At 38.8% G+C, this 60,948-nt stretch overlaps 1 protein-coding gene across 2 annotated transcripts; it reads left to right on the top strand.

Moving 5' to 3' along the window:
- Positions 1-458: 458 nt before the first annotated feature.
- SHQ1 (SHQ1, H/ACA ribonucleoprotein assembly factor) lies at positions 459-54,760 on the top strand. 2 transcript variants are annotated; one of them, XM_074602793.1, is made up of 12 exons: positions 459-796; positions 2,125-2,307; positions 3,194-3,258; positions 4,142-4,264; positions 5,044-5,201; positions 6,817-6,929; positions 8,920-9,047; positions 19,383-19,537; positions 21,356-21,409; positions 24,014-24,137; positions 31,145-31,265; positions 52,924-54,760. In XM_074602793.1, exons 2-12 carry the CDS (start codon positions 2,165-2,167, stop codon positions 53,570-53,572), a joined length of 1,833 nt encoding a protein of 610 aa, XP_074458894.1. In that variant the 5' UTR covers positions 459-796; positions 2,125-2,164; the 3' UTR covers positions 53,573-54,760. The 2 variants fall into 2 exon arrangements, with proteins under 2 accessions (XP_074458894.1, XP_074458895.1); XM_074602794.1 differs by lacking the exon at positions 2,125-2,307 and having other exon boundaries at positions 511-796; positions 52,924-54,754.
- Positions 54,761-60,948: the final 6,188 nt, after the last annotated feature.

The raw sequence follows: 60,948 nt of genomic DNA, 5'->3' as shown, positions 1-60,948 counted from the left end.
GGAAGGGGCTCTAAGGTCTCTCTGGAGCCCTCCCTTCTCCAGACTGAACACTCCCAACTCTCTTAGCCTGACAGTTGTTAGGGGTTGGGATCTTATCAAATGCTACTTTCACCTCTTGAAATAGTTAGACCTCCCTTGAACCAGGACGACTAGCCCACCACAACATCACTTTTGTTAAAAAACAAGGCCCGTGGGGGGCACCTGAGAGAAGGACCCCCTGGCCGGCGAGGCCCATGAGGTACCGTAAGGGAAGGCCGGGCCCGAGGGGCGGTGGAGGCTCCCTCAGCCTCCCCCCAGGGCCAGAGGCCGCTCACTCGTCAGTACCACGCTCTCTTCTGGTTTTGTTCTCTCCGGCGTTGTTCCCTCCCGAAGGCGGGCAGCGGGGCGGTACATCAGGGAGGTGGCCAGGCTGGGCCGCCGCTGGTTCCCGCCCCGCCGGCGCTGCCCGCGCATGCGCATCCTCCGCATCCTCCACTTGAGCGCCCGGCGCGCGCTGTGGGTGGTGGCGGGGTTAGGCCTAAGGCGGGCGGCCTCAGCGGAGCGGTCTGGAGTGGGGCTCTCCTCGCCGGCAGCCGCCTCCTCGGGGAGCCAGCTCCCTTCAGAGGCTTCGGGGGGCTGTGGAGGTTGCTGTTCGCGGCCCTTGGCCATTGGTGCGGGTCTGCCCGCGGGAGCCCGGCTCGTCCCTTCCCTCAGCGCGTCGGCGCGGTCTTGGCGGCTTGTCCCGGGGGCGTCGGGGTCACGGCTGGCGGGCTTCCCTCTCCCGTGCCCTGCGGCGCGGCTCCGGAGTTAGCCTGTGGTAAAGTTATCGCGTATTGACCCGGTTTAATGAGCAGCGGAGGGAATTATGTCTTACTGTAGTACTTTTGAGGGAAAGCAGAGCAAAGCTTTTGTCCCTTTTCTTGCCAGCCCCTTGCTGCAACAGAAGCATTTTAATTCTGTTTGCTTTTTTTTCCCTCTAGTATGTAGTAGTCTTTTTACAGAAAAGGCTGGGAAGCTTAATTATTTTGGGATGCCTTATTTTAGAATGGAAAAAGCGCTGCTGGGTATGGAATATCGCGTTGTTGTGGGATGGATGTCAGCGGTTCCTGGGCTGTGAAACACCCGGGGCTTGTGTGGGAACCTCCAGATTTAATGACCTGGGGTCATTAATTTGTGCCAGGGATGCCCAAAGTGCAGCAGCTCAGAGCAGGAACTGCTGGGCCTGGCTTTGGGGCTGCTGTTAAATGTTATGAACCTCTGGTTCCGTGTCCTGGCTTGAGGTAAAACAGAAAATAAAAATGCAGGCAGGCTGGCGTATCATCCTTGAAGGGTCTGAGCAAGCTAGCGGATTTTTATTACCTCTTGTCCCGTGTTTTTAGGCAGCATGCAGTGTTTAAATAGATAAGAAGAAAGTCCACAGAAATGTACATCAGTTTGCAGGTGTTCTTCAGTCCAGGTATTTCCTATCTAGTTACAAGTCGATAAGCACAATGCAGCTTCTCAGCCTGGAAAGGGTGGAAATGTTGCCCTGGAATCAAGTGATACAGTGAAATGGAGAGTTTCGTTTTTGTTATACCTGTTAAATGAAGTCGATTACCCATAAGAAAAATAAGGGTAATCCATTAATTTAGCCCCGTTAATGATTAATGCTCAATATTTGCTCATGAAATTGTCAGAATGGTTAATAAAGAGAACTGTGAAAGTCAGATTTGTATGGATTATAAAATACAGTTCTAATTTTTTGAAAGTATTACTGTTTTTCAGTATTTTCTAGTAGTGGTTTGTGATCAGTTCACTAATGAACTGTACAGATTTAACATCTGCTATGTGTGAAATTATAAGCAAGTTACAAAAAGCTGCCAAGTTCAAGAACTGAACTTAGTGTGCTTTTTATGCTTGATATGGTGGTGCTTTCCTGTGCTCCAGATGGTTGCATTCATTTATGTTCAATTGTTTCATTAGGGTTCAGAGAGATGATGCCTTCACATTCTTGATAACGTGCTGCTTCTGTTGTTGTCATGAGTATGTTGAAGATAATTCTGTGTGAACCTGAAATGGTCATCTTGTAGAATTTTTGAAGAGTCGCTAGTTGCTCTCATAAGTTGGAGATTACAATAATTTTTTCCTGTTTTCCTGTTTTGATAGGGCCGCAAAGCCAGTGGTTGCTTTTCGTGCAGGATTCGTCATGATCACTCCAGCTTTTGAGCTGACCCAGGATCCGGATTTTCTTACAATAGTAATCAAAGTACCTTATGCCAGAGCTTCAGAGTTCGATGTGTATTTTGAAGGGGAAGATTTTAAATTTTATGCTAAGCCATACTTTCTCAGGCAAGTAATGGCAGGATTTAAAAAAATTGGATTTAGTAAAAGAAATAAAAGTCAGCAGAGAATGAACTTCAGTTTGGTCCCTTCAGAACGTTCCTCATCTGCAGGTTTTACACTGTAGACTGCAGACAGCCCATTTTGTGCAAAGAATTGTTTTTATGGATCTGACCTCTGTTTCTAGACATTAAATCACGTTAAAAGGAGTTTAAAGAAATACTTTTCTAAATTTACTTTACGATAGAATTTTAATTGTAAAATGGCAAGGCAATTCTTTGGATGTATGTAAGTTGTGTAGAATATGTGTCTTCTCCCAGAGCCAGATACAGTATATTTGCTGAAGAATGGGTTTTGATGCACTTCTAGTAACATATGGTGAGAAAAGTCATGTGAGTGGAGGCAGTAGGAAGTGAGGTTCCAGGCTGTGTCTTTTCTCTAGATAGCAAGTTCCCCACTACACTATAGGAAAGGAACAAGAGGCAATCTCAGTATCAAAGTTATTCTGAGTAAGCAGTACAAGAACTCTGGATGAGTTCTCATATCCTGTTGCTGGGGGTTAGCTTAGAGTTTTTAAATTGCAGAATCTTCCCAGTGTTGTACATTGTGCCAAGGGCGTCATCTCTGTGGTGGCTGTGGCCTCATCCAAGCTGGGAAACCAGGAGTTACAAATTTTCTCTATCTTGGATGCCGGTCTCTTGTACCAATATCTAGGGAAAAAGATTTTGAGGTGCATGGGGATTTAACTCAATGACTTCCATTAGTGTCAACAGGAGTCATGTAGTTAAGTCCTTTGTACTGCTTTTGGAATGTGACTTACATTTTTATAGGCTGAAACACTTAAGTTGTGGAATTAGTCAAGCATTCAATGAGGCATCTCATTTTTTGCCTGCAGACTAACACTTCCTGGAAGAATTGTAGAAGATGGCAGAGAAAAAGCATCTTATAATACGGACAAAGGTATTAGTTAGTTTTCTTAGTATGTGTGTCATTAAAAATGCTGCTAACTCTGCAATAATTTGTACTTTGCTGCACTGGAATTGCATAGAACTTTATTGAAGTGTACGATACTGTAAATAAATGTAAAGTTTCTCATATGTAGTATTAAAAAAAAAAATCTTGCTTGGGGTTTATTGTACTTACTTAGGCCATCCTTAAGCACAAAGGATGTGTTCAGAACTGTCCTAGTAATGAAAAAATTATGTACAAGTCCTTCTGAAGCCCTGTGGGGGCATGGGGACATGTCATTGTACCAAGATCATTAGTCTAGTAAATCTGCGAAGAAGTCAGGTAGTGCTGAGCAGAAATGAGATAATCCTGAGGTACTCTCTTGAATATGTCTTAAGAGAGAAGACGTTATCTTTTCTCCACACCTAAGGTGGAAGGTATTTCTGGAGTAAAATATGTACCTTCTGGAATTAATGTATTCACTAAAAAAACCCCACAACTAAATAAAACCTATAATTTGCTGCTTGCAAAGCCTTTATTATGTCCTTGACTTAAGACAATAATCAGATTGCTGAATGTAGTTTCCTATGGTCTGTTGAATGCTTGATTGGTGGAAGGATTCAAGATAAAATAAAGCTTGTATTCTGTTGGTTTGTTTTTATACAATGTGAGCCGAGAGACCAACACTTGTTAAATATTCTCTTCCACGCTTTATCATTAAAGTCTTTTATTTTTGTGAAGTAAGGTTAAAAACATGCACAGGGATTGATGCATAATAAAATGCTACCTGCATGTGTCCCAGTTTCTGTGAGCCTTTTTCATTAGAGGAAAAATGCACATTTTTGTTTGTCTTGGATATTTTAATGCAATAACTGTATTCTGACTTCCCTTTAAGGAACTTTTACAATTCGGTTACCTAAGGAGATTCCTGGCCAATATTTTGAGGGACTGGACATGCTGACATCTCTTTTAGCACCAAAGAAATCAAGATCAGGAAAACCTTTAGTAGAAGAGATAGGTATGACCAAAAAAAAATCCTGTTTATACTAGTGATACTCATACATAATGAAATAGTTAATAGTTATAGATCTACATAGTGATATATGTAGAAAAATAGAATATTTCTATTATTGCCTAGTCCAAGATATGAGAAGAGTGTGAATGAATCTGAAAGTTCATCTAAGTATAAAAGTACATGTCTTCTTTATAGGTTTAGTTATGTTTACATTTTTCCAAAATGTGCTTAACATATGCTAATCCTCTGTAGATCTTTGTACCCCTCTAGTGGCTGTATAATACACACACATTTGAGTCTTCTGCTTTCTACAAGCTAGCACAACTGGACCTGTAGTTCAAATGGCATAAGCTAATTAAAACCACAGCTTCTAGTGGATGACTTGGCTGAAATCAGTATTTAACAGACAGGAAGGTTTGACTAGCTGTGTTTAATTTTTTAATATTTATCTGAAATTATTGATAACATTACTTTGATCCTGTCAGGGTTCTTTTAGCATCAAATTCTGATCTTGTTGAAATCAGTGGAACAATTACTTCAGTCTTTGAGTGAGTATACTTAAAAACTTCAGTGTTCCCAGTCTTCATTTTTGAAAGTTTGAGAATTTGGAGCAGGACCTATGGTTTCCTGATGTAAGCGTCTGCCTTTATGACTCAGTGTCATATAAGATTTCTTAAAAGACGTAGTAAAATGAGAAAGGCTTATTGTGTTATGTGTTTGCCTTTCTATTAAATAATATGTATTTTCTATGTAATAATTTTCTTTCTCTGACCATGCAATAGATACAGCTGCTTCTGCTGAGTTGTCTGAGGAGGAAGAAGAAGAATTTGACTGGGAAATAGAGCAGACCCCTTATGAAGAAAGTGCAGAAAGCATGCTACCACTACAGTACTGTTACGGCTTTGGGAATTTGCGGTCAGGAGTGTTCCAGCGGCTGCAGGTAGGTGCATTTTTGTCCTTTTGTATTGTAAAAGTTCAGGGTAACTTTCTTGTTGGAAAGGCTTCCTGGCTTATTCCAGAGTCAGGAGGGGATCATTAGATAATTGTTCTTCTCCATTACCCCATTCTGTGACTCAGAATATTCTGCTTTTGCACGTAGTAATACAGAGAAGTCCTTGTTGCTGCAGAACTTAGGGGATGGTAGAGACTGAGTTAATTGTGTAGCAGAGTCAACAGGCCAGTCTGTTTCTGCAGTAGTTTCAGTGTTGGAGGAAAGGGCTGGATGGGGTCCTTGGTAAAAATGGCCTCTGGAGGTGGGCTGCTGTCACCAGCATGGTTCAGCTCGCCTGTGAAGGCACGGAGAAAAAGGCCTGTATGAAGCAGGCCATGTGCCAGGGGAATAGTTCTGGCAAGCTGCAAACTGTCTCCCTGCTGTTAACAGTCCGCTGTTAACACTTGTGCTTTGTATTTGGTATTGTCTTCTGTTCTGAGTTCAAACATATTTAACATCAACGTACAGTATATTTCAGATGCCATGAATTTTAATTTATTTTTAAATTAAAAAGAAATTACTCAAAAAATAACGCTAGTGTATAAGTCCTGTTGTGGTTGTTGCATTAATTTTTTTTTTATTGTGAAATTCATGGTAATTTTCTCTTCGTACTTTTTGTTGTAGACTTGATGTTCTCACAAGACAAAAACTTTTGAAGTGTGAACTCTTCAAGGTGTCTGCCCACCTGCTATCTGTGGGATTTACTAGGGTTATGCTGATGCACTGAAGTTTGCTTTTGTGGGTTAATTGGTAGGACAGGAGCTTTAAAATGCAGTTACTTTGCTCTTGTGCGTTCAGCAGTTTTTTTAATTCATTAATAGATTGAAGCTAATCTACAGCCTGTAGCATGCCAGATAGTATAATAATATTTGTAGTATATAGAGCTCTTATTAAAATAGTAAATTATAACAATTTTTTGTAGTGTTCTTACTCTAAGCAATTTAAGTTGTAGCTGTTTAAAGCAACTTAATTATGTAACTCTGTAACTCGTTATTGCATAATTGTAGTATTTTCAGGGTTTGGAGCAGAAGGATTGCTGTTTATGGAGAAAGTATTTACATTCTGTTTGGATATATACATTGGTTCATTACCATGAAATTTGAAGTACGTTTCCCATCAGCATTAATGTACCACTACTTAATGATGCTTAAAAGGGCACTGCAATTGCCCATTAATTAATGTATGGCCACCTCAGAGTGTGACAGTAATCCCAAAAGTCACAAGAACGGTATCTATGGTTTTTATCTTGTCTTTGTTGTGGGCTTTTGTTAAACATTGCAAATCTTATCATAATGCGAAATAACCTGTCTGCCTTAAGATAAAATGGCCCGAGTAGACTTCATAGTATCATGAATTCTAAGGAACTTCAAATAATTGAATTTCCTTGGAATTTTGATGTTTTGTCTGCACAATGGAGCCTGAATTTGCAAGATTTGCAAGGGAGGTTAAAAAGCGACCAGGGATTTCAGTGTAATGCTGATAAGCATCCTTCCTAAACTCTTACTAAATAAATCTTGCATATCATACTTGTGGCTTGATCGTATAATTTTTGTTCCATTTGCAGGATGAACTCAGTGATGTTATTGACATTAAGGCTCCAGACCAGACTCCTGTAGATGAACGTAGGAGGAAACGCCTGGCAGCTGAGGCTGCCAAGTTTGACCCTGATCATTACCTGTGAGCATTGATTTACTTCACCTGGTCAAGTAAAAGTACCTCAGTTGAAATATATTCTCTTTTTCTTTTCATAAATTATTGGTTTTGAGATCACTTTTGGAAATAATAGCTTTATTTTTTTTATTGTCTGTTTCTTTGTCTCTTCACAGTAGGCCTTAGAGGGTATTCTTAAGTGTGACACTGACACAAGACCTTGCTTATCAGTTTTGGGGTTACTCTGCTGTTTAGTTACTGCTTAAATCTGCATTCGAGCAGGGGCTGCTGTGAACTGTTGCAGAACATTGTTTCATAGTTCGCCTCTTCAGCAGCTGAGTAGCCAATCCCTGCCAGCATTTCAGGTTGTAGATGTCAGAACTTTGTCTTCCCCTTGTGAAACAAGGATTACTGAAACATCCTGGTCTATGAGAAAGTAAATTTGAGCTTTGAAGTGGTGAAGATTTTGTCTGGGCCACTTTTGCCTTCATCAGATGAAGCCTTTTTTACAGCAGAATGAGGAAAAGTGCCAAACCAAGACTCTGTGTTTCTTTGTGCTTCGTCCCATGTAATGAAGGTGGAAATGATTCTTCTTGCCTTTTAAGTTGGAGTATTTTGGGTTGAATTAGGTTCAGAAACTTCCAAATAAGTAAACTAAATTGAAGCCATGAGATCTATTAATACAGTGATTCTTGCAAGATTGATTTGGTGGGAGAAGAGTGTAGTCCCTAGTAGGGAGAATTAGTACTTCTGGTGTGTTTTGTTGGGGAGAGGCAGGCTCAACCCATTTTGAGTTGTTTCAGGAGGTATCTTTGCAAACTTGGAATTTTTCCCCAGTCAGGTGTTTCAGAGGCAGCTGTGTGTCTTTCTCCAGCACATCAAAATTAGAAAAGCTTTCTTGAAATGTCACTTCGAAGTACATTTCACTAGAACTGAAGTAGTTCCTAACCTATAATGGGATGCAAATTACAGTAATTGTAAGTTTCCATCTTAGACCCTGTGTTCTAGCCTGGTAGGTGAGCTACAACCATTTAGTTTAATAGCTGTCTTTTGGATGCTTCAGAACAGATGATACCAACCTTTCTTCAACAAAAATTGTTTTCCTGTGTACCCTGATGAGAAGGACGTCTCTGGGAGAAATGGTGGCAAACAGAAGTGTTCTGTTGCCTTTGAGGAAGATGTACACTGACTGATATCTTTAGGTTATGTTGTAAAGACACTGAAGGAAAGCAACAAAAAAATCTGTCAGTGTAAGAGTGAAGCAAATTACATTCTGTACTCAGCGGACTGGGTAGAATTTGTATGATGATTAAGAAGGTATTAAGAAACTTCCTGCATTATTTTTTTTAGTTCTCAGTATTTATAGTATTGTTTGGCTTGAAGAAAAAGCTAAAAATGATATGAGGAAGCCTAGAACTTGAATCCTTTAGTATAAATCCTCTCAGAACTACTATATTGAGATTTTTACCACAGTGGATTAGTGCTGAGATGAAGATAATCTCTCTTCCAGAATTTATGTACAACTCTTTTTTTGTTTTTTTTTTTTCACCTTGCTACATTATGCCCTTGTTTACCTAAAAGTCTGTCCCCATCCCTACTTTATCTTTGCCGTTCAGCTGCATACTCTTCCTCCACAAAGTATAGGCAGTTTTAAAGTGGGAGAGCTTCCCAGTAAAATCAGGTTTGCTGCCAGTAATATTGTCTGAGAAGTCTCCTCTTTGGAATGCTTTCCTTTGGATACATCCAGAACAAATCAAGTTTGTTCACCTTCATGTGATGCTGCAAACTCATCAATTTCTTAGGCTTCTGTCTGGGTGGCTCAGGAAAGATGGAGGAAGTAAGGAAGGGGTACTGTAAGATAAGAGAATATTGTTTATGCTTTTAATAATCATCATTTTCTCATTTCAAGTCCGACATATTTCTAATGTAGGAAAATAACCTATTCTGAGTATGTATTAAAATATACACACATACACTATAAACTGAAATAAATAGCATATGACTTTTTTTTTCCTAGAGCTGATTTTTTTGAAGATGAAGCTATTCAGCATGTCTTAATGTACAAACCATGGTGGGTTGATGTTCATAAAAAAATGACAGCCTTTAAGGGAGAAAGTCATCAGGAACACGACAATCATACATTTGGTGAGAACATACATGTACACACACCCCTGTTGCTTGAATGATAATTCCTGTGATGCCATGTTATGTTCTAGTTAGTTGTTCTTAAAGGAAAAAGTATGGGTTTATCCTACAATTTTCAGTCTTAATCATTCTTAGAGGAGTATTCTGTTAATTTTCCTGTCCTCAGAGGAAAAAAAAATTTCTATGAGGGACAGTTACATACCGAAATCTTTGAGACAGTTGTGTGTGGAGCAGTTGACAGTACATTATAAATTGGTCACTTCATAACAGATAAATGCTTAAGATGTAGCGTAGCACGTGATCTCTTTTTCGTCTGCATAACAAATTTTGGAGTTAACTGTTTATAAAGGCCATTCTAGAATTTCAGGTATCGATGAAGAAAAAGTTCCCTTTTAAAGGTATACTGTAATTTTTAAGATTTCAAAGGAGCTGCTAGTGTCAGTAAGTCATAGCATCTGAAATCAAATTAGTCCTATCTTTGTTTAGTGATTGTCATAGCTAGAAAATGGGTCCTTTGTTTCTGGTGCTTATCTCTTCTTTTTTTTCAGATTTTTCGAGTAACCGTTCTCCCTTTCCTAGTTATATTTTCAGTGGAAAAAATAGTCAAAACTGGTTTTTGTGCCTACTTCCAAATATGGTGCAGACACTTCACAGCACGTTTTCCAAGCATTAGCTGTGGAAGATTGTACTAATATCAGCCCTTATCTCTGTTTGATAAGCGTGCCTTTGGTAGAATGTTTTATTTTATTTACGCAGTACCACAGAAAGTCGTGGCATTTATTATGCTACTGTTATTTTTATGGGTCTTGGAGACTTTTTTCAAAACAAAATCTTTGTGTCCTTTTAGAAACTAAAAGGGGTGGTTTCAGGTTTAGTAGATGACCTTGTAACAGTGCTGTTAACTGATAACTGAGATTACCTTTCCATACACAGTGATTGCAGAGAGCGTTACAAATTACTATTATGCATATTCTTTTATTGTCCTTTGTTCATTTCCTATGTAGTATGAAAATCCGATATAACTAAAGTAGATGATGATGATCCCTTCACCAGAGGTTCTTAACAAATATTAGTGCATTAATAATACCTGCACTTTCACATTTTCTACAGGAGAACAACAATGGAATTTGGGTAAATGTTGTGTATTTTGCTGTGAATGTAATCTGATCTTCATTGCTGGTCTCTTTTCAGCCTCTGAAGCCAGAAATTGTTAATTATATCCATCATAAGCATTTGATTTAAAAAGCATTTGACAAAGGTACAAGAAGCTTGAAAATAGAATATGAGGGGTTCTTTTGTTTGTTTTCACCCATTCACTCCTTAGTAAATGAAACACTGCTAATGTTTGCCTGTGTTAAGGAACATAATGAAAATGAAGAGCTGCTGGATGATTTTGTTGATAAAGAATATTTTTACTCCAAATTGAGATTCCGAAGAAAACCACATACGTGTGTTGCGGGACTTAGGGGCAACAACAACAACAGACAAACTGCTCGAAAGCCTGGCAAGCCTGCTAATGAAAGTTACTCAGAAAATGGGGTTATATAAAGGATCATCTTTTCTCTAAACCATTTGTTATAACAGATATATATTTAATAAGGATGATAAAAAACATTTAGTCTGATCTTTGTGTGGCTGAGTGAAGAAGCGTATGTAGTTTTGTGGATCTTTAGGAAATATAGGTAACATAAGAGGCCATCTGGTGTTTGGGTTACGTTAATGACAACAGCCCACCCTTTCCCTTAGAAAGGCCTCAGTTTTCATAATGTTGTTACTGCTTTTGAATGGCAAGAGCAGCTGGGGATGGCAAGCAGCTGAATGAGGATCTGAAACCATTGGAGGTTCCTAAACTGGAGTGAGTTGTGGTGAAATAAATCACCATGAGAGGGAGTACAGGTTCCACTTGAAGGTCCCTTATGAATGGGAATACAAAAGGGCAGGAGGTGGGTCTAGGCTGTTGGACCTGAAATCTGATCATCAATAGGATGAGTTCCCTGTGGTTTTATGTTGCTTTTTCACTTTATCCAATCAAAGGGGTGGTCTGCCTAATCGGAGTTACAGATTCAGGAATTCTGACAAGCTGAGTGCAATTTGACTGCATATCTGCATTAATATGTATTCCAGTATGCATGCTTAGGAAGTGGAAATGACATAGAAAAGGCACATAAAAGAAACAAGGACTGTGCTAGGTGAGGGACCTTCTTTACTACTTGAGAAATTTTATGTTATTTCCACTAGAACTGGGGAGAAGTCTGACTGCATTAAGGCAAAGTGTGCTATGCAGCTAGAAGGATAAGGAGGCAATCGTTGGCACTACAGTGTGGTTGTAGTCAGAAGCGTTTGAACGGTAGTGCTTAGCTATAAAAAGCAAAAGGGTACTCGAGCACAGAAGCTCTAGGGACACAAACGTTACGCGTATTGCAGTACATTTCAAGGTGTTCTGTGACGCAATGTGTGGTAATTCTCTGGCCCTGTGTATGCATGTATTCCCCTGTAGGTAGGTGTGAGGTCAAACCTTTTGTATTATAGAAATGTCCCCTGTTTACTTTTGAACCTCTTTAAGGGCATAAAGTAGGAGGGATTGAAACCTTCGTGCAGTTTCTTTTTATTGCTTATGGAAAAGAGACATAAAATTAAGAGTACCCGTATTTCTTACTCTTCCTGAGTTCCAAATTCATATCTTGTGTTAGGGAAAGCATCTAAAATAATTTCCATCATCTTTCACGATGGGGACTTCCAAGCATAGAGCTTGTAAAGAGACTTCAAATATTGGCGTATTTAAAATGTCTACAACTCATGGTAGTTGTATTGCCATCAACAGCTTGTAGAAACATTTGTCTGTCCTGTGTAAAGGACGGTTATGTTCTTGATTAAACATGTGCTGTCCCAAGCCATTACCCAAGAACACGGAAACTGAGAGATATGATGGAAATCACATGCTGTCAGATATGATCTCATCTCATACTGGAGAAGTCCACTACCCTCAAACATGAGATGGTGTATCTTTTTAGAGGGTTGTTCATTGAAGGTAAATGACTGGTAAGATAAGAAGGTAGGCATGCTAATGTTACAACTGTTGGTAGATTATAGTACAGGCTACCACAATATTGAGGTATTGACACTAGAATTTGATACCTGGTACCTGTAGTTCCCACCTACACAGTGTCTGTGGAACCAAAATGTCACTGGGAACTGACTTCTCAAGTTACTACACGGAAGAGTGAGTTTAGTGTGGGAAAGTGACATAAAAATTGGCAGGTTCTTTAAAAGTATATTTTTCTTATTCAGAAATGCTGAACCAAGATGGGGTTTTGTTGTTTGTTTCTTCCTTTTGCTGATTTATATTGATGTCCTTTTGTTTTATATCTTCATTGGTTTCTTGGAAGCAAAAACTCATTTACTTTTGTCTTTATAATGTTTTTGGATACAAGGAGTAATTAGAAATACAGATCGCTGTTTGTTTTGTTTTGTTTTGTTTTTTTTTGCATGGCATTACAATTAACTGAAGATTTTATTTGGTTGATTACTGTTCTTATTTTCATCCCTGGCTATTCTCTCTTCTGTTTTTACATCAGGTTTTTTTAATGTCTCATTACCAGATTTTTTTTTTCTTTTTGGATCAGCTTTTCTCATTAGCATTTAAAGTTTTCAGCTCTCTTCTGTCTTTACCTTGAATCTATTTTTATTTAACCTTTTCACTTTTTCTCCAGCCTGTGTGTATGGTGTGTATTTTGTCTTTTTTAAATTTCTTCTTTCATTGTCCTAAATGTCTTTTCTTTCTTTCATCCTTTTTTACATTTTACTGTGTATTGCAACGATTCTTTTCTTGCCCTTTGTGGGTTTTTATTTGTTTGTTTTCCCCATAGGCTTGTTAGCCTCCAGGCAGCTGAATTCATTGCCTTTGCAGTATGGCTGAGGAACCAGAAGTAGAGAGCAGGTTTCACCATAATGTTTGTAGCAAAATATCATTTTTTGGAGTGGACATTTTCTGAAGCTGAAAGGCACAGATTTTGTTTACGTTTACAATGTCTAATGCAAGTCAAGTAATACTCCATAAAGCCTAACTAATTACACAGCCTTTCCCATGAGGGAATAAAACTTCTGGAAAGCTTGCTTTCTGCTGCTACTGAAGCTTACGTTAGAGTCTTCCTTCTACAGATTCCAGATGAAAGATGTTCTGTTTTGTAACAATCCCATTCAACTTAGTTAAAAGATCACTTTTATTCTACTTCAACTTGCACAACTGTAAAAACTCCTTTTTAGGCAACACAATAATCTTCAAAGGCTCAGGCTGATGTATGTATTTAATATAATATTCGTATGCTCCAGGGATAATGTATTTTGTTTACAGTAACCTATTATGCTTACCAGTGACCATTCTTTCCTTCTGGTGTCCTCATAGAATAAGAGGTAATTTCTTTTTAAAGATCCATCTTTCAGTAGGGCTCTGCTCAAATATATACCATTACTGGTAAATTCATAAGTTTAAGATGAATCACGTACTTTTCTTCTTTTTTTTAGCACGTTTCTTCAATTGTTCTGCTTACCTGTTTTACTCAGTCTTCCAGGTGTTTGCAGCATGTGTACCTTCCTGGCACTGTTCTGCTGCAGAGCAAGTGTTTTTCATGTGAGGAAAGAAATCTGTTTATTCATGCATAATTCTTGGCATATAAACGATAGGTCTCTATTATAAAGTATCTCGGATTTTAAAAGGCAAGAATAGTAAGACATGGAAGAAAGAATGATGTATGATTTTGATATAGTTTATAGGAACTCCACATTTGTTAAATAATAAAGACAAAAATTAGTATAAAGGAAATTACAAGATCCAAGAAATTTTTTGGAGACTTTGGAAAGTTTATGGAGAATGCCTGAAAGAAGGTCAGAAGTGATATGGAGGAAATGGGCTCTAAATTTCAATTTGAGAATTAGAGAAGGGTGAAAGCTTGACATGGAAGAAAAGCTATTTGTGAAGGAGCTAAACTTTTGAATGGAAGAATTGTAAAGAAAAGGGAGGGGTGAACAAACCAGATTTGACTGGTAGTAGTTTAGAGTGAATTAATATAGGTATGCAGAGGAAGACAGCTTTGTGGTTTTAAGACTTTTAGTTCACTTCCTGAAGAACTGAGGCTCGTCTGATCGCAGTCTCCTCGACAGAGCTTATGGGGATCTCAAAGATGGGCTCTTCCTACAAGTTCTGCAAAAATGGCTCTGAATCTTCAGTGCTATCTTTTTAGATGTAGAGTCCATGCAGGAAAGGGATGTTGTCGGCATGTCAGCACTGCGGAAAGTTTCAGTAACCTTTCATATATTACCAGATAGCAACAAATTCAAGCACAAAAGACAAATCAATAGAAAATCAGCTTCATTAGTTCAGTTACTTGTTTAAGTTTACAGTATTATTATCAAGTATTTTTAAGGCATTATCCAGCACCAGGGGAAATGCTGATCCTTAGCACGGCCTTTGGGCATCTTTCTAGTCATAGCAGTGCTGCCTTTGCTTTTTTCATGTTTTAGGAAGAGGTTGAAAAGAAGAGAGTCTTGTTTGCAACTGATTAAAATCAATAGCTAACTTTCTTCCTGACAAATTTGCTCTTTGCTGACTAATCTCCTCCTTTATCTGGTGTTGCTGATTCTTTTACTTACAGGGATAGAAGTACACATTTAAGAAGCTTAATATTATAGCATAATATTTTAATTAACATTAAAAAAAAAAAGCGGGCGGGAGGGAATCAGTTCTGTTCAGTTATTTTCCTTCAAGATAGCTGTGGAATTCAAGACTTGGCTTGACAGGACCATAAGCCAAGGCTCTGCTTTCACCAGAAGATTAGACCAGCTGATTATCAGAGGTCCTTCCTGGCCTATACTTCTCTGTGATTCTCTCAGTCTGACCACGAGTTGGCTATCTGTCGAGATAGCACATTTTATCTAAGTACCCCTAACACATTTAGAATAATAAGTATCACACTGGTTCTGAGCTACAGATCTTACACTGGCTTGATCTAAGTGATGTGATATCAGTGTGAAATATGAGTAAGACCGTAACAAAACACCATCTAGCTGTCAGACCTCATCCTCCCCTTTAGACATTAAGCTGTACTTTACTGACAGTTGGGTACTGAAGAGCAATTTGAAATATGTTTATTTTAACATGAGGAATGGCTGATTTAAAATAAGTAAAGGAGATGATTAAAAAGTAAGGCAGTCTCTGTAGTACTGTCCAACAGTAACTTCGTATGGGAGATTAATTTTTCTGATTCCTTTAGACATGCCTATATTAATACAGAGTTATACTGTGGCTATAAGAAGCATGGGTTTGGCACTGACAAATGTACAAAACATTTTAAAATCAAACTTAAGGAAAACTTGCAAATTTAGTACTTGGTAAGTAGCAGCAGATGCATTAGATATTAATTATTGTACAGGTATTGTTATATAAACATTGGTGACATAAGTGTACAAAGTACAGGCTTAATAAATAAAATGTAATTACAATTTTACTTGTTCTGTTAATCTTATACTATGAACTTGTATTTTTGAATTAGGAGAACAAAGTAGGTGGTGGGTTTGATGCGTTCACAATGAGTTTCAGGCGTGAATAATTTATTTTTCAAAAAACTTTAAGGAATGGATAGATATTTGTCTGTAAAATTGGAAGTATTTTCTCCAGGGAGAGAAATTTTATTTAGAACACCTGGCACTTTGCAGTGGGTTAAGGAACATCTTGTAACATTTACCTTTGGGAATTGTCTACTAGACTTGTATTTTCTGTGTTTATGATCCAGTTGTGTATGTTATGGTGCTTCAGAGAGTTTGCATTTTAGAGGAAGAAAACTTTTCTCTCGTACGTTTCATGAACTTCACTAGGAGTTTCTTTGCTTTCTACTTAGAAGGTAAGTATGGTTCACATTTACGTGTTCCTCTAGCATGTGGGTTTTAGGGAATCTAACAAACACTTGTTAGTAAAACTTGAAAAAGTAAATTTTTTTTTTTTGCTCTGAGTGTTGGACTGTTTCTTATCTCCCATGATTTTTGATCAGCTGTGAGACAAAACCAAACTTCATGTTGTAGTCACTGATTGAGAAGAGTAGATCAGTAGTGGATCCAGTACTGCATATGAGTTTCTGAAGAAGAACAGTTGCATTTCTGATATGTGTGCATCTTGACTGATAACTGTAGCAAGCACATCGAGGTGCACCTGGAAATCTGAGAGTGCTGGCATAACTGTTTTGCATCCACCAGAACAGGTATTCTGTCTTTGATGAATTCCCAGGTGATTTGAAGGAATTATTTAGTTTATATGTAACAAAATTCTGTATTACTGTAGTCATCAAAAGTGATTTTAAGCTTTAAGAATCTGATCTGCTCTCGTAGTCTTTGCTAGCAAACTTCTGGCTGTATGCTTTTCAGGATTTCTTTTTCTTCTTTAGCTTCAGTTTTACCTCTTCTCTTTTGTGCTTCTCTTCAGGGCAAAAGTGCCACTTGTGTATGACTTTATAACAAATTGTGCTGTACTCCAGGAGAGGGTTTTTTAGTGAAAGCTAGCTGAAATTGGAATGCCTTTTTTCTTCCAATTGGACCTTCTAACTGTAAACACCCTGTTGTGATACCTCGTTAAATCCACCCTACTGTAGCAACTTACGAAGTGCTTCCATGTTATGTTTTTCAGAAACTAATTTTTTTTCAAATGTGCTACAACGTTGCACATATGGTTTTATGGATAATTTTAATATGAATGATAGAGGTGACTCACTGAAGAATCAATGCAATTTAAGAACTTATATCTATATTCTATCAGCAAATTTCCTTGTATCGTCTATATTTCTGATTTAAGGAGTAATATTGAACTGCATTGCATTAACAGGAAAAAAAACAGAATTAAAACTGCCATAGTCTTGCTAAATTGTCACTTTGTACTAGGTCATAGCAAGTGGAAGAGATTGGCTTTCTCAAGATGAGATAAAAGCTGGAATTTCTTTTCGTGGGAGCTTGTAAATAAATCGAGACTGGCTTGACTCCAAAGAAATGTTTAGCTCATCAAGAAGTTTCCATAGGAATTTAAATCAAATATTTCATGGTTGTGAAGCTGATAGAAACATTAAAAAAGTTCATAAAGATGAAACATTCAAAAATGGTTTTCCTAATTTGTAATTTTATGTCTCAGGATGAGGTGTGTGCATATGTACACGCCTTTGGCATCACAAACATTTGTTTCAAAACATGTCATAAAATTAGAAGGCTTGTAGAAAACTCCTGGGATAAAGAAGACCACATGTTTTATAGGCAGATTGTGTAAAATGATGATGAGCAGTGTTTGAGGAGGAACATCTATAAGCACATTTGCAATCTTCATCCTTATGATAGAAAAATGGGCGAAGAGTGTAAAAAGGGGCATGGTTTACTAGGAGTTGTAACCTTTTCTTTCTGTAACCTGTGCTGTATGCTCCCCCCGGCGGTTTAGCTGCCTGTGTTCCAAGGGTCCAGGGCTCTGGATTATGGATTATGCCCAGCTGCGTAACCTTGTCTCTTGCTGCTAAGGAAGAAGTGTGAGAAACTCTGCAGAAAAATACGAGCAGTAAAATTGCAGGTAGGATTGTTGAGACAGGATCATTTGTAGCTCAAGGATTACATAGGAAATACCAATGTGTAAGATATAAAATCCTAAATTGGAAAAACAGTGAATCAAGTTGGGGCAAGAATTGCTGGGTTATCAGGTCAAGTCTTTAGTGCTGGTGGAAGATGGCAGCTCAGCAATATTCAGGAATCTGTCTTGGGGAGCCCCAAAGGCTGATCCTTCCCAGGTGCCTGCCTCATCTCAGTGTGGTAATCATTAATTGTTTTACACTTTTAAGTTTGTACAGCTTTTCTCTGCCCCCAGCTAAGTATGCCAGAACATAGTGACTCAAACAAGGGGGTGGTAAAAGAATAATTGAAGAGACATTTTGATATTAATTGTAAGGTTTTGAGTTTGCTCCCTGCTCCCCCCAGATAAATAATTACAATTCAGTGAGTTAAGGGGTACATCATGTATCTACCCCTGGCACTTAGGGCTTGTTTTGAAAGTGTAACAGGACAGGAACAAGTCTAATGCTGGTTCCAGTGTTACTGGTGCTTGAACAAATCACTGCGTGGGACTTCCTTAATGCAATAAAGCATCAGCTGTCGAGCTAGTAACACTGCTTTCTCTTGTCAAGTCACCTTGTGCCTGTAACTTTCTTCTGTGGTGTGACCAAAACATGCTCACTACATCTGTCCTATTCAGTAAATCAGAGCCTGTTGATGTGGAAGGCCTGCGCTCTGCGCAGCCTGGATGAAAATCGCTTAGCTCTGGCTTCTGGCTGTTGTAATTGTACTAAATGGCCTCTTGATTTACTTTTGAGTTTGTACAGAGACAGCTTCTAGTCAGCTATCTACTTAATCTCTACTGTTATTTCAAGGCAAACTGCCATCGTTTCTGAAGTGTTTTAAGTACTCTCGATAAGGGTTACCATTCAATATTCAATCTTAGCTATCCACGTCTATACCGCTGTTTCCTAGAGAAATGCTTCGATGCATTATTGAAGCATGCCTGCTATGTTGTTGTTGTCATCTTCCTTATGCATCCCAAAGAGATGGTACTGGGCGAGGAGATTGTTTTGGTTGGCTCAGTATAGACATTCTTAGCTAAATGAGGTACGCTGAAGATAAGCAAAATATGATGGTCCTAAATGGTGGATACTGTAACTCTTTGGAAGGAAATGCAGCTTTCATCAGTGGGGACAGGATTTTGATCTTTCTTTGATCTTCCTCACACACTGGAAGGATGTTATCAGACAGCATAAAACAAGCTCCTAAATCATGCCTACGTCGCGAGTCAAAATTGATGAGGCTTGGAAATACAAAATGTACCTTTGCTTTTTTTTCCTTTCCTGTTTCTTTAGTTCTTACCCTTTTCTACAATAAGAAAATACATTTGTTTTTTTATCCTGCATTTGTATTTTTATTCTGTACAATGTGGACTTAATAAACTTCACTTTACTCTGATCCTGATTGTGCATTTATCTCTGTATAAGATACCCATGCAACCTTGGCATTTTCAGAGGGATTCAAACTTGCCAGTGTGTACATACAGTAAATACATTGCAGGGCCGGAACTTGACTTTGAAAGGAATATTTCAGAATGTAATGAAAGTTAAAAATGAAAGTAAGAATGATTTAGTCTTTTTCTTGAGTGATGAGTGACTAGTGATTAGTTATACACTTTTTAAAGAGACCATTGGAAGTAGTATTACCACCTATTAAAATGAATGTGCCACCTTTTAAATTCATAATCAATTATCTTTTTACTTTTTATAGTTGTCTTCTCTGAGGAAGAGAAAGAGCAGCTGAGAAAGCTCACAAATAAATCTTATCTTCTGGATAAAAGAAGCCGTCATCATGTATATCTTGGTTTAATTGATATCCTTCTGGCATACTGCTATGAAATCTGTGTCAATGAAGGAGACAAGAATGTAAGTTTAAAAAAAAAATAAAAATAGAAAAATTTCGTATGTTTTAGGAACCTAGTGCTGGACCCTATACTGTCATTTAGGAAACTCGCCATTTAAAGTGAACTTACTTCCAAGCATTAAAAATATATAATTGAGTAAGTTAAAATGGAAGACTATATCTCTAGATTGAACTTTTGGGGTGCGTGTGGGGATTAATGTGACTTCTAAATATTTCCATTCCTCTGGAGCAGCATTTTAGCTGTAGGAGAGAAGTGGAGTTGCAGGAGACTCCAAACAGTTCTGTTTGTTTCTGATTTGTATTGTATTGTGATGTCTTGATTTATGTAAATGCATATTTCACAAAATAATTGTTCTTTTATATTGATGCTTCTTCCTTCTGTTTTTTTTGACAGTGCTATAATGTTTGTAGTAACACCACTACTGATTTGGATTCTGAAAAAGCATGGGAAATCGTCAAGTTTGTAGGGCTGAAGCTATGCGTTTAGTGTTTTATATAGGCTACCTTTATATGCCTTTAACAAAACTGATTTTTTTAGGTTTTTTGGTGGTGTTGGTTGTTTGGTTTTTTTTTTAAAGCTTATGCACTGAGTTTTAAAACTTATGCACTGTGTTTCCTGAGGCATTCTGGAAACTAGAGTGAGGCATTTAAAATTTTTAAAATTGACACACATTTAAAAAAAAAAAAAAATCCTAATGCAGAGTTTTCTTTTTCTAGTATTCAGACACTGGAGGGAAGTAGAAAGGTGTGTTTCCATTTTCAGGATTCTGATGTTTGCCCATCTCTTACTCAAGCAGCAGCCAGCTTTATTTTGTGTGCTGTATCCTAGGCTTTTAACAGGATATAGAGAATTAAGAAGATAGCAGAAGTTTAGAATGGATTCCATGCTGTTCTGTGGGTAGCTTGCCTTGTCGAAATGGACTTTCTTCCCAGATACAACTTTGTGCCTAGTATCTCCTCTGCTGATATTAACCAATGAGATGTTTTCTTAAGGCTTTTAATCAAAATATTGTAACATGTAATCCAAACCATTCTGTCTTAATCAGACTGAATTGCAAGGCATGGATTTTAGAATGTCAGGCAGAAACATCCAGACCTGCATATTCAACAGAATGACATAGGATGGTTGTTGTACTCTGTGTTAGTGTTGCACAAAATTGCAAATATATGAGGATCACAACTTCTGATCTTTGCAATAGCCATATGGTATATGTGGAAAGCACACTGTGGGTTTTTTCCTTTTTTTTTTTTTTTCCCCTTTTTAATAGGAAACCCAAGACATTCAGGCCACACAGCTCTTTACTAGAGCCAGGATTCTAGATCAAGGCTTCCTGGCTTTTTGCCCTAATCATCCCACTAGACCAAACTACCACACAAATACTATGAATCTGTCACATTTTAAGAATAATGACATTTTACATGTACTCCTGGCTTTAGGACCCTCTCTGAAAGCCAAAAGTCTTGAGCTGTTTTTGCGAAACAAGGCATTTCAGCTTGAGCTTTGTTGATTCGAGTTTCTGTTGCTTGGTGAAAGGGACAGAATTCCACTAAAATATCATTTTTCTGTGATCGCTGTTGTATTTTGAAGGCTTTGTGCATGAGCTAGATATTCCCAATACGGAAACCAGTTATTTAACATCTGCATTGCAATATAATTTTTAATGCTGTCCTGTGGCCATTTCAATGCACATAATATAATTACTACTTCGTCTTCACAAAGGTTCTTAAATTGCTGCCAGAATGTTATCTTAGACAGTTTGCCAGCAGTCTTGAATGTTGAATTAGATAATACTTGTTTTATGGCCTCCTCTTAAAATCAGGTTGAATCAGCCTGGAACATCAGGAAACTGAGTGCAACATTGTGCTGGCTGGAGGTAAGTTAAAACTTAAGTTTTGCATTGTGTGTTTGCCATTTTATTTGGTTTTGGTATTGTATGTTGCTTTTGTGGAAAGCTTACTGTTTCAGTATTGAAGGTGAATTAAATGTATATCCTCTTTTTAATAAATGTTACAAGAAATTGATTGTGGCTTCTGGGTTCCCAGCTACCGGAAGCCTCAAGAGGCAGGAGGAATATGACCTCATCTGCCTGGGTGCTGGGCTGCCTTCTGGCCCATTCTGGAAAAGCTAAGGATAGGCTCTATGAAAAAGCTGCGCATGTACACACTGTCCCTAGCTCCTGGGCTTGATTCGCAAGTCCTGACCTTTATTTAGGAAGTAACTGTAATTATTCCTCACATATGTCCACATATGCGTGTGCAACTCCATGCTTAGGGCAAGAAAACAGGGCCTTCCAGCTCCTTGATCAGAAGTTGTAGATATCTTCCCATTTAATTGGCTAAAGCATGTTAAAATAGAAAGGGCATAAAGGGCATAAAAAGCAGGGAATGTAATTTCTTAGTGTTCTTGTGTCCTTTAAGTCCTACCTCAGATATGTGTTTTAATAACTTTTGGAGATGGCAGACCTTAATAAAGCAGCTTATTGTTCACTTTTGGGGGTTTTGACTGCAGAGTCTTTCTTCACTTCTAGCTTGCTCTTTTTCTTGGCTGCAAATCAGGTGGCTTCTGGCTTCTCCTCCATTCTGCTGTGTGTCTTCAGAATACACTGGAGAGTGGAACTGGGAAGCCCAGAAGTAAATGCAAACCAAATAGGAAAAGCTCTTGGAATTCAATCAAAAGGTGTTGGATTATTATTTTTTTTTCCACCTTTTGTGGAGAAGGTGAATTCCATATTCTTGTAGCAAAAAGACCTCAGTTCTCTAGGTGTAGAACTGTTATTTCATTAAGGCTTTACTGATTGTGTGATCTTTCAGACACACGCTGAATACTCTCAGGTTTCTTGCAGAGTTTAGTGGGCATGTGTTGCTTTACCCACTCCCCTCTTTTCAGTGTTTTTGTCACATCCGTATTTATTTAGTTGCTGCTAGCCCTTTGAAACTAACATAGATTAGAGGAAACAAACTGAATTCTATTCTTTGCTCTTTCAGATTGTTTACTGAAAGCACACAGGCCTGTGTAATTAAGTTGTTACAGAGCTGGAAGTGCAAGGGACTTAACCTGGCCTTTAATCCATTATTTCTTATGACGGCAGCAAGCTAGAAAGGACTGTCCTGTCCTCGTTTCTGCAATTACTGAGCCAAGTCTCAGTTTGCAGGATCAAAAATGAAATTTGACGTGACTTTTGGGTTCAGTCCTTCAAATGTTTCTAGTAGTGACAAATGTATATTAAGTCATAACTTCTTCTGTGACAACTGGTTTTCTAGATCTGTTAGTTTTAATTTGTTTCCAATTGGATAATCTGCAGGAGCAAGTCACAAAGGAGTGCAGTTAAAATGCAGTGATTGCCTTAACTCTGATATTTTTTTCTCAGATCCATATCCATAGCGAAGGAGTTCTCTGCATGTGCTTATCCTATAATGTAGCAGTTCTTGGCGCAGCCTGTGCCAACAGTATATTTCACACCCAGAAAATTCAGTCTCCTGGCACCAAGCTGTTAATAACTATATGTGTTGTACAAACCATGTAGAGGCGGGTGTTTTCATCAATCTGTAAACAAAACTGCCTCAGCTATGGTTTGTTTGAACTGACTGCCATTTTGCTGTGTGTGACATGTACACACCTTAGGCTCTAAATATTAAATAACAAAACATAAATTATTTAAATGCTTACCTGTGATCTATTAAAATGAAAAATGGGTTGAGGCAGTCGTATAATGCGAAAAAAGTGCTGGCTGTCAGCAAAGCATTTTTATTAATTTTAATTAATTGAGAGTTCAAGATGAAATAGGTATTTGTACTTGAATTCATAAATGGAATATTTTGTCTTGAAAAGCGAAAGCTGGAAAGGAAATCACTCTCTTAAGAAAGTCTTTAATAACTCATTAATGCCTCTGGCCTGAGTAAATGAGAGGTCTTCCTCACTTATAAAGGAGGACAATGAACTGCTTTCCCTAGGCAGATATATTTATCCCTGTCTGGAATATCTATAATTTTCATGAAAGGCAGAGTCATGTATCATTTTTAAAGATCTTACATGTACACATGTATTTTGTTAATATCATGTGGTTTTAATTTTTCTTTATTCTTAAAAGGCTTTTTATAGCTTCCCCTTAATATATATAATAATGTGGGACAGATGTAATTTATTGCTTTAATCTAAAGAATGGCAAAGTCTTGAGTTAGATGTTTTATTCTAATGTTCTCTACATTCTTTTTTTGAATTCAAAACCACTAAAACGTATAGAACTTCTGTTATCCTGCCATGCAAACTAAATGTTCAGTGTCTTGTTTCTATTTAACATCTTGATTTCCATATCTATTAAAATACAGATTTTTAGATGCATAATATATAAAAATGTGGGTTTTTTTTTCTATTCTGCTATGAATTTTCCTTAAAGGAGAACAAACAAACAAATAAAACCGTAATTTCTTCGTATGGAAAAGCACACCGTCTAATTCAGATTTCTCACTGATGCACACAGAGTTTCACTAGCATTCATGACGTCGTGGTATCTTTTGGAAGAAGAGTGTTATGCTATCCCTTACACAGACATTTTGGATTAGTGACACGTGCCTTCAATGATACAGTCATGATACTGCAACTAGGTGAGTTTTTTAGTGATTGGAAGTGATGCCTGCATAGCCATGTTGCTTGTATGTCTGTTTTGTTAAATAACTTTTGAATCCTTTGGTGAGTTTCACCCAAATTTGGTAGATACTGGATAGATTTCTGGACATCTTGTGGTTTTGTGAAAATGGGGGTGGGGAGAGAAGAGAACAAAATTAGTGTCCTTACCAGGAAAAAACCCTTGAAGCAACTCACTTATTACCCAGCAGACAATATAGGCAGTTGTGGTGTAAATTCAGCTATGTTATTCATGCCAGAAAACTTATACAAAAGTAATGTTACAAATGTCTTACCCTTAGAAAAATCTTTGATCAGATCTTGTATCTTCATAAAACAGGATAGTCCAACTGTTATTTATAAAGCTCCAGGGAAAAGGTCTTTAAATTATTTTCCTCTTACTGTGTTTGTCTGTAAAGAGATTTTTTCAGTTGGAAAAGAAAGTTTTAATGGAGCCTTTGTTATGGTAGGTTAGATACTATAATTTTTTTTAGACCCTATTCCAAAGGTGTCTAAAATTTTTATTTCAAACCAGGATCACTTATTGTTACAAGTATAGCAGCAGTCCTGTTGTTTTATGTTGTTCATTGTGTTATTTAATTACCCTGTTAAAAAAGATTGGAAGGATTTCTGATAACTTCCATGATTTATCTCTATCTAAGGGAAGCTTTTAAAGCATCATCATCTTCAGTTGTTCCAGCTGTTCTGTTTGATTAAGTTCTGCTCATCATGGTTTTGCAGTTGTAAATCTGGGAAGTTTCCCTGCATGATTTACTGTTTAGAAGAACTGTTATTTTAATTTAACCCTTGTCAGTGATGTTAGGATTTTGACAGAAAGGAAGTTTTCCCTAATGTTGAATTCCTGCTCTCCTTGCCAGTTTCTTTTTCTAGAATTAGATCTTATGTTGTTACGTCCGTTGTTTTTTTTTTGTTGTTTTTTTTATTTCTTTTAACTGAACCAGTCCATTAATTACTTTCTTTTGTCCTGTTTTGAATAACTGTATTTGACATCTAGCCATATTTATTCTTTAAACTGTCCCATTGTGTGTGCCAGTTTAGTATTAACATGCAGAATCATGCTTTGAAGGGCAAGGGGTAGTTTTGTGGTTCACATTCAGTGTTACAGTTCTTTGTAGGATTAAGGCAAAATGGTCGAGATGACTCTGTTAAGTCCAATGTAGTCTGGGAACAGAAATCATGAATTTATATCAGCATCAAAACTGGTTTTGCATCATCTCTGACCTCTGTATGTTATCTTAGTTCTCTGCTTGTTATTAGGAAAATAAGACAGTTCTAAATAACAGCCAAGTAGAGTTGTTCATAAAAAAAACCAAGCAGTGAATACCATGAAAACCATTCTGTTGAAAAATAAATAATATTAAAAAAAAATTATTTAAAACTGAAGAACTGACTACGCACTACATATTTGTAGCTTTGTTTTGTTTCTCTTTCAGGAGTAGAGCTGTCATCATCTTAATGACTGCAAATTATTCTTTCAGCAGCGATATTCTTTTTATATTCCCTATTCATCCCAGACAGCTTTCATGTAACAGTACAAGTTTTCAAACCTGTGATTATTCCAGCTTCAGTTGTGTGGTTGTACACAATCATGTTTATATCTTGGGTTGTTAAAGTTACTTGGAACTTTTCTATTTATTGTGACTTACTACTTTCAAAAATAAGCATTGTGTTTGGTTATTTATGGTTTTTTGGACAGAAGAATCACTGAGAAGCAGCACTTTGGTGGTTTATTTTCAGTGCTTGTGTGTTGCAGGATTAAAAAAAAAGAAAAAAACGCAAATGGCAATACTAATCTCTACTACTGCCAAAAACTATTGATGATTCAAAGTACCATTTACATTATAACAGTTGAGTAGTGAAGTTTTGAGGGGAAGATATGTGCTGTCCTTCTTCGCTTATCTCCACTGGCTTATGCTGCTGTTCATAAGTGTGGGAAAAAAAAAATTCTGATAACAAAAGTGAAATCACACAGTGCTTCCAGCCTTTTAGATTTTTTTTTTCTTAAGAGGATAGTCCATGAGAGGTAAGCTGTTTGCTTTTCTTTTAATGTTATGATGGAAAAATATATTGGAGTGAACATTCAATGATCCAACAAAATATTTTCAGTAGTTTGGTAGGGGAGCTAACAATACTTGGGTCAGGTTTCCTGCTCCATCCTCCTACGCTGGACGTGTGGCTGCTGTTGCCGCCTCCTCCTCTGTTTCCGAAACACAGTGGCCCCGTAGTGCTTATCGTCATGGTCTCTTTGTGTCACCCACCATGGTCTTGCTCCAACAGCAAAGTCCCCATCTTCTCTGGGGAAATAGTTTGGGTGTGCTAACTCATTCTCTACTGACAGGGGAGATAGGCTAGCCTTGTTTGTTCTGACCTCAGTCATTTGCATAAAAGTTACTGCCATCAGCTTTAAAAGAAGTTCAACTTGATTTAGTTGCTGGTTGGAATGGTTTAGAAGCAGTGGAAGAAGTTAAATGCAGCAGGTCTGGCTCCATTCTCTGCATGTCTGTGCTGTGCTGGTTGCCTGGGAAACAGTGCAGGATGGGGCAACCTGCTCCTCTGCAGAGCTGGCTTTGGATCCTTCAGGATGCTGAAAAGGCACGTGCAAGCTTCAAGAAAAGAGAATGTGTGCTCATTGAAACTGGAGTTGCTCATAGTAGAGAGGAGGACACTATCTTGAGTATAAGCCCTGATAAACTCCAGGTGATGTCTGGGAAGCAGACGCAAATATATTACTTCCTTCATGTGGACATAAATCTGTTGGGAAGGGCATTAGCAAGTTAGCAGTGCAGTGATAAAAGTAATGGTGATTAATGTTAACTTCTGGAAGTTCTGGGGATGGTGTATCAAATTAGTTGTCACCATTATGGCGTGTGCATAGTCTGAAAAGTGCTAAGTTTTTAAAATAGCCAACTACCAAAGAATTGGGAAAGATAAAAAATTGATGTGTTACTGTCTATAATCAGAAGCTGGGTGAAGAAAAAAAAAGTGTGTGTCTATTCTTAAAATAAATGGGTTTGTAGATAATGCTCATACTGCTGAGGCACATTTGTTGAGTGAAAATGTTTCTTCCTTCCAACTTCAATGGAAGTTGAGCCATGCTTTTTGAGAAATTTCTGTTTTACAAAATACTTAGCAAACTATGCAATGCGCAAAGCATAGTAGTTATAGATAGCATTAAATACTCTGTTGCCCTCTTTGTTTACTGGAAATGATGGATTACCGGTTTGGCAATGTATTGCAGTACATGTGTGATGAACATAGGTAAAAATGACTGCCAAGTAACAGATAATGAATTCAATTAAATAGTACTGCAAACTATTGCTTTTCATGTAGCTGCAAGAGGACTGGTATTTAACTTTTGAGTTGACCTTGTCCTGACTTGAGCTTTCTTTCAGGATGCTGGTAACGGAAGTTGGGACATAGTATAATACAATGTTTCAGTAATAATAATAAACACAGTAAATATTTAAAAATAGTAAAGAACTCTGATGGGACTGGATTATTATGCCTCAAGTTATGTAGCTTGACTTTAAAAATACTAGTGCTGTGTTGGTGGGTCACTTTCAAGGTACAGGGTACTGCATTTTTAAGCTATTTAGGATCTGTTTAGAACTGCTGTTCTCACTTTTTAATGAGACAGTGAAGTTCAGTTTGTCTTTTTAGATGAGTGCTCCTCCTTCTTTAAAATGTGGAAAAACATAAAGAAGTCTGCAGGAAAAATAACTATGTAAAATAGAATGATTGGACTACTAATTTATTTTGCTTCCAAATATTCAGTATGAAAGCTGGTAGAATTTCATGCTGTGTAAAATCATAGGTTGTTATATCGAATGGCAGATTCGGAGCTGGGGTCAAATTGTATCCTTTTTTGAACTAATCTGTTGAAAGAGAACTGGATTTCTGAAACTGTAGCATTAAAGTTGTGGGCTGTCGTCTACCAGTTCATAGCAATGAACTCCAGAAGAATCCAGATCACATAGCAATGAACTCCAGAAGAATCCAGTGATCTGCAGACATATGCTTTGACTTTTATGATTTTTGCCTTGTCTGCGCAGCTACTCTGCTGCTTCTCCTGTGAAGTTGCCACTCGTCTTCTCCCCAACAGCAATGTAGGGACGTAATGGCAGGAAAAGAAAACCACCTCAGAAAACCCATGGGTCAGTACTTAGATTTGATATCCCATCTTGCAATATATCCCCGTTTCAAGTTGGTTGATATCCTCCTTTACCTCTAACACAGATCTTCAGACCAAAAAATAGAGGGTATTAGAGTCTGCCCTAAATCATATATTTTTAAGTTCTACATCTTAAATCTTAATAGCTTAGATCAAATATTTTTTATTCTGTTACAGAAATTGGAAACTTTTTATTTGTGCTTTTATTTGTAACTAGTTGGCTTTTAGAATAATTTGTACATAAAAGGCAATGTATTTATTGATTGGTATAATGCAGAGCTGTAACTTTACACAGAAGATACGCACAAACTCACTTAGAAATAAATCATTCATATTTTCCTGAGGTTATTATCAAAGTTTTTTTTGTGCCTGCTCTTAAACGTTCATTGCTGTTTTTTAAAATAGGCAATTTTTCTTCTTCACCCTTGAACTTAAAAGAGCTTGCCTCTCTAAGCTATGTGAAGAAAATGAAACTGGTTATCCTTGGGATGTCTTCATCTGCTATTCCATGGCTTGCTTAACTCCAGTATACGGTGCATTTTAATAAATGACAAGTCTAGGGCTACAAAAGAAGTAAGACTTTTAGAACTAGCACATTTGAGGTTTGCTTTGACTGACCTTTCAGCGAGGTTTGCTTTTGCCTCATCTTTCAGTGAGTTGAACTGACATAGCTGTCCAGAAATCCCCTGGTCTGTTCATCTTTTGGCTTCATCAGTTCTCTGATCCAGTTCACTGTATGGTTTCACGAATACTTGCACTGGCACATCAAAAAGCTGTGGAGAAGGAGGCAAATGAGTACTTAAGCCAGTGTAAGTAATAATACTACTGAATACAAAGCCACAGCCTGCAAGTTAAGACCAGATGTCTACTGAAGACTGAAGTAGATATCCAAAGACAGAACCTAACAGTGTGGAATTTCACAGAAAAAGGCCAAAAATCATCTCTGTGTTATGGAATATCCTACATTAAAGCTTAAATTGTGTTTACTCTTCAGCTCTTATTTTTGATTTCTGTGGTAAGGAGTTAAATACAGTGTTGTATAAGACTTCTTGTTTATGAGGTACGTGTATAAGATTCATATTATGAAAGCAGAAGTTTGGTAGTTTGCTGAGCTCCGTGTGTTTGCCTGTACGTAGGGTTCTCTATTTAAAGTCTGGCTGGATTTGCAGCCTCTCTGATTAGAGGCCCATTAAGCTACTATAATCCAAAACTTTAATCTGTGAAGAAATACTGCTTTTTCTGGAGAATTAGTGTTATAGTCACTAATTTACATTGTTGGCAGATGAGTAACAGTAGTGGATGATGTAAATGGTTCGGGCTGGCAGCTTGACAGCTAGAACATTAAAAAATTAGCGAAATTTTAATTCCACATATCAGTTCTTTGTAAAAGAGCACACTTCTTTTTAGTCAAAATAGTTAAGTTTGACAAGCTTGGCTTGACAAGTATTGATGGTGATATAACCTAAAAGCTTGTCAGTTATATTTGGCATTTTGTTTTCTTTTTCTGACTTTTCTTCAATTTGTCTCTTCCAAACCAGTGGAGTTTTTCAGTTCTGTTTGCCATCGCTTTTTACGCTCCATGTTCTTTCTCTTTATTGCCATCTTCCACATCCCTTCGTTTTCATTCTCTGTCGATATTTTTTCAGCATGCAATTACTTAAAAAACAAACAAGTGTTGTGATTTTGTGCTTGAACAGCAGGGGGAGTTCTGATCTTTTCGCTCTTTCTTTTTTTTTTTTTTTTTTTTTTCCAATCTGTAAAATGTAATTTCATCCATGTTCAGGTTTCATAGCCTAGGAGGAGCCAGCCTCTTGGGAGAGGGTTATTAGATTCCATTTGCAGTAGTGGCTGTTTTCATTTGAATGCAGGTTCCCCCCCCCCCCCATTAAACAGTGAAAATATTTTTTTTCTCCTTTTTTTTTTTTAGTGGTCCAGCACTTAACCCTTTAGCAACTTCCATCAGAAAACTAAGGGAGGAGATTCCAGTTAATTGGAGGTTACATTAATAAATTCTTCATAAATGATGGTATATGAAGAAAATTAAACTGACTACAGAAAGATTTCTGGTTGTGGAATGAGAAAACATTCAAGATTTTAATCTTTTACTGTATTTATCAACTGTGTGTCAAATGGCACCTTCTTGAGCCTGAAGTGAATTTTTCTGGGGCTCAGTTTGCCAAATCATTCTGTAACTAACCGAAGCAGGAAAAGTTCTGCTTAATTTAAGGCAATGGTTAGATGTTAGACGCTTACATTGGCTGACACGATTGCTGTGTCTCCTGCATGCTTGACCCTGCTGTGGGCTGTGTGTTCCCAACCCTGTTATTTTTCCAACACAGGTATTTGTGTAGGCATACAGGGAAATAGGTTTCCTCTTTCTTCAGATAAATGGTGGGACATAACTTTTTGTTATTTGCAAGTTACTTTTCAGCTTGCTTTTTGTTTTTAATACTGTGGACTGTATGACTGTGCTGAAGTTTGGGCCGGCATAGCTCAGAGAAGTAGAAAAACTGGGGGAGGGGGGCTTCTTCAGCTGTAGAGAATTACACCCACGACTATGCCTTGGGGGTTTTACTCTTACAGAGAGATTCCTACTGAATTCAGAGGCTCCATGTCCTTGTCGATGTGGATACTGATGGGCATAGTCACATTACTGCTGTTCTGAGACTGTGAATCAACTTAAAATTACAAGATGGTTGTAGATAGCATGGTTATTAAAGCTTCAAAGGTGAGAAGATGGTAAAGATTATCTATGATGATTTCTAGTGAATTACAAAAATAAATATCTATTTCCAGGAAAAGCTGCAGTTCTGAAGTGTCTGCTGGATATTCACAAGATTTTTAGGGAGAATGACCCTGCCTACATCCTTAATGATCTCTTCATTACAGACTATTGCATCTGGATTCAAAAAACCAAGTAAGTTCTTAAGTAGTTATTGATGTGGGAAATGTTTTTAGCATACTTCATCTATGAACAAGGATCAGTAAAATCGAAAGAAATGCTATCTCCTGTAAATGGAAATGTGATCAGTGTTTTTCATTTAGTAACCTTGGCTATCCAGCTATTCTTACTACATAAGTGAAGACATTTAGTGCATCTTTTTATGTAGTGACATCATTGGAGAAGGGAGAGAGGAATTGCATTTTAAATAAAAATGTCAATTTTCATTAATATATTAATGTTTTCTTTGGGGGAAAAAAGAGCTTCTGGGGAATTCTCATTCTATTGCTATCTTACGTTATACACGTTCATACATATAAAAAGGTTTATATAGCACTTAGGTAACAGTAGGAGATAACAACTCCTAGTTCAGATTGAATTAGAATCTGACAGATTCTAACAGAATTGACAACAGACAGATTCTAATAGAATTCCAATAGAATGGACAACTTCCAATTCTGGTCAGATGGATGCACATTTACATCTGTATGAAACAGTTGATTTATGGACTGTAGCACTTGTAACAATTGATTATTAACACCCAAATAAGTGTCAAAAATTGCTCTGTGCTGTGTCCTCTTGCACCTGTAGTTGCTTGCCAGCTCACTCTCCCTGGCAGCTTGCTGTGGCTTCCACTTCGCTTGAGAGGAAACAGTGGCTCTGCCACTTCCAGACATGTCAACACTCCATGTTTCACGTGTGTTCTTTCAGTGGAGTTAGTGTGGCTTTACTTATTTCCAGAGTCTTGGGAACTTTGCAACCAGACTGGTTAGAAGTATCAGCATGCTTTAATGGTTTAAAACCAAAAGTATTGGTAGGAAAATGGTGAGAAATGGATTAAAAGAACATAAAGCTGTGTGTTCAAATCTTACTAAGCGTTATATTGTTCTTGTCAGACTTATTCTATTTTTCATACAGCTTTTGTTTTTTCTCCCTCACTGTTTATGTCTTCACAGCCTTCTCTGAAGGCCCACAAAAGTACATGTATGAGTTGCAAGTAATATTTCTCTGAAAAGGAAGGCTTTAGTAATATAAACACAAAAAATGCTATTGTCATGTTTGTTAATAGAACAACATATAGACTCATAGAACAATGGTTAAAAAACAGTCTTTGCATTCCAGTTCACAATTTAACAAGAGACCATGGGAGAAAAAATAACGTAAGTGCACAAGACACAAGAAGCAGTGAGGGAATATAGAGGGAACTTGGTAATAATCATGATCAGAAAGGGGAATATGAGAGAATCGAGCCAGCTTGCAAAGGCTGTATATTTAGGTGTAACCCTACCAGTACTTCTTAGAGAATTAAAGGCCTCAGTTCATAGGTGCTTATTACATGTTGTAGGTATTGTTAATTCTTAATCTTCTCTGTGTGATTTGAAAACAATGCACAAAATATTCTAAAGCAACTACAGGCGTTTCCAAACACTTTGATTCATCAGTCCTGATTAGTTACAGGAACAGCCAGTTCATTTTACACTGACGTTTTTGAGGAGGCATTTTTTGGCCACACCTTAAATACAGGTATGGGGAAATTCATGTTCAGGTTGACAATGAGTTGAAAAAGTGCAGTAAATGAAGAAGGAGAAAGTTATTTCATGCATCTTTCACGAAGAAATGAGTCATAAGACAGTAATATCACTGCTGCCCATAACAATGAATATAATGTCTAGCAAGTCAGTCATAAAACCCAAGTCTTTCTTTAAATACAGCGGAGGAAAATGTACGGTAGGTATAAGTGACTGATACATTAACACATTTACTCCCAGACGCATACATTATGTACCAGTTAAGCAGAACTGACAGCTTCTAGAAAGAGGGCAATTAAGTTATCTTACTGTCATAATGACATGGCACAATAGTTGTCTGTCATTAGGAGAACAAGAGAAAGAGGAACTGCAGAAGCCATTCCTATTCTTAGGGTCTGAATCAGGAAAGCATTTAAGCATACGCTTAAGTCATTCCTGTTCCGTTTAGCAGTGAAGCATGTGCTTGAAGTTAAGCATGTGCGAAGTGAACAGGAACACTTTGTTTTTTCCCTGATGTCGAATGGAACAGCAAAGTTCACTTGTCATTCAGAAAATACCTTAACAGATACAGAAATGGGTGGCGACTTGTCTGTCAAGGATGAGGGTTCCCAGCTCCCCAAGGTCAGTGAGGCATCTGGAGAGCAGGGTGGTACATCTTCCATTCCAGGGGAAGAAGATACTTGCCTTTGTGGTGAAAACGCTTTGGGAGGGGAAGGTATTTACAGGTATTTTTGTTGCGGTCTCTCAGTGAAGTTATTTGCATGTCTCATCAGTCTGGGTACATTCTCTGTTTTGTTTCTTAGCTGTTCTTTGCTCCATGCAAGCTTCATTAACTTTCTTTGTTTTCTCCTGTCTTTTCGTAGCTGTAGTCCCAGGGTGCTCTCAAAATCTGTGGAGGGTTTTTTCTTTTCTTCTCCTCTTTCCCTGGTATGTAACCAAGTCCTGGTGGAGGCTGGGGCCTCTTTGTTTAAACAGTTAAAACAGATTGTAAGTTCTTTTTAGTGAAGAATCTGGGCACTTTAAAAACAGCAGGAAACAAATATGTTTAGCTCACCTGTACTGGCAGAGAAAAGTCTGGGAGCTGTAGGTTTTTAAAAAAAAAAAAAAGTTTGTCACAAGCAGAAATGTAATGGATATATCAAGTTGTAGTAAGCTTACGGTCCTATTCCAGATGAAGCCGCCAGGAGAGGAACACCACTGGTAGCTGGTAAATATTCAATGGAGAAACAAAAACCTATAGCCAACAGTGTGTCAATAGCTGATTACAAATTTGGTTTGAGATCATAGTTTGGCTGTGGCTAAATTAGATGAGTAAGTGAATGTGTCACTGGGCTGGCAAAAGATGATTTATTTTAAACACAATGTATCTGGAATTGGAAATGATTAAGCTGCTGAATAATACACATGCAGGTGGCTAATAGTCAATTGGGTATGGTGAGTACAAGCTACCTCTTTAATTCTAAGGATTTCTTTTTTTTCCTCAGAAAAATAATTTAATTCAGGTACCTGTTACTAAGAGAGAAGTAGATTCCTAGAAGTCTTAGACGATGCAGGATGTTAGCAAGCGCAGCTAAAATTTTGTCTTCCTGTTTGCAATCTTAAAGCTAGTTTTACCTGCTTTCTAGGTTTCTCTTTGAGCTGCTTATGAAGTTACTGTTGCTAATTTGATCTATTGTATTAAGTGGAATGTAAAGTCCTTTTAACTGTTCATTGGGTTTTGAAGAAAAGGAGCATGTTACTCAGCCAAACTTGCCAGAAATGGGAGAAAAGTAAATGTTAACCTTGGTACCAAAAGCTAAACAAAGACCTATGGAGGCAGCTTGTAGTAAATCTCGGCAGGTGGTGTCAACATTTATTTTGAAAAGCCAGATGCAGCCAGATGGAAAATTGCGTCTTTAACCCCTGAGGTCATAATGACATGTCATCACTTCATTTGATCCCCTTGCTAAGTGAGCTTATCATCCACCCTGCTGTCACTTCTGGTATTACTTTCATTTCCATAATAAAATTAAATTTAATTTGTCTAGTTTGCATGTTGTTTTTTTTTTCTTTAGGTCAGAGCTTTTACAAACCACTATGATACATATGGCAACCTCTCCAAGGTGAAGTTAAAACTGAATTTGTATTATAAGTCTGAGCTTTTCTCCATCTTTCACACCTTACTCTGAGCAGAAGGAGATGAGAGAGTGGAGAAGGAGCTTTGGGGGAACCACTGGTTATTTGATAGCTGCAGTATGGGCTGCTCGGAGCAGGGGAATCAAGGTGTGGGTTTGTTGTAGGAGAGCTTTTTCCCTTCTGCCGGAGGGGAGTTATGTGTCTGTGACCCCATGGGAGTTGTGTCTTTATAGAAGTCAGAGTAGTTTACCCACTGAGTCTTGCTGTGCTGAGGTTCCTTTGTGTAGCCCAAGTCTTTCTCCAGTGTTTTGTATTCTCCTTTGTGCCAGTGTCTATTCACATCTCTTTGTTGTCCACTGTTGTACATATGTGCCTTCTGGTGGCTCGGCAGCAAGATGCCTGCTGGCCCTGAGTGGCTATGTGTAAGGCTGAACGGCTTCTGAGAGTCCTTGCCTGGGCAGGCCGTGAAGTGCATACTGTTCTGCTTTCCTATGTAAGTGAACAGCTGAGCCCATGCCAATTTAAAATACTTTTACCTAACATTTAAATACATGTTTAGTTTTAAACATGTATTGCTTTAGTGTCAGTAAATGCGTATTTTCTGTGTTCCTGAATTGGAGGTGAAGCTGTTGGTGTTCGTGGCAGTTTTCTAGGGGTTAGTACACTCACTTCGGCACAGTTGTATAGTTGTATACTTCTCAAAGTTTTATGGGTTATGAGGAGTGCAGGAGAATAAGATGTTTCATCCCATGTAATTTGTATTATATTTTTCATCGTTACTATTTTTCTACTTTTTAACTTACCATCTCACCCTTTATCTGTTCTATTGCAAAAAATTGTAAATTCATTCTTTGTGTTGTCTATCGTAGTAGCTTCGACTCCCACAGTTAAAGAGATCTGTACGTTAAGAGGGATGAGTTGTTAAATTGCCTCAGTGTGTCCTGTGGAACTGTGTCTGCAACTTGATTTGTTATACTGGTATATAGGCTGCTTTAATGTATGCCTGCTCTGTAGTCGCATATGTGTGCTCTGCAATCTAAGACAAATGTCATCTTGCTAATTTTGGTCATTGTAGGTGTAACATGCCAGTTCAAGCATGCACTCTTTGCTTTAAAGTAAAAACCAGGATTCCTGGTGGCATTTATGGTCTCTGTAGAAGCTGCTATCTTTATTGGAACTAACTAAATTAAAGCTAATTAAGATATTCCTCAGCAGGTTATATTTATTTCTCTTGATTTGCAGGTGAGGCATACCCTAAAAGAGAAGCTAGCTTCATAGGTCTCTTTCCCTTTTCATCTCCCTTATAATCGAAAACTAGTCCTTGTTACAACATAATTACCTAGTCTGAAACCAGCAGGGAGTTGCTGCTTTATGTGTAAGGTGTGAAGTTCTCTAAATAAATGTAGGATTAATTACATTCACAGCATGTCATTGAGGTGATGAGAATGACTGTGATTGTTCAGCCCCTCCTTTTCATTTCCCCAGGTTTTCTGAATTACTGTTTTAATCAATATTGTGTAATGTGGGCCAGAAGTGTTAAGGCCTGATGTTGCAAAGACATTAGGGAGCCTGAGTCTTTCAGTGGAAAAAAAAAAAAAAAAGAGAGATCCGTGAGATTTAGGATTTTTACTGCCTGTGTCACATTGGATCATAAAGTGCACAAGGGAGTAAGGAACTCACACTTCAGCATCATGGTTCCAGTCCATTGCATTGGTTAAAGTTTGGTAGAGGGAAGATTTCTTTATGTTCATTCTGACCTCTTTCTTGACTTTAACTGACTTTAAAAGTTTATTTTACAAGTTACTATCTCTCTATATTGGCAAAAAAAGACCAGGTTTGCATGTATAAGACAGCCTACTAACATTTCTTCAAAGCGTACATTTGATCGGAGTTGTGCTGATAGTTTGACTGCTGTTGTGCCCATTTAAACACACTGTACCACACTGAATCTTCAAAGCCTTCTCTTCACTTCATAGGAGTATTTGTATAGCTGTACAGGTCTGTTATTAATTTATGTTAAGTTCTCTCCTCTATAGAGCATCTTATTTTCCTCATATCTTGTTACGCACACGAGCTCACCCATATCCTATGCTGTGCTTGCTTGTAGGGCTAAAAACATTTGAGAACGGGTTATGTATTACAGCCTTCCTGAAAGAATTACCTTAAGCTTTTTCTAGATTTGGGAAAGTATTTTGTACCATATAACATCTTTAAGCTTCTGTAGTCAAATACTATGATCTTTAGATGAATGTAAACATAATTTTAACATATATTCCAATTGTACGTTAAAACTATTTGTGAAACTGATCATCTATCTGCAAATGTAGGAAATTTGCTAAGACCTGGAAAACTTTGAAAAGTGTTTCAAAGTATGTGGAAACTATTTTGATTGTGCCATTTTTGCAGCTGTTTCTTCTTGGCATTTTTGTTTTCTTTGGCAGTTTAGGGTTTTGTAAAGCTCAAAATACTTAAACAGAGGAAAAACAGGCTTTTAAAAATCTTTCGGTCTTTGCTTTTTTTGCTGCTTGTAGGGTTTATATTCATGAAATCCTCTTCACTGTGGCACTGCCATGTTCCGTAGGAATGACCCAACTGTAACACCTGAAACTCTGGACTGTAGTGCTAAATGAGGGGTGAAAAGAGTATCTCTTGTTGACTCTGCACCTCTACTATGAAAATATTAACAGGAGGATTCAGGAACAAAACTATCCTAAAAGGTTTTCAAATGGTGTACTGCTAACATGTTAGTTTATTAAATTTTCGATCTGTAATGAGGGGAGGAGGGAATGTATTGAGAGAAGAAAAATCAATCAGTGCTTTAAAGCATTCTCAAATGTTAGAGGAATATGCTAATTTTCAGCTGTTAACCTCTTGGATTCAGCAGCCATGATTCAGAAGAACAAAGGCATAAGCAGTAATATATTCTAGATGAAAATCCTGCTGCTTGGCTCTGTGGGATTAAACTGATTTGTACAGCATGTTTAAAGCACTTCATGCAGTTAAGACCTTAGGAAGAACACAACTCATAGTATTGTATTTTATGTGCATTACAGTTGCATGGTCAACTGTACCCTGCTTTGTCTGTAGTTTAGATTTTACTTTACCTTCATTGCTGCCCCTGTTAACTGTAGTTTAGTGAAGGCTGCGGTAATTTCAGGTTCGATAAAAAAACTCCAATATTCAAAGTAGGTTGTGCAGAGAAAAGCCAAATTGCTTTCACGTTGCTGCTTTGAAAGCAGCCTTGCCATTAGCATGTGCTTTTAGTGTATGTTCTGATGTAGCCAGTTATGTTATTTATCAGATTGTGTAACAATCCCATTGCCACCATCACAAAATCTCTTATTTTGATCTATTTTGTAGTTAGAGGATTATATTTTTCACTATACTTCTTTAATGGTATTGTCATTGTGGGTGCACTGAAGCCACTTAATTCCCTGCCCTCCACCCCCTGCAAAACAAAGCAACTTGTTGGATTTGGGAGATTTTTAATTCGAAGGCTATTATTTCCTTTGGTGTTTCAGCTTAGTAAGAGCCATACAGATACAAGGGATAAACTGAAAAATCTTGGTGCTGCTTGTGATCATGCCTTTTCCATGAACGTGGTAAGCAAGCTGTGTTTTATCTGGTTACACAGGCTTCACCCTTATTGTCCTGTGATGACTTGCTATAGTAGCTGATGACTACAATCCCCAATTATTGTAATTCCTTCTTAGCAGGCTTTACAAGCTGGCATTACAACTGCTGGCAGCTAGTTCAGCATGCAGCACTACATTTGCTTACTGCTTTGAGTAATCACGATGCATTAGGTTTGCTTTTCATTCACTACTTCGGTGGCCGGTAGCAGTGTATTAACTTTCAGGTGTCCCAGCTGGTTTTCAAGTTTTTACCAATAATGGGAATGGCCACTTCAAATGGTTTCTTTGCAGGCTCTTTGAGGTTCATTATATGCATATTTCAGTTTACATACCACCAACTGTATGAGTTACTAATATGTCAGTGTTCTAGGAAATGCTGGAAAATGGAAAAAAAAAAAACACAAAAACACTGAAAAGACAGGTAGGTTTTTGTTGCTTTATAAAGTTAAGATTGTTGTTTTCAGAGGTTTTGTCTGAGTATTGTGCAGTATCTTTAATAATCTGTAAGAAAATACAGTATATGTCTTTTAGATAAAAAATTTTTATCTGACATTAAATGTTATTTATTTGAAGGTAGAAAATGAATAGCACAGACTGACCCATGTTGGCAATATGTGCTTATCTGGAAAACATGCATTTTAAGACAATCAAGTATAAGATGGCATATTCACAATAAAAGATCGTAGATCATAGTTATGGATTGGAGAATATGACAGTTGAGGGTGGCAGTTCCAGAAAAGTAGGTTGGGTGATGCTTGAGAACAGTTTGAACCTGAGCACCTATTTATCTCTGAGGAGGTAAGAGGGTGAGTGCAATGTTCAGCTCAGGACGCAGAGTAGTATTGTTTAGGAGGAGGAAGTGGCATGACCTTAGAATGCATCATTTGTGAGACTGTGCTAAAACACAGACTAATTCTAGTGTCTGTTCAAAAAGGTGTTGAAAAATTGAGATAATTGGGGGGGGGGGGGGGAGGTTCCATGAATGTACATGTCTGAATGACCTGAAACTGAATAAACTCAGTAGTTTATTGTTAAAAATGTTAAAGGTTGATTTGGACTTGTCTGCAAGTATGATGGGACAGAGATTTCATTTTTTAGCCATTGTGCAGTATAACAAAAAAGAATTACAAATAAAATCCATCTAGTTGAACAGGAAACAGGAAAAATTCAGACAGCAATAAGTTTTCACATTTTCCTAGTGAAGAGTAATTATGAGTTGGCTCATTCTCCCTAGGTTGTTAGGTAATTCTGTACTGTCTTATTTGTTTCCATCAAGATAGCATAGCTCAAAAAAATACCTTGTGGTTCAAACACTAGCTATGGGTCTGGTGCAGAAAGTATCTGAGATTCTGTGCAATTTATTATGCTACTTAAAACAGCCTTTTCTAGTCTTATAAGAAGAAATGCTATCATTTTCCTTAGAACTTAGATAAGGGTTTACCAATTTATCAAAGGGTATGGTGACTGTTGGTGCCTGAATTTGGTAGAGAACACAGATTTATTTATTTTCATCCCGAGTCATCTGCTCTTAATCCTTAGATCACAGTTCTTTGATTTAAAAATAGTAACTAATAAATTGCTAGCATATTATTTATGTCTCCTCTTTCACTGTTTTGATGCATGTTTTTAATACAGTTTCTTTTTGTTTACTGTCATCTTGAGCTGCCATGCCTCTCATTAAGTGTTGCATCTTATTTCAGGCCTGAGCTGTCACTTCAATTGTCTGTAAAGCAGTAGGTGCACATAGAGCACTTGGTATATTACATTACTTGTGTATTGTTATTTACAGACTTAAGAGGCTTAAAGCAAAACATTGTTTGCCCTGAAGGCTGAAAAAGTTGATAGACAGGTGGATATAATACCAGAAATTCCCCTTTATATATGTTTTAGCAAGCCCTGTAAAACATGGATTTTTAACAAGGGATTTAATCTCTCCTCCCAGCTGCTAGCTGCAGTTTCCTTTGATGTTTTTCCTCTCCTTTACTCTGTGGTTTTTTTTTCTATTTATTCCATCACTTTTCTGAAGCTCATATTCCTTCAGGCTGTGTCTGAATGCACCTTGCTGTGGGTAGAGAAAGCAAAGAAGAAAGCCATTTTTTTCCCCCCTCAGGCTACTGCTTTGATTTTCCAAAGTTGTTGGGAGGCAGTTCCTATCTGCCTACAGAAGGGTCAGTGATCTGTGTCATGTCTTTTCAGTCGGCACATCTCAGCTGACTCTCCTTCTGGTTTGAGGAAGGGAAGGATGAGCTTGTGTAGTTTTGCCTTTCTAAGCAGGTGGAGTGTGCAGCTGTGATCAAAGTGGGAAGATGATCTGCGGGCTGGTAACGTCTTCCTGTTTTGTTTCCAACCTTGACAGCAGCTAGCACGGTCTCCTCCACCTGCCCCCCACCCCTTGCAGTGATTGCCCCGTAAATCTCCAGACAGAACAGAGGTAGAATGAGAGAGAGAAAAAATGTTGAATGAGATGATAATTTAGTCTGTGGCCTAATGCCCACTCCCCACTATTCCGTGGGGATGACTCCTGCAAGAACTGGGCAATGTGAGCCAGCTACGTGATGCTGCATGTGTGGCCTGCAAGTTTCCCTGTCATGGTCAGGAAGTCAGATCTGCAGCCAATTCAGTGGGGTGTGGTGGTATTATTATAATTCATTAGTATTATTCATAAGAGGCATGATCATGCTCTAGAGCATCTGATATGAGGTGCTCTACAAACACAGCAGGGTGTTGGGGGGAGATGGCAGCAGGCTGTTCAGTTTAGGCCCTTGCAAAAATCTGCTTTCCTGACAGGAATTTGCAAGATGCTCAGATTTGGTGTCTTTTTCTGTTTAGATTGTGTGAGCTGAGAATGGACTGTGAGTGGGAAGGCTACAGGTGGTGTTTTGCCTTCAAGTGTTATGGGTGTCAGTCAGAAGCAACAGAGCGGCGTCAGAGTTAAAACACTGATTGACCTCACTAGGACTTTTGTTGCTTGGTGGATAAATTCCATTGTAAAGGGGTAGGATCATGTTGGAGTAATGAGTTTCTAATCGTGCCTTTAAGCCTGTCTGTTGTCATTGTTGTTCTTGTTATTTTTGTAATACACGAGTTTATTAGCATTATCCTGACACTGAAATTCACATCTTCTGCACTGCTTTGTGTGAGCACCTTTCATTCCCATATTGTAATACAAATTGTATAATTTACAGTGTTAGGTGCGCTATCTGATAGATCACCAGCGGTGACGGTGAAGACCAAATTCTAGGTAATGGCATTAGGAAATTTGAGGGACATGGGGCTAATGTAGAACAATTGTCAGCATTCCATTTCTGTAATGCAGCCAATACTTACTATCACATTATAAAATCTGTTGCTTTCTCTGCATCTGTTTTGCGATGAGTTATCTATTCATCTTTCATTATTTGTATTTATCATATATAACTTTAGAAGCTGTGCCATTGTTAGATGTTTGTACTGTCTGCAACTTACTGAAGCTATTTTGGCAATACTGAGATGCTTCTAAGCTTAGTTAAAGTATTCTTAAAACATATAAATACTTTTCAGTTTCTTTTTATAGTCCAATATTAATGCTGTCTGTTTTCTCTTATGAATATTTTCATAGTAGCATCTACGTAAGTAAGCTGTACTTGATTTCTTTTATAATCCAGGATATGTTTGGTTTCAACTTATCAAAAAGACCAAGTAATGAAAGTAAGATGTTATATTGGAAAGCTTCATCTTTTAAAATATTTATAAATGTGAAGTTCAGCTCATGCAGTATTTAGATTCATTATGAAAGAAGCGCTGTGGAATTTCAGAATAAATATGGAGGGAAAGTAACTTGAAATATTCAGACTTATTAACTTAAAAGAAGTCACTTAAATTGAAATGATGGTTCTATGTTTTATATTTGATTTATGGTTAACAAACTAATACTTTAAGCTACGTGGGTAGCAGTTCATGTTTACAAGACTGCAAGTTGGATTGCAGTATATCTTAGTTTCTCTTAGTTCTGAAACTCTCTTAGTTTCAGAATTCATGTAATGCCCTTTAAAAGCCAGATTTTCAAGATTAAAGTATTTTATGTTCCGTTTAAACCCATTGGATTCTTCCACATCAGCCACTGTTTTATGGTGCAGGACTGCTTTCTGTCACCTGAAGATAAGTGGTGGGTTTCTCTTGTCAAAAGTAGTGTCTTTATTCTGGATTTCTGCTCTTCTAATCCTGTCAATTTCAAGTGGTGGTGTCTTGCTTACGAGGAGATCTGTTTTCCAGACTTTTTTTTGAACCCAGTGCTCCCTTTTTTATAGTGTGGTCTTCCTATATTTAAGATAAAGATTTGGTGTGCATTGAACGATTTTCCAGTCTCCGCTTTGTCTGATGTCTAAAAAGGAGGGAGGAAAAAGAAAATTCTATAAACTTCCTACAAACCCATGCTTTGTGCCCCAATCTTTTCACCACACCCTTCGACACCTCCACCAGTTAAGAGGCAGCACATGCAGTAGCTGGTCTTGGCGCTGGTCAGCTGGTTGGTAGGTGCGTGCCGTGGCCTCCTACCGAGGTAATACACCATAGCTCTGTTCTGATGGCCCTTTCTCATGAGGGTTATTATTTTTTTATCTACCTCTGCTTATTTTCATGAAATATGTAGGAATTTAAAGATCCTTTTTAACCTCTAGTTGCTCTTAAATTTGATTGAAGTTGCCTGGTATTTCCAAGAGTTGTTAGGAAATAATTAACAGTAAGTATAGACATGGACAGTATAACTGTGTAAACAAATTATTTCAGCTAAAAAACAGAATCCATTCTCATGAGAAATGGAAAGAATTAATTCATACCTGCAGTTGCGTAAAATACCTTGAATAGACTGAGCACATTTTATTTTAGCAGTTGGTTTTTCATAAGGAAGTGTAGAAATTAGTCTTTAGTGCTGTGTTGTGGAGATGGTTTGTTTCTTTACTATGAAGACCGTGGTTAAGCTAGTACTAAATCACGTGGACGAATGTTGTGTTGTTTCTGTTGTCTTTACACTCATCTGTCTTTTGCTGCGGATAATGTAGAATATTAGTTAAAGTTTAAGTCAATTTTTACCTGAATCCTGAAGAAAACAGTCCTGTTACTTCTTCACTAACAAATTAAATTCAGCTTTCTTCTTATATTATCTTCTGTACTCATTGATCAGAGCTAATGAGATTTTAATGGAGTTATTTATTGGTTCTGCCTCTTAACTATAAAAATGTATAGTAGACTAAGCACATGAAACATCTGAATGGTTCTGTTTGTGTTTATCTCACTGGCTGTTAATTGTACTAGCTATTCTGTGATTCTTTCAGATCTCATAAACCAGGTAGAGTTCTGATGAGCTAACCAGCTAATAAAGGCTGCAAAGGGATTTAGTAAATGTTGCATATTCATATTTCTGTTTAACAGATACAATATGGAATTTTGTGGATAGAGGTGCCAGTTCTGAAAAGGGAAGTAAATTATGTTTTAGACTTTTCTGTTTAGGAACCTGTGGTATTTTCTGTGTGTGGCACAAGTATAAAAGAATATTATCTGTGCTCTTCTGAATGAGGGCCTTTTCTTTCCATTAAAGAGTTGCCCTGTGGTTCAGGTGCTGTCTGTATTTTCTTTTCCACTTCATGCCTTAAACTTCATGGTAGTATTTGTAAACTTTTAGCATGTTTCACTGTAGAGAATAGTTGTGTTCCCAGAGCTGGATGACATAAAATCTGTGCATAGCTTTCCCCAAGCTTGTGTGGAATTGGGGTGAAGGCATGTATAAGGTACTTAGCAATAAAAGCAATGTAAAGTTAGGTTTGTTTTCATAGTCATGCAACAGTCTATACAGATACGCAAAGTGGTTGTCACTGTCTGTTAACATTTACCAAGACTACGGACTTTCTGCTACAAATTTCTTTCAGAACTTAATTTGGAGTATTTTTGTTCAATGATTCTGAGCTTGCTTTTTCAAAACTATTTCACTATGGTTGGTGGTCATTGACTAGTGTATAACTTGGAACATGCATTAGGAATAACCTTGAAACTGAAATAGAAAAGGTGAAATATGGAATCTCATGTAAAACACACATTAAAAGGTGTAATTGAGTCTTAGTCTCTTATCTCCAGGCAGATTCTGAAGCTCGTGTTCTTTTGTAACCCGTGAGTAGTTTTGAGCAAATGGATGGTGCATTTAGTGTGATGACGTTTTTATTATTGCAGCTAAATGTCAATTTTTATGGATTCTTTTCCTGAAATGGAGGATTTTTTTTGTTATCTAATCTCATTGTTTGACCATTTATGCTTTTTTGTGCATGTTGACTTTAGATGTTTCTACGTTAGTGAAGTCTGCTTTTGCATTCAACATAATCATCGTTATCGCTTCTATCTTTTACCAGTCAGGGTTGATCAAACCTAGGCACTTTTATGTCTTGAATATTTTATTAAAATCAAATAGTCTTTCAATTCGCTATCATAAGAATTAAATCATTGTATTATTTTTTTTCTTTCCAGCTGTTTGAAATTGTCAAGTGTGGAGGGATGTTTGACTCTGTTAGTTGCCCTTCTGAAAGAAGCATGCTACTGTGGGTCTAAAGCCCTGGAGTTTAAGTTATGTCAGGGTAATTCAAGACTATGTGTCTCTCTCCCACTTTATCCTCCACCCCTGGGTGTCAGAATATGCTGCTTCAGTGACTTACAGTATGGCCTAAAAGGGTGAGCTCAGTTATCAGCTTTAAGAGACTTTCCTCCAAGATCACCAGTTTGGTTGCACAAGCAGTTCTAGATAGAAGCTGACATCTGAATTTTAGATTGAGGAACAATTTCTTTTCTTCTCAAGTATATATAAGAATAGTTAAATGCTTTGCCAGCTGTGTCATTCTTGTATGAGCTTACTTTCTTAAGTTTTGATACCATGTTTGACTGTAACTTGTTGAGCCTTCTGCTTCCAGGGAGCTTAAGCAGTATACTTACTGCCGTAGGGATATTAATTTTCATCAAGATCGTGACAGAGTTCCTGTGGGAAGTTAATGTTGGCATTATCAAGGGACTGGACATTGGACAATGTCTCTTCATACCCCTTGTGTCTGGACAGATAAGGCTTGGGCTGTAAGACAGTGATGGACGGAGCCCAGCAAGAACCACTCTGTGTATGGGTAAAATAAGATGATCTGAAGGGTCTGTCTGTTTTGCAGATGCCCTTTTGTTCACCAGTGACAGTCCACACAGAAACGTCAGTTACGTCCTATTGCAGCCAGTCCTCAACCAGCCTTGTGACAAGGCAGAAGATTTCATTATCCCTTATAGCTTAATGGACATTTCAATGTCTTGCAGATACTAAATTTACACATCCTCTATATCTGAACTGCTGAGGCTCTACTTTGGGATAATGTCTGGTGATGTCTGAGATAATATTTACTCTAGAATTGTCTTAATACTTACAGTGCCTCTGGCTAAAAGAATAATTGTGGGAAATTGTAAGCAGTGCTGCCAGGTATGTAATTTAGAACACGTTTAAAGTGGTTATACTCTTGGTTGGTTGTTTTGCTTGTTATCTTATCTGTTTTATCTAAGAAAGAGGGTGTCTCTGAAACTTTCTCTCGCAAGTCTGAGTTTTGCCAGGCCTTGTTGAGAAAGGTGCTTTAAATATAGACTAACAATTTCTCCTTAAACTTGGTAGCTTCTCATGCAGTAAATGTATAAAATTAGGGCAGTTGGGAATACCTTGTGATCCAGCAGACAGAAAGCCTTTTGCTTAATGCAAGAGCTTTACTATTAGATGGATCCTGTGTGTCCGGTGCTCCTGTTGAGTGGAGATAAGTTAAATAACTGCCCTTTTTATATTTTTCAGCCCTGCTGACTGGCACAGCGTGCTGCTAGTTTGTGTTTGAATGCATCTCAAGGAATTGTAGGCCTACCAGGGGATGGCTGCTTGGCAATGAGACAGGCCCATTTTCATATTTGGTGGAACCTACGACACTGCAAAGGCACGTCTGCACTTGAAGTATCTACTGTTTCTTTGAGACTTTTTTATCTTGCCTGTAAGGCTTAAAGATAATTAATGTAAAGTGTTTTACATTTAAAGTAGGGATTGTCAGCCCTTTACAGCCAAGTTAGAGCACTGCTAGTATGGTGGACTGATTCCCATTGTAACACAGTGAGTAGGCCCTAACCACACTCGAACAACATACTATAACAAGACTTTAGTTGGTTCCAAGACCAGTTAGGTCACATTCAAACACCAGGCTGGTAACCAAAGCTGTTGTCAATGTTTTTGTGTGTTTTTTTTTATACAGGTTCTCATGCTTTGTTGCTTCTGTCTTGTGCTTGAGCAAGAGTAGCTTATTGTGCCGTGACAGCACTTGTGCACTGTACAGTGACTTGATTGTGATGGAGCAGGAGTAGATAATAAGAAAATTCTGTTGCCTTATAATTGTGTTTTGCCACATCTTACACCTAGTTTACACTATGTACTTCTGAAAAGTACATGTTTGTATACACCTGTGAAATGCAAAGCCAAACTTACTGAGGCGGTAGAAATAATGTTTCTATTGTTTACAAAAACAAAAGCAAGCTAGAGCTTGTGCCTGTACAAGAAAAGTCCCTTTCCATTCTGTAGTGAAATGTTACTGACTCCTGCTTTGAAAGGCTGTGCTGCCAGTTGGACTATTTAGTCCCATGTTTGCAAATACTCTGGACAGTGTTTTATATACGTAACTCCCATGCTGTGATAGAGTATGCAGTGCCACCCATCACACCGAATGAGGAGTAGAATGCTGATTTTCATATTTGCAAGTTCTCTTTGAGTTGTTTGTTTGTCCCCTGCCCTGGGCAGGGGCACCTCCCACTAGACCAGGCTGCTCAAAGCCCCGTCCAGCCTGGCCTTGAACCCCTCCAGGGATGGGGCATTCACTCTGGGCCAGGGTCTCGCCACCCTCAGAGTGAAAAATTTCTTCCTAATATCTAATCTAAATCTCCTCTCTTTCAGTTTAAAACCATTACCCCATGTCCTATCACTCCTTTCCCTGATCAAGAGTCCCTCCCCATCTTTCCTGTAGCCCCCTTTAGGGACTGGAAGGGGCTCTAAGGTCTCCCTGGAGCCTTCACTTCTCCAGGCTGAGCAACCCCAGCTCTCTCAGCCTGTCCTCACAGCAGAGATGCTCCAGCTCTCTGAGCATCTTCGTGGCCTCCTCTGGACTCGCAAGAAAATTATACTAAAAAAAAAAATAGTGTTTATACAAGAGCATAATTACACAGAATCACATATTTTTATTTTAACATTTGGGAAAAATTAGAGGATTTTGTGCCCGGATGTATTCCCCAAGTCCTGCATTTATTTTTTACTTTCTGCGGCTAGATTGACTTCTGTCTTTCCTTCCAGCTTATGTTAAATCTTCCTTGGAAACAATCAAATCCCTAATATGTCTTCTCTGAGACCTTTCACAAGTAGCTCCATGTTCTGGAGATAACAGCTGTCTTGATTTGTCCAATCCTAGTGCCTTTTTTTACTCCTTGGAACAGAAGCTAAACCGGAGCTCATAGGAACATTAGTATTTAACTGGAGCAGTTGTGTCCTGCTTCCTTCCCACCCCGGCTGCTGCTTGTGTCTCAGCACTGCAGTCGGTCCCCATCACCATCACTTCTTGTCATGCTGCCACAGGTGGGCTTTGCTGTAACCCTGTAATGGTTTCCCTTTCCTGTTGCCATAATCTTTTTTTTTTTTTTTCCCCTCTTGCTTTATTTGCTAAATGTCCTTTGATTCTTTGTTCTTTTCACCCCAGTTTTACTCTCTTATAATCTGAGACCTGTGGAACAAGATATTTTTTTTTTTCTTCTAGAGCGTGCAGAAACTCTCCACCTGCCTAGACAAGGATTACAGTAGTTCTGTCTTGAAATTTTAATTCCAGACTATATGGACAAGACCTGAGATGTCTCTGTTGTTATCTGTTCCTCAAAGCTATACATTAAACAAAACATGCATCTGATCAGTTTAACCTGTAATTAAACATTTTCCTTAAGCAACTGACATCTTGATAACTAATAATTATCGTGTGTAGCACCTTTAAAGCCTATTATGCATGTTTATGTAAGAACACTATTACCATAATAATAAGATATCATTACTGCAAATGTGCATACTGAATGAGCGTGTCTTAAAGTAATCATGCGATTCCATTAATCATACTTGAAAAATTAAAGTATTTGCTGTCTAGTCTCTAAAACACTACTCAAAAGACTTTGGAAACAGCAGGACCTGTTTATTACAAGTCTCTAATACATGATATCTCTTTTCTGATGTCTCGGTTTTGTTTCCTGAATTGTTGCTTATCTTTCAGCTAGGGAAATCGTTAGCTCAGAGACCCACAGTCTCCCATTGAAAGCATTTCCATGCTCTGATTTTTTTTTTTTTACACTGTTTGCCTTGTTTTTTGTCGAGGGAGTGCTGCCACCTTTTCCTAAGGCTGATGTGAAATGCACTCCTGAAATGCAGTTCTCATTGGAATTAGATAATTGCCTTAAACAAGATGGACTGATAGCTAATTGTGGTTCTGTTAGTCCCTTGCACGGGGGGGGGGGGGGGGGGGGGGAGAAGCTGCTGTTCAAGTATTTATTTTTTTTTTCTTTTAATGGAAGATTGGAAAGTTGAGGAGTGGAGTTTTCTGCTTTTATGTATAAATTTATCAAGAGCGTGACGGTTTGTGTTTGTTTCTCATATTCAAATGTCAAGCTCTGTACTCTGTCCTGGTTTTGTTTTAGTTTTTTTTTCTGGAAGAGACTTGATGACCAGAGTGGAAGATGGCAGGAAACATTTAGCCTAATAAGAAATATAAGTAACTGAAAAGAGACTTTTTAATGCTGTTTAAATGCAGTTTAAGAGGTGTCTAAGAGCTAAAAAAAATAGTAAAATAGAAGATTCCTATTGTGGTTGGTCTGACATGATCTTTGAGGCATCGATGGTGCAAAGAGAAAGAAGGTTGTGCAGGTCTGTGTGAAGTCCGCACCCCGACCCCTTTTCCAAAGCGTGCTGCTTGGTAGTTGGCGCACCGTGTCCTTGTGCGTGGTGTTGGCAATCACACTGCTCCTTGGGACCACTCCCTGAGAGGGCCGAAAGAAGGCAGTTGCAGAGGTTAAGAGGATAGATGGAATTGTTGGCCTTTTGCAGGCATTTACTCATCCAAGCAGAGTATCCGTTTGTGCTGTTATTGTTAGAAAGGAAGAGCAGGCTGTTTAATCAATGGCTCTTTTTCCTGTAATCCTTTGTAAAGGTAAAAAGAGTGTCCTCTATCAGTAGTTCTATCAAAACTTTTGGGGAAAAAGGACTAAAAGTGAGACTTGAAGCCACAGTTGTTTTATGAAATCGGTTACTGTTGGTATTTTGTAGTGTCTTTTGATCACTCAGAAGGAATTAACCCAAGGTTTTCAGACTAAGAATGCCTTTTACAGTCTTAGGTTGTCGAGTAGCACAGGTGTTTTTCTGTAGCTGTCAGGCACAGCCTTTTCATTCATTCTCTTTGAACTCATTGATAAAAACGCATTTGTGTGACTAAAACACTTGCTTCTTTAGAGAGGCCATTCTTTTATCTGTCAATAGTACCACATCTAATTTAATAACATAATGTGTGTTGAGTCAAATTGGTATATAAATGTGTATTTTTTTCCTTAATGCTTGGCATTCAGTAATCTGTAGCATAGTGAAGTATTTATGAATGCCATGAAGTACATGGGGCCATAGATCTCCTTAATAACCCAAAAGAGGGTGGATTTATACTAGATACAAGGAAGAAAGTTTTTACGCTGAAGGTGGTGAAACACTGGCCCAGGTTGCCCAGAAAGATGGTAGGTGCCCCATCCCTGGAAACATTCCAGGTCAGGTTGGATGGGGCTCTGAGCCACCTGATCTAGTTGAAGATGTCCCTGCTCATTGCAGGGGGGTTGGACTAGGTGGCTTTTAAAGGTCCCTTCTAACCTAAACCATTCTATGATTTTAAGGGAGCGATTTCAAAGACTGAGAGTATCTAGCAGAAAAATATGCATGAAAAATTAGAACAGCAGAAATAGGGAAAAGGGAAAAAATACCTATAGGATTGGGGAAACAAAGTGAAAGACGTGTTAGAAGAGATGTGAGGACAAACAGGACTTTCAAAATGGGTTTTCTGTCTATAATGGCAATAGTAAAAGAGATAGGTGAGACTGAGGTAGCTGGAGCTGAAGATGCATCGCCAGAGGAAATTGTTGTGCCTGTAGTTAGTTGCTTGTGGCTGTCAATGAAATTAAAAGGAACTACATATAAAATGGGTACAAAATAGCATTCTCTGTCACCATGCACATTTAGCTTTTGGAGCTCATTGTATTCTTGTGGACAGTCAGGCAATAGGACAGGAAAAAGAACTGTAACTTCATATTATTAACAACTCTTACAGGGAAGGTGACACGTGCGTATAGTTAGAAGGAAGGAAAGAGACTGTTTCAAAGGCAAGGTAAAATGCTTTCTGAAAGGGATATAAACTCTTGTGACTTGTGGTATAAACCAGCTTCTCACCAGTGTTCAGGAACAGATTTCCCTGCGAGCCAGGTATTCTCTTACCACCTGCCTGCAAGGCTTCATGAACCTTTCCGTGTATCACTTGGCTGTTTTTTCTTTCTTTTTACCTATGGAACAGGGAGAATGCTTTCTTTGTTCCCAATTAGGTTGGCAGTTTTTCAAATCCTCCATAACTTTTCAAGAAAAATTCCAATTCTTGACAAAACCAAAATGGAGATGTATCACCAAAAAGAAGAAATTAGAATATTGTTAAGTAAGCAGATTTTTAAAAATTGATACTCATGTTTATATTGGAGGCTGCTAGGATAATACTGTGATTTAATTCTTAGCTTTAGATTTAAAAATCCTAGAAATACAAATTGTTCTCTGTTGCTTCAATTACTTCTGGGAAACACTTATTTCTTTGTTTTCTAGTCTATGGGTTGACCTAAGGAAGTTTAAGATGTTTTATTCCAAGTTCAGCTTTTAAATGTTACAGTGTCTGTGTAAAACGTGTAAGAAGCTGCATTGAATTTCCCTTCCCCCCACTTTTAAATACAATTCCTTTAGGAGCAAAAAAAAAAAAAAAATTGAAGCGTCTGTGTTATACTGAGTAATTATGCCCTCTGGGAAACAGAATATAAAGATCTTTAAAATCATTCAACTGAGAGAACAAGCACTTTAACTTTTGCCTCGCAGGAGTCATGTATTACATTATCAGCTCCTTGCTCCGGTGTCAGTGTGTCATGCCTTGCAGGTTAGCGGGTTTGGCAGAGGAAATGAAACCCAGTCAGTTACTGCAGGATTTATAGTAGACCTGCTGTTGCAGGAAGCGGTGAAAAGTTGATTGATAGTCTGAGGCAAAACTCTACAACAAGAAACAGGATGTATGTTTGTTATTTTATACCCGTTTTGCCCTTGACGTCCCCCCCCCTTCCATTTCAAGGCACTCTTTTACTTTTTGTTCTCTCTGTTTATAAATCTATGATGCACTTTTCTGGTAAAGCGTGTGCTGACTTCAAAACTCTTGAAGAAATGGATATGGCCGTACCAAAGACTTGAAGCTGACATAGTGCGTCTGCTTTATTTGAGGCGTTTTAAATGTTGCGCTCTCTTCGTAAAATGTGTAACAAGCTGCATTGAATTTCCCTTCCCCCACTTTTAAATACAATTCCTTTAGGAGCAAAAAAAAAATAATTGAAGAGTCTATAGTAATGACACATCTAATGTTAATTGAAGTGTTTAAAAGGTCCTGATATTTTTGATGAGTTATATTTCAGTGGAGTTACAAGCGAAAGGCAAAACACATCTACAAACAGAGTATTGAACGCCCCCTGCTCTCAGGGGTGCACAAAGCTAGCTGTGAAAGAAGGAGAGTGTATCACTGGGATGGACCTGATCATCTGTGCTCTATTGGTTCATCTGCATTTAACAGATATATCGGGAAGGGTAGTAAACCAAAATGTTTTTGCTGCATATGAACTTAATCCAGCAAGCCACATACTGCAGAGTTTGCCACTAGAGTCAGCAATCCTGAAAAAGTTTGTTCTGAAATCCTTTTCCCCTTAGCAGGCACTGCTGAAACATCAAAGCAGCAGTAACTTTTCTGCAAGTGTCACTGAAGACTTTCAGTGGGATATTGTCTAGCCTTGTCGGAAAATGACCCAAAATAATAATAATGATGAATACTTTTGATTATTTTTTTTTTCCTGCAGCATCTACTTTTACAATCATTATTGAAGAAGACAGTTGTTTGCAAACCAGGCGAATAGTACAAATGTTTAAGGTTTGGGTTCTCGTTATCAAATGGGAAAGTTCTGTTTGTAAAGTTAAATAACATATCTTGTTCTGTGTTAAAGGTCAAAAAAGTTGGCTGCACTCTCTGAATCCTTGCAGAAAACCACACTCACTAAGTCCCACATAGGATTTGAACTGGAAGAGCTGGAAGCAGCAGCAGTGCTGGTAGAAGAGGAAGAGCGCATGTTAAAAGCTGCTGGCACAGTTTCCAAGCAACAGCTGCCGTCCTCTGAGTCGGAGACAAGTGAGTCTGAAGAATCAAGCAGTACTTCATCATCTGAGACAGAAGGCTCTGATTCAGATGAGCGGGAGTCCTCAACCAGTGAAGATGGGAAAATAAATTCTTTACAAGGCACACTTCAAGAGGAGAGGACAGCTCCACTTATTGACTGTAATGGATTAAGGCAGGGCACAAACACTTCGACGTTTGAGGTTAGTGATGAAAAACCAAAGGTTTCTTTGCAATCTACATCTGTTCCTGGAAAATTGATAGAAGAATTAGAAAAGCAAATGCACACTGCAATTAGACTTTCAGAACAGCCTGAAGGATTGGCTGCTGCAAGCTGCATTTTGCAGGAACAAGAAGAAAACTGTGTATCTGAACCCGATGGATTTTCAAAAGATACTACTGGGAAGGGAAATTTCTTGGAGGTGTCTTCAAAGGCAAACCCATTGCTTTTATTTTGCAGCACAAATGAAGATGAAGACTAAAGGACTGTATTAGAACATGGCATGACCTACTAGCAACGCAGCTCACTGCTATAATGAGCTGTTCCCAAGGCTATCCTGAGCTGCAGGAAGAAGTTGATATTTTTCTTCTTTGTTGTGTTGACAGTTTGGAGGACAAGACTGCTTTGAAAAGAATTGATAGGACTGTATGATAGATACCATCATAGTTAGATTTTTATTTTTCTTCTCTGATTCAGCAGTGTCTCGGATTTGATCTGTACATGTGGGAATATATAATTTCAGTAAACTTCTAGAAACATTTTTCGTTAAGCTTACTCGGTAGTAGAGTGATGTGCTAATCCAATACAACTGAAATGAGTTGTAGCATCATTCTAGTTATCTCTAGCTGTCAGGATTTACTTGAAAAATAGCATCATTATGTTTGTATAAACTTGTTTATGAGAATTTGCTGCATTTTTTTAAATTTTAAAATGCTTTATAGCTAACCATTTCAAAAATAATGGTTATAATTTTAAAAGTATAAATAGTGCTGACAAATTATTTTAAAATACAGAAATATTTTCTATTTTTTGTACAAAATAAAGGAAATTTCTTTATCATCAGTTCAAGATAGAAGGGTTATAGCTTATATTTCTGCAAGATAGAAGGTTTATAGCTTTCTGCAGTTCTTACGTAAGTTATTTCAACAGCTTTGCCATGTATTTATTCTGTTGTGCTGTTTTTGAAATGTTTTCACATGTGGACACTGCTGTTGCTCTTTAAAAGACAGAAATCCTAATTATTTCTTATTTTGTTATGCTCTTAATATGACCACAGTAATGTTAACCAAAATGAAGAAACAACATGGTACGGTGGTCTTGAGTATAGGACTGAAAGCAAACCTGCGCTGTCTGGACCTGGCTTTGTTATTAGTCGTCACATTGCTTTGGCCAACTCATTTGCTCCTTTTTGTTTTTATAACACTAAAATAATCCAAGCAGTCAATATATTTTGTGCTAATTTCTGTTAATTGTAGGTAGGTTCTTGAAATCAGGTGGCTACTGCAAATTAAATGCTGCTATTCAGTCTCTGCAAAAGGAATTGGGGACATGGACCACCAGGTTTGGTTCAGCAGGCTGGCAAAACAGGAGTGCTTGATTCATGCCTCTGGAGGAGCAAGCCATGATTACTTTTCCACCTTTCTGCTATTAAAAAGTGTACAAAAATCCTAAGCTTAAAGACTTATTCTTCACCAATGCTACACCCTGCTGGAAATCAGCAGGCTAGCTCTGTTCCTGTGCTGACTCCTCTTCAGTAAGAGCTGCAACCCTGATCTGCCAATATTTTTTATGTTCTTAAATACCTACCGGTCGCTTAATCAGTCTCTGTGTTCGGTTCCCCAGGGGAGGAACCTTTCCCATCTTGCATGTCAGTGAGCACTTACTCTTCTAAATGCTGGCAATAAAATCTACACTGTAGCTGCAATTATGCAGCATATGTCTGAGAGAGGGGAAAAAATGCACTTTAAAAGAAAAAAAAGTAACCCTCCTCCCACTCTCTCCAAATTACAGGTATGAACTCTGAAACTTCCTTCAGCCGAACATGGGCTGGAGAAAGCTAAATTAGTGTGAGTTAGAAAATACACATTGTGAAAATTTGATAGGTATTTGTAATGTCCTATGTCTTCAGCTGTCTGTCCTTTTTTTTTTTTTTTTTTTTTCCCCCTCCCTTCTCCCATTTTGGGGCAGCCTGTTGAGGACAATGTTCCTCTTTTTCCAAGAGACCTGCTTACTTTCAGGGTCTGGCTGCCTCTTCTGGAGTGAGGATAAAATCTTTGGTTAATCTTTTTGTTCTTTCTTCCACATACCTAAAAGCATAATTTATGCCTTTTGTGAGCCTTTTCCATCATATCTGTTGAATCCAGTTTGTGTGGAAATATCTATAGTATCCATAGAAAGTGATGCCATGGTAAATGCCAGATGAGAACATGGCATGCACACAGATGTTAACTCCCAGATAACTTAGAGGTCATTGATGTCCTCACCTTAGAGACCCTGCATAGTTGAGCTCTGTTTCTGTCTTTGAAAACATACTGGTGCCGGTTCACTTCGTGCAGGTCTGCGCCACGCTGTCTGTCCTTCTGCTTCTGCCCTGCTCTTCCTCTGCACATCTGCACCTGGGGAGCGCGGTGCGCTGTGCTGTACCCTAAGGCCTGTTCCCAGGTTTCTTCCCCTTCTTGTCCAGTGTTGATGTTCACCATTGCCTTTTTGCAAAACTCTGAGTGGTTGTGGAGCTGATAATGAATGTTGATATATATAGTGATTGATAGCAATTTTATGTGACCTTTGTAGTGGTGGGAAGTTTTTTGAAGTTTTTCCATATTGGGTGATGAAGAATTTCACATGTGAGTGCATTATCCATCACACCCACAGTGCTCAGGATGAGCAACGTCTGTACGAAAGAGAAGCCTTGCTTCTCTAAAAATAACATGCAAAAACGTTCTTAAAAGAAAAGTGAAGCTCTGTAACCTTGTTTAGCCAAAACTGGGGCTTGCTGAATCCATGAACCACAAACACTCGGGAAACACAAAAAAAAAGCTGACCCCTCAATCCCCTAAATTGCTATGGGTTCTGAAAGAAGTGAGTGAACTCCAATAAAGAGTCAAATTTATGTAGAGAAGCTATTTGGATTAATCTATAGGAATTATGCAGGTTTTCCAGGCTGGAAATGGATTGATACAGGAGGAACTCCACACACGTGTGCTGTGCTCTGCTGGTTTTAAAATTCTCCATGTTTCTAGTGTTCCTCCCCACCCCATCCACCCAAGCTTATTTGTAGCAGAGCCAATACTTTGTTTTAAGGCATTTGTTGCACATCATCATAATCAGTCCAAAGGGAACAGAATTGCAGTGTCTGGACAAAATTCCTACTGAATATGAGCTGAGCTTGAGAGGGGAAGAGCTGTGGGATTTTACTGGAGGAGGGAAAGTGGGTTATCTAAGGTGTACAGAGTGCTCTGGGGGAGAGATTAAATGGAGTTGGAAATACAATTTGTATAACGTCGTGTTATTAATCAGTTAAATTTATATTAGAGATTTAGGCTAAGTAGAGCATTTTGCCCCAGCATTGTGTTGTGGCAGTGGTGCAGAGCTCCCCTGAAGCCAGCTAAGGTGGCCGTGAGAGGATGGCTCCAGTTAACGTCCTGATGCTCCTCCACTGGAGCAGACTGTCGTGGGGACAACACCAACCTCCGTTCTTACCCAGACCCAAGCGAAGGCAAGGTCTGGTTCTCAGCCCTGCATCTTCACAGAGATGTTTGTGAGCTGTCCTTGCAGAAAGCGGCTCTCCCTGGGTAAGTGCCCAGCAGCAGCCTGGATCCATGCCTGTGGCCCCAGGGGACTCTGTTCTTCCTCCTCGCTGCTGCCTGCAGTGCTGTTCCTGCCAAGGAGAGCAGGAGAGGGATCTGCGGGCCCTCCCTGGTCGTGCGCTCGGTGGCATATGTGCCAGCCCTGCTGTCTTGAGCTGCCCGAGAGTGACAGAGCCCTGGTGAGTGAGAATGAAGGCAAATCCGGTGCTCTCAAGGCTGGGCTCCGATGCTTGGCAGGACTGAGGGGGCAACGTGGGGTGTTTGTGTGGGGGGAGGGAGTTCTTTGCATCCAGGAGCTGGTTCTGGAAGAATGGAGATGCTCTTAGATTAGGCAGGGAGACACTTGTTTGTGTAGTGCTTTAAGAATAAGGTGTTAAAAGCAACAAGTGAACTATTGGAAACAATCAGAAGTAGCTCAACAAAACTTTTGTTTCTCCCCCCTCTTTTTGATGGGGACAGTGTGACCCACAGGATGTTACCACCTTTTCACTTCTTTCCCCAAAGCAAAAATTAGCGCTGAATTGGCTAAATACGATTTTCTCCCATGGCTTTTCTTAATTCCAGCCAGCTTTCTGAAAATTTCATAAAGGCTTTGCTCTATATCAAAAGAAGAAAGCATCGATTAGACTTGGTTTACTACAGTAAGTGATAAATATGGCAAAGAAATTGATTCACGGCACTGGAGCGAAGGGGCCAGGCAACCCTCCGCCATTGACACAGCTGAATATTGTCAAAGCCTGGGCCGACTGTCTCAAGGCTGGAGAAAACAAACAGGGAAACACATGTCAAACAGATAAATAGCTCTGCTGTTTAGAGCTCTCCGTGGAGGCCATTTGTCTCCGAGATAAGGAAGATTGCACTCCAAAGCTGGGAGAAGATAAACTGGGAGAACAAAATGAATGTGGAATTGCTGTGGTGCTACTTGGGCGTTTACCTGGGGAGCAAACGCGGTGCCCCGACCCCAGGGGGCTCTGCAGGGAGCAGGGTGCAGCACCCAGGGAAATGTCTCTCAACTTGCAGACTTAAGTATTTCAGCAGCAGATGATATTTACACCTTTACAGCATACAGACAAATGGCACTGGCGTCAGTTGTCTTACCAAGTCCCTAGTTTTCAAGTGTTTTCTGAGCCTGTCATGGATCTGTTTCTCTCCTTTTTAGTGGTAAGTGGGCTGCAGCCTGCGGTTATGCGGGCATGCATGAGGCATGATTTTGCACTGACACAATAAACTTGGGTTGGTAGTATTGTGGTACCCGTAAATCATACTATTTTTATATTCTTAGGTTTTGGAGAAGTGACAGTACCGTTTCCACAAATGCTGCATTTGAAGACCTGACTTAGCTCATATGTGAAATGCCTTTGGTCACGTTGGTTTGCATTTCTTTAAACGTTTTCTTATATTCAAAAGCTGCAATACAGTTGAGCACAGTTGGTGGCACTTTGGAGGATGCTTGAGGGCAAGAACAAAAGCTGTGTCCCTTAGGTGAGGACTAAGATGTTGACAGAGCTCCATGAAGAAGGAGAGCTCTGACCCAGCCGCCGGTCACTTCTGTGGGAGAAGCTTCCTTTAGTCGGGTAGCACTGGTTGGTGACGAGCACGGAAAAGGATCAGAGAGTTTCAGATTTATAACCTAGCAAGGTCGTAACCTCGCTAACCAGTAACCCCAGGAGCTCAGTGGCCAGTCACTCTCTTGATGTGCAGAGTGACTTTGCAAATCTTTTTCCCTGGTTTCACAGAGGTACTGGGCCTGACTCAGGAAAGGGAACACAGAAATACAGTGAAAAGGAATAAAGCTCAACTCTGATAGTGGAGACTTCTTTCTCTGCTACTGACTTGTGCTGAGCAAGGGCAAGAGACTAAAATCTACAATTTCTGATGTATTCTTAAATATCTTTCTGTATATCAGTATCCAAGTGTCTGACTCAAGGCCATTGGTGCCTTGGGAGCTGTGGTTCTCACTCGCAGCAGCTGGAGTCACTGCTTCTCTAAACCCCTGAAAATTGGACAAACCTGGCCAAAATTAAATGCCAGAAACCTCTTAAAAAAAATAACAAAAGGATGCATCTGAAGGCTTGGCTCTCTGTTCCACTGTGTATCGATAACTCTGTAAAACGGACCTCCGCCCGGGGGAATCTGTGAGGCCTCATCACCACTTTGGTGGTTGTCTTCTGGAAAGGTCCTGTTCTTGGGTCATCCCTGGGCATAGCCTTGCTTCGAGTCAATAAATGAGGATAAAACCCACTGTGGGTGGGTGAGACTGTTTCTAACACTGGAAACAGATCCCTGGGGTTTCCTCTTGGCAGGCAGATCACCTTCTTTGAAGAGCCCAGAAATTTAATAGCCTCTCTCATTCTCATTGGTGATTTGGCTTGCTCCGCTCTTCTCCAGGCACAACGCTGCTTTTGTGTGCTTGGAGGTCCCATCTCTGACCATCACTCCCCTTGTCTGTTTGTGGGACACTTGCCCACAGCACGCCGGCTCTTTACGTTGATATATTTTTACTTGTCACACCTCTGTTCTGCCACTGGGATGTGGTGAGACCTCACCATCTCCTGCCTTTCTTGAGGTGGGAGCTGCGTGGGGTGAAGGAGGAGACGCGAGAAGCTGCTGGGCAGGGAGCATGGAGCCAGCCTTGACCTTACACAAAGCTGTGCCGGGGGAGCAACAGGGGGAGAAAGTTCAGCATGTGGTTTTGTCAGGAGACAGCAGCTGTGTGTGCCTGGCCTCTGGCATGCAAGCTGTGGCTTCCCACGAAGGGCAGGGAGCGCTGCTGCTTCCAATGAGGGTTTTGCCACCTTCACTTGTGCTTTTCGGTCTGGAGTCAGTGGCAGGGTGAATGGCAGTAAACATCATTCTCTCTAATTGTGGATGTGTGAGAGATTTGTGAGTGTAACTCGTAAATGGTAATGAGATGTTTAAGGCATAAATCAACTGCGTATCAAGATGAGAACAAACTCCCCTCAGCTGTACTCCAAATAGCCCAGGTAGTGACCCGCCTGTGGCACCCTCCCTGCCAGGGCTGTAATTACTTTTCATCTCCTGTCCGCAATTTTTGGCAATTATGCAGAAATATTCCATTTCCTGCGGTAAATAAATTGGGATTCGTGTTTTGCCTTGATGTAACTCCTCCTCCTCTAATATGCTGCATTGTCCATTGATTTGCCTAATTATGTGTATTACAACTGCATAAGGCGCTGGGTAGCAGCAGGGGTCCGCTCTGTGGAGGGGAGGAGGGCGATTGCTCCATCTGTTCCTCCGAGCTGCTGGGAGAAGCATCAGGGAGTGAAGTGGGAAATGGAGGGAAGGAATTACCATTTAGTGCAGGTGCCTCTGGAAGGGGGAATCCCACTGCCAGGTGCTGGCAGGCAGCTCTCCTGAGCTCCTTGCGTGCTTAATTACCCTATAGCGAGACTTCCCATCTCAAATTAGAGCAGGCAATTGCAACTGAAGTCTTGAAACAAAATGGGGAGTGTAGCGGTGCTTAATCTATTTCACTATAGAGACCTGCATTTCTCATTCAGCAGGATTCATGTCCCATTTGGCCGAATTTAAAAAGCAGTTACCTGGAATTAGATGATTAATTCTAAATCTGAATGTAGAAGTGTAAAAGGAGACAAGGTCAAAGCATCTGAGCCTGCGAATCTGTGTTTCAGTGATGACACTGTAAAAAGCAAGTGCAACACTTTGTGCTGTGGATTTAGGAAGAAGTTTGTCAGGACTCTCGGAGCCAGAGCAGGGGGTACCAGGCAGAGCACGGGCACGAGCTGCCATTGCTTTTCAGTATTTGCTGTCCTGGACATAGAACTTAATGTCTCTAGAGCTGCTTCTCCCTTTCATGCTCTCAGGATCGCTGATGGATCAATAGTGGCAATAGGATAATGTGTTGCTTGTCTCCTGTTGCTTTCTGCTCGGCTGCTAACAACTGGGAGCAGGTAACTCATCAGATCAGTCTGTCTGTTAGTCCGGCTGGAAAATACCCGAGGAATAAAAAATGGCCAGAACACTTTGTGTGCCATCGTAATGAGTAACGCACAGGGACTGTAATGTCCTG

Source organism: Larus michahellis, chromosome 10 (genome assembly GCF_964199755.1).
Source record: "Larus michahellis chromosome 10, bLarMic1.1, whole genome shotgun sequence".
Lineage (NCBI taxonomy): Eukaryota > Metazoa > Chordata > Aves > Charadriiformes > Laridae > Larus > Larus michahellis.
This window is presented reverse-complemented; position numbering and strand designations above follow the sequence as displayed.

Bases quoted from the DNA above. Each gene is read 5' to 3' on its own strand.
- SHQ1 (XM_074602793.1), top strand. From the start codon at position 2,165: ATGATCACTCCAGCTTTTGAGCTGACCCAGGATCCGGATTTTCTTACA. The intron at 9,048-19,382 runs GTGAGAACATAC...TACTTTTTATAG, and splicing joins ACACGACAATCATACATTTG to TTGTCTTCTCTGAGGAAGAG. The intron at 24,138-31,144 runs GTGAGTTTTTTA...ATCTATTTCCAG, and splicing joins AGTCATGATACTGCAACTAG to GAAAAGCTGCAGTTCTGAAG.